Raw genomic sequence first — 72,089 nt, forward strand, 5'->3', positions numbered from 1 at the left:
ATTTTATGGGCCACCACGACGCGACACTATCGCGGTGGCTCAATGCAAATTGACGAATGGGATTTTTAGGGTCACTCCAATGCGGAGCCATCACGTTGTCCCACTGGTTGGGACCTGGAACTTCAGCGCAACGTGCCACAATTACGCTAGGCTACTAGAATTTGACAATTGTTAAATAGACCCCCTCCGCGATGTGCCAAGCACTAAAATGACGATGTTTTACGACTAAGGCTTAAATTAGCAATAACATCTTGCTCAAGTATCGTATTTAGCAAAATCTTATATCGACGGAAAGCTCATTTAATTTCTCACACTGCATAATTGATTAACATAGAAAATTCATATAGGATTTATGACTTTTGGATTATCTACGCATAGAAATGATGGTTTTCATTCTAGCCCAAAATGTGGGGCGTTACATTATCTCCCCCTTGGGATCATTCATCCTCGAACGATGGGTAGGAACGTTGAATCTTAAAGGTATGGAATAACGTGGGCATGATATATCTTATAAGAAGGGATATATAATACCAAGTTGGCATCACAGTACTCTATCATGAAACTTAATTCTGAGCTGACTTGACTTTACTTGCTTTAAGGAGCTGATTCATGCTGAGAGTTTAGGATTCCCTTCGAAGTATTTATGCTCTAATCATACACATTGGATTTGAAAGTGATAACTTATGTATGTATGAATCATGAGGCAACAACATTTAGATCGTACAAAGGTATTACACTGTCTGAGCTGAAATACTTGGGAAAATTTGAGATTATGCGCTGAACTCTTATGAATTGAGTCATGACTACATAGCTGAATCTGAAAGATGATGCCTGGACTAAACTGAATTAGCAATTTACATGGATGGAATAGATTATCTCTTGGAATGTTCATACGCAAGAGACTTCGGATAGTAGGACAGGGTGAAAAGGTGGAAAAAAAACCACAGTAACTTGTTTACCTGACTGTTAAGCCTAATTGTTGGCTACATAGACTGAATTATACTGGTCACTTATACTTAACTGGAGTATCTCTTCAACACTCTTTCTAAAGAAGTTATGGTAGCATTAAGGAGCAAAGAATCTTAGGCATGATTTACACAAGACATCCAACTAAGGAATCACAACCTTGGCACTACTCTATTGCATGGAATATGGACATTTAACTCATAAGCTAGGATTGAATTTCCAAACCTTAGGCAATGCAACTTCTTACTTTTAAGGTTAGCCACACTTCTAAAATACTCTCTCAACTACACTTTCCCCTTAAACACCATGCTCATTCAGTCCACTTATTTTTCTTACATGGCCACTGATATTTCCATCTACTAATGTCTAAACTGAACTAAATCCCCTCACCATCTTCAAGCCTAACTCAAAATCACAAGACGCACCACATAATAATGTAGTACTAGTTTGATCATGGATTTAGTATAACCTGCATTTCACAATCCCTCATCTCATGCATAATTCTTATTGCCACTCCAACAATCACCTTTAACTTCGCATTAGACATTCATAAACACTCAAAGCATCCATTCGTATGTATACAAACATAACATTAAAGCCTATCTTCATACCCACATATCCACTTCTAAACAAACACTCATAAAGAATCTTTCTCAAATTCTCTAATACTTCTATCCATAACAACTTCCCAGCACTATTTAGATGATACAAATAAAATATTCTCAACTAACCAATCCATACACAAAACTTTACCTCAAAATTGTTTCAACTTAATGTCTAGTGCTAAACATGATTTGCAACCCAACGTTACACGTAATTCTCACAAAACATACATTATTAATCTTATGCCACTATTCTTACAACCATATTCTATATTTAAATTCAAGTCTATTGTCTAGCATCAATCTATATTTAAATTCAAGCCTATAGTCTAGCATCAATCACCTACTACCAATGAAGAATGCAACATAATATACTAGTCCATCAAATTGGGACATTCTACCCAAATACCTCATTTTATCTAGATACTACCCACGACCAAAACACCTTTATAACTTATACTACTATACCTCAAAAATCTACCACATACCTTCTCACAAGTATTACTAGTTTACAACTACCAATAAAAAGAAGGTCAAGGGGGGTAAAGTCATATAATAGACATGGTCAACCTTAATCTTATATTATATCCCCATACAATCTTATCTACTTATACGTCTTTCTCACATAACACTTACTTACCCAAGCGTACATTTAGACTACCTTTAAATTCCACAAATAACTATGAGTCTATAATTATAACTTACTGGCTCATCTAGCCTTTCTCATACTTTAAGTAGACAATAATTCACCTTAACTAATAACTCCTTCTCTACCTTCTACTAAACTAACACACAAGGACGTATCAAATCATTACCAACTCCATATCATGCAAAAAGATTCATTTATACATATATTCAATAAATCAACCTTACCATTTTTCTTGCTGTTATGCCTCTAAACCCCCAGTTCCAACCAACACAAGAACAATAAGATTACAAGAGATAGAAACTTGATACACCATAATCAATGATATAAGAATACATATCTTAATCTCTATGAATAAAAAATTGAGTCAAATATTTTCCCACACAGACTACCATACAATCCACACATGCTACTAGCTACCACATTAGTCTATCACTATAAAGGGGTAAATCATCCTTAAACATTAGTTATTCAACTAAAATATTTATTTACACAAAAGTCACCCTCACTCTGACTTCTAACCTTATGTCTTCATATCACGAGATTCTTGGTCTAATCTCACTACCAATAGTTCATGAGAACAACACTTTAACTTATACTACTAGTTGGGTAGAAATACAGTTCCAACATTTCGTTACATATTATTCCCCTTTTTAGACATGACATCTGCAATATAAATTTAGAAAAGGACTAAATACACTTAATACTGGAGGCTAAAAAGCACGATCTCATTAGAATCAAAGTTCAGACTAGAATCAATACACTCTGAAGCACTAACGGACTCTTCTCAATCTCTTGTACAATTTTAAAATCTTATATGGCTCAATCAGAAAGGACCATACTATTTAAATTCTAAATTTTTGCACTTGATTCACCTCAACAATGAGACATATATGAGCATATTAAAGTAAGGAAGGAATTGGGATAACTTTAATTTCATACAGACAACACCATAGCATGAATTAGAGTATAAAAGAGGAATATTCTGACTTCATAGCACAAACTAGAACATGGAGAAAGGGAAACATTCCTGAACGCCTAGTAGCCTCCTTCTTATAATTCTGGAACATTACACACCCAGAAACAAGACTCTAGACATTGCAATTTTGCCCTGGGACCATGAACCATTCTTTGATACCAAGTTCGTTATGACTCGAACTAGGGCTTGGTTATGACATACATCCCGAACCATAAAGGCTCTGGCATCCTACTATACCTGGTAATCATTCATAACATTTATATGATAAAAAAAGATGAAGAAAAACAATTTGATATGGAAACATAATCATTAAATTTAAGATTCAAGACATAAGAATGAAAGCTGCAATTTGAAATATTTGAATAAGATCTGACTCAGTCTGTGAAATCTATGCTACATCTCAAAACTATTATGAAAACTGGGACAAGCCCAGTAGAATAAAACAACGGAATACATAATCTGAAATAATAGGCCTTCTAGAACAAAGAAGGCTCACCACTGCATAGATTACTTCTATCTAGAATACTCTACTAATTAGCCAGACACTTAGACTGAGCCTCCAAACCTAGGAGGTAGGGGTCAATACAATTGTATAGGTATGCAGAGCAAATCAAAAATAATAATTTATATTCAACATATATCAGAGCAATTTAAAATAGTTCATAAATAATCATTTAGTAAGAAATCTAATGGGCATTTTTGAAAGACTTTGTAAAATCATCTGAACTCTATGACACTCTTTGTTTTCTTCTGTGCTAGGTGGCATACCCTACAACTCTGAAATTACATGGGCTATATGGAATCCACCATTGACTCGGCGGGGAAGCCTCCAACCCAAGTATGCTGCAAGGGTTGGAGTCTCTGACTCATCTACGCCACTCGGCCATCGCCAGCATAAAAATAATATACCCAGATTGACAAATCATGATTTTAGGCTAAGAGTTACTTGAACTTTATCCCTCTTCGGGTAACCACCTAACCTTCTTTAAGCCTATTTTTAACTCTTTAAAACAAGCATTCTCTAAAAACTTATTCGGAAAACATACCCTATAATGTCATACATACTTATGGTATCATTATACCATTAACTTGCAAGTCACATCTCTGAGCCATTATTAGAATATTACAATCTCTATTTTCAAAATATAAATTTGGGGCCACCATATGAATAATTTAATTCAAAGAACTCTTTCTCTAAAACTCATGTAAACACATATATGTAAATCTCTTTGTCAAATTCTCAATGATGCAAGGTGGTCATGTCAAATCTCTTAATCTCATGCAAATCTTTCTCGTTTAAGAAAATATATTTATAATAAGAAACTCCCTCTCTTAAATCTCTAAATTATGCTCAAAATACTATGGTATTTGAGTAAACAAATTTCAATCCATAAATCATGTATTTCAAATCCTTCACATTAAGATCATAAACTTAAAGTCATCACAAGAGAGGGATTTCATAAGTTGTTCTCTCAAATAATCTTAAATCTTAATTTTCATACATATACCTATACATGTAAATAAATTCAAAGGGGGAAGGCCTAAAGACCAAATCAAAAATATAATTAAACATTTATAATGCATAATAAAATTATGTATTTCAAAAGCCCCTTTCTAAATTCATGTTTGATAATCTTTAAATCATGTTCTAGTGTTTAAAACCCCATGTAGTTTTTAAGATAAACCCCACGTACCTTAAATTAGGAACTTTTAAATGAACTCTCACATTAGAGATGCTATATGTACGATTGATGTGTGTTTCTTGAAGCCCTCAAAATGGGGATTCTGATTCTTGAAGAATTAAGGAAAAGCTATGATTAAATCTTGAAATATGTTGATTTTTGGCTTGAAACCCTAAGAAGTGTTCTTGTTGATTTTGTGAGAAAATAATGTGATTTTGGTGTTTGAGGGATTTAATCCCGTGTTATGGCTGAATAGGGTAGGGAAAATACCACTTTTGCTCTTAATAAGATAGAATAAAATATAACTGGAAGCCTAATTTTATGAGCTACCACAACGCGCCACTATCGCAGTGTCTCACTGGAAATTGATGAATGAGATTTTTAGGGTCACCGTGATATGGAGACATCGTCTTTTCCCACTAGTTGGGACTTAGAACATCAGTGCAATGCGTCACAATTGCACTAGGCTACTGGAATTTGAAAATTGTTAAATAGACCCCCTCCCTAATGCGCCAAGCACAAAAATGATAGTGTTTTACAACTAGGGCTTAAATTAGCCATAACATCTTGCCCAGGTATTGATTTGGGCGAATCTTATATTGATGGAAAGATCATACAATTTCCCTCACTACATAATGATTAACATGGAAAATTCACATAGGATTTATGGTTTTTGGATCATCTATGAATAGAAATGATGGCTTTTATTCTTTCCTAAAATGCAGGGTATTACAATAAGGCTTAGTAGCTCTATCCTAGCTGATGTTTCATAGGCTTGTGTTCCATATTACAAAATTTTAGCCATGTTGTGATTTCTTATTCAGATCTCTTATTCAGACAATGCGAAGATTCTTTGCTCCCTAAGTCATTAAAGCTTCATAGAAAGTGTGTTGATGAAATACTCCAATTAAGTATATGCTTTCAATATGAGTTAGTTTGTATATCTAGTAATTCAGATTAGAAGTCAGACAGATAAGTTTCTATGGTTCTTTTGTCTTTTGATCTAGTCTTACTATATGAAGTTTCATGAATATGTCCCTTCCAAGAGATAGTTTGTTTGTATCCATGTGGATTGTGAATCTAGTTTGGTTCATGCATCATGTATCAGTTTTACATTCCAAATATTCAATCATGATTCAATTTATAAGTTTCCCATGCATCATCTCAGTCTTTTCTTTGAAATTCAATCAGTCCAGTATCATTCGAGGGACGAACTATCCTATGGGGGCGACGTTAAGATACCCTCGAGTTTTTATATCCTAAACCTCAAAACTTTTCTTCAGAAAACTAGATCCATCCTGAGGTAGTGGTTAGTTATAAGTTGACTCTCTCATTTCTATCTTAGCCTTATAATAATTCTCATTTCATTGCCTATATGAAATCAGTTCAATTTATGATATATAGATTATGTTTCCTGTTTCAAACCATATTATGTAATCATGTTTTCAGCATGTAAATTCAGATTGTAACCTCAATTCCTAAGTGTTCTCAGCTTAGCTAGCCTCATTTGATGATGAATATTCCCAAGAGGGAGATATTGTAACACCCCGTATTTTTGGATTGGAGTTCAAACCTATGTTATCAGGTGTACAAACTGAAACCCAATGATTCTATGTCAATATATGGGTAATAATCAGTTATATAGTGTGAAAATTTCCTTTTATATCAATCGAGGTCATAAAAATCTCCTAACTCAAAGACGAGTCGAGGACGCTTCTATTGATTAAGTTTTTTGCAAATATTTCATATTTTGTCAACTTTAAATGACCAATACTCCTTGTATATAATGAGTTACATGTCCTACCTTATATAAAATTAAATATCTTTGAATCTTATTTTCAATGAATTTGGTTTCACCTTAATAAGATATTGGAGCAAGAAGTTATACCCATTTTACTCCAGCATATCAGCCTGTCAACAAAGTGACGACCTGAGCTGATGGGCCGTCACCTATGTGACGACTTTCAGCCCAAGTCACCAACCTTTGGGAGAAAATCATCAATTCCAGCTTCTAAGTGATGACCTAGGGTGATGGGCCATCACCTAAGTGATGACTTATCAGCCTAAGTCGTCACCCATGAAATTCATCAATTCCAATTTGAATTCAGAGGGGTATTTTGGACTTTTCCCTCACCTCCCATGACTTAAATCATCAAAAATATGTACATGGACATCATAAATTAGTTTTAAAAACCCTTAATCTTCTCCACTCTCAAGAACAAGAAAATTAGGATTTTCTCTCAAGATCATCTCCCAAGAACAAAATTCAAGCCCTTCTTCAAGAAAAATCAAGAAATTATAATTTCCAATCTAAGAACGTTCAAGAAAAGTTAATTCACTTTCAAGATCAAGGTGTTAAGGTATGTTAGATGTTCATACATGGGCCCTTTTAATCCATGGAATCCAAAAATCCATCTTTTATGTTTTAAATCATGAAATTACATATGTTATAATGATTTCTCTCCATGAAGATTTTATGGATTTTGATTATACATGATGTTTACAATCTATTCTCATTGAAAGCAGCCCCTATTACTTATTTTATGAATTTTTTCCATGAACTTACATGAATTTCAAATTTTTATCATGTTTACATGAAAGTATTGATGATATTAAACCTTACATGTTTGAATGGGTTGTTTGTTGAATTTAAACCCTAATTGGTGAACTTAAAAGTGAAATCATGCTATTACTACGAGTTTTAAAACTATTCTCATGCTTAGTTTAAACCATGAATTTCAAGTGTTTGATGAAATGCCTAAATGATTGGGTTTTGAACAATGACTACTTATTACATGTTTACAAGTTAAGGTTTTGGAATGTGTTTTCAAGTGGAATGCATTATAGTATATTTTAAATATTGTGGTTTCCATATTAGAATTCAAAATAAATCCTCAGTTTATGATTTTTTTTCATGTGATCATGCTATCTCATTGTGTCTAGAAATATCCTCATGTTAAAGTATTGGTCCCCAAGTATTTGATGAAATTCTTAAGTGAACAATTGTGAACAATAATTTCCTTCCATGGTTCCAAAGCTTTCATGGGACCCTATTGTTCTTGTTATCGAGTCATGAGGGTTATGAATGCCCAAAATTTCCCTGTTTACTTAGTCCCAATAGTTTTAGAATAGTTTCATACATGTATGAGCATTATCAGTTTAGTCTGTTATCATATAAGTCAAACTTAGAACAGTTTAGTAATCTGAGTTAATTTCCTCTTCAGTTAAGCTTAGCTTAGTCTCGTAATCAGTATTAGGTCAGTTGGGAGTAGGATCCAGCATCGAGCAAACCCAGGGATGGGGGTATTTCTAATAGTAAAGGGTTTGACCCTTAGTAGAAATCCCTGAATTAAAGAACTACATAGCTAGCGTAGGTTGAGATTATTTTATGCTAGATAAAGGTTGACCTATCTCGCATGAGTTTCCCTGCCAGTGAGGGTTGACAAAATATATCCTGCCAGTTAGAGTTAACTCATAGCCATTGTTAGTACCTGTGGCACAGTACTAGCACCCCTCTAACTGGGGTCACAGGTTGGACCCCTATCAGCTCAGAATAAGGAATATCAGTTAGATGATACCTCCCACAGTTTTAATTTCAGTATTTAGTATAGAACTCAGTTCAGTTTTGCATGACCATAGCATACAGTTTATCAGTTATTTAGTTATCTGATTCAGTATTTTAGTTATTGACTATATCAGAAATATTTTATACACTTGGTCATGTATTCTCAAATTTTACAGCTTTCACGCATTGATATTAAGTAATCTCATGCTAACTAGTTAGTCTTTTCTTCATACATGTTCTCTAAGTTATCTTATATTATTTAGCTAGTTATTACTTTATGCTCAGTTATCCTTTGTTATACATTCAGATAGTTATTACTTATGCACATAAAAGCATGCATATCAGCCTACTTCATTTAGCATACGAGTACATTCAAAGTACTGATTGCATACTCATTTCTTGCACCATGATATTTCATATCATAGGTTCGGACACTTAGGGTCCTGACCTTACCTAGTTATCCCAGCGTACCAGTATCAACAATAGTGGTGAGTCCTCATGTTCCGAGGACCAGTTATGTTATTTTAGTTTCTCAGATTTAAAGAAAGTCAAATTAGTTTGGGGCTTGTCCCATCAACTCCTCAGTTATTCAGCTAGAGGCTTTTAGTCTAGTACAGATAGTTAGTCAATTTTTAGTATGTTTTCAGATGTTAACATCATATTTCAGCATTGAATACAGTTTTTAAAACCTTATGGCATTTTTGTTAAATTCTGCACATGTTTTCTTTGAGATTTTATTTAGTGCTCACAACAGGTACCAGTTATGGGTTAGCTTGTGATTTTTAGGACCGTACGCACCATATGGCAACCAAGGTGTATTTTTGGGTCGTCAAAACTCATGTTCTTGGCTTTAACCCCAAAAAGAGGTCGTTTAGCCAATTATAATCATAATCAAGATCCAAATAATTAAATACATGTTATGAATAATTGTAAAGCTAAATAAAGAGAAAATAATAACCTAATAAAGTGTGCAGCTGCCTCATAAATTTTCCACACCATCATAAGAATTTGCCAAGATTTTCCTCCACCATCCCTAATCATGTGGGCAGCATATTTTATTTGTAATATATGCCAAATCCATGTATAAGTGGATTTGCACTTTAGTTGTGCAAGATCTACCCCATGTACCAAATCGATGATAGCATTGGGAAGAGCAATGCAATGCATCAATGATAGCATTTCTAGGTGCGATGTGATGCATCTCTTGTAGCATTACTGGAGGTGGAAGCATAGGGAGATTCGATGAGACACCTTGAAATTGCGTCGGCTCACTGGAATTTGCATCCAATATTTACTCTAAGTGTTGAACGTCCTATCTTTTTCCCATGCCTATTGTAGTGTGTTTCTAATGAATTTCCAGCCTTTTTATCACACACCACAAATTACCAATCAAAATAACACAATATCCTCAACAATGAATCAAAACAATAGCTAAAATAAGGCTAATTCACAATGATCTTCACTTATGTTTCGACTCTTAACACTATCAAATTGAACCTTGTACATTACCAACAAGTTTTTCCATGTATAATTGCACCATTAAAATGATTTAGAACCTTTTAAACACAATAGAATATAATGAAACTGACTAGACACACACCTAGCTCAAGCTAATAACACTAGGTTTTCGGGTTGAACTCTAAATGACTTAATTAAGTACAAACCTATTTAGAAAACAAGTTAAACATTGTTAATACATACTTGGACACTTACATGCTTATTTATATCACATTAACACATAAAATACATGAAATATCCTCAAAACAAGAATAATTAAGCTAGAATAGTCACACTAGAGTGCATAAATACACCTAGCATCAAGCTTCTATAGCCTCTATTCAGTATTCAGTACAAAGTATAGTTGTAGGTTTGCTTGACCATAGCATTCAATTATCAGTTATTCAGTATCAGTATTTTAATACTTCAGTTTACAGGCTATTTCAGTATCATGTTATATGCTTTGTCATGCATCCTCAGATTTTTTACAGCTTTGATGTATACTATGCCTTAGTTATCTCAAGATATTCATTCAGTCAATTATTATTCATCTACATAAGACCATGCATATCAGCCTAACCTTTCAAAGTACTGACTACATACTCGTTTCTTATGTTATGATGTTTCATATCATAGGTTTGGATGCTCAGGTTCCCAACCGCACTTAGACATTCCAGTGCATCAGCATTAGTAGCAGTGGTAAGTCCTCATATTTCGATGGACAATTATGTTTATTTCAATAATTTAGTTCAATAGTCAGCCGAAGTTAGTTGGGGACTTATCCCATCATTTCCACAGTTAGTCAGTTAGAGGCTTTCAGATATTTTTAGATAGTCAATTGTTTGATTGTTATTGACATTCTTTACCGTATTATTTTTAGACAGTTATTTCAGACGTAAAATTTTAGTTATGTTTTAGTGTTTTGAAACCTTATGGCAAATTCAGTTATTCTACATATATGTATCTTTTATTATCAATTTCATTCAATGCTCACAATAAGTACCAGCTCATGAGTTAGCTTGTGGTCACTTGTGACTATAACTACCATATAGCATCTAAGGTATACTCTCGAGGCGTTACATGGGTCCTTCCTCGGGAGCTAAGTTTGGTAGGTGTATATGGAGGTTATGTGACAACCTCATGCATCACATCATCATCTTCATTGCATCTCCTACATTATGTACATTCTATGTTATATTTTTATTCGTGATGTTACATCTATGTATTTTTTCTTCTTTAATGTACTTGTATTCTTGTATATGTGTATATTATAGAACTACTAGTAGAGATGTGTGGACTATAGTTTAGGACATTTTCTTATTGCAGGTGACGTGCCCATAGTATGTATTTTTTATATGCTTTATTTTCTATTTTGCTCAGTTGTCCTATGATACCTATTGAGTTCAAGTGGATCCATACTCATCCTTACTGTGCCATTTCGATGTATATCTAGGTACGAGTGTCTCGCACGGTATCTGATTCAGGCAGTTTTGGAGTATTTTTTAGGTAGCAGTCGATCAATGCTTTAAGAGTTGATCTACTACCCCTTCTTGTTTAGTTTATATCTTATTTTTATATTCTGAGATAGATTATGTTCCTTTTGGACTATCAGTTGTATATCTTGACTTCGAGATGTATATAGTTGGTTCTTACACCCTAACACAAGATTTTAGGAGATTTATGTTATTTTTTATGTATTTTTCTACTATTATTGTATACATGTGGTTTGACATTTTTCTAAAAGCCTTATCGTAGGTGTCGGTATTGTGTTCCTATTTTTTATCAGTTTAGGTGATGGGCTTACTAGTCATGACTTACCGCTATAAGTGTTATCATGACCCTTGGTTTTTGGGTCAGAGAACATGTGTGATCAGTTCAAGGAAAAATGGGATGATCATTTGTCATTGATTGAGTTCACTTTTAATAACAGATATCACTCTAGTATTCACATGGCCCAATTTGAAGTACTTTATGATTGGCGGTGTGGATATCTAGTTGGCAGGTTTGAAGTTGATAAAGCAACTTTGATAAGGCCATATTCAGCTCATGATTCTATGAAGAAATTTTTGTTGACTTAAGAAAGGTTAAAAATAGCTCCGAGTCATCAAAAGTCCAATTCAGATGTAAGGAGACGAGACCTTGAATTTTCTATAAGTAATTTTGTCAATTTGAAAGCTTTTCCCATAAAAAGGTAGGATATTTAGTAACAAGGAAAAGCTTTATCCCCTCTATGTTGGTCCTTATAAGATTATGGGTCATTTTGCCAATATGTTGCTTGCAGACTTAGCATTAGTGCATTTGGTCTTCTGTGTGTGCTTGTTAAAGAAATGCATTGGTGATCACATATCTATTGTTCTGTTAGAAAATATGGGTGTGAAAGATAATTTCTCTTATGAGGAGATCCAAATTGAGATCCCTGAATGTCAGGTTTGTAAGTTAAGGAATAAACAGGATACTTAGGTAATGGTTCTATAGAGCAAACAGTAAATTAAGAGGGCTACTTGGGAAGCATAGATGGATATGATGACCAAGTACCCCCCTCCCCATCTTTTCCCTTCGAACACAGTTCGATATTGAGGTAATATTTTTCCCTGAATCAATTCTTGCTATCTCATGTCGATCTGGTAATATCATGTCATACCATCTATTCATGGGTCTAGTTTAGTCCATGTTTTATTTACAGACTCAGTTATAATTCTAGTATTCAACTCTTAGAAATTCAGTGTTGGGATTGGAGCTCTTTTCCCTAATATTCAGCTTATTTTGTTTTCATTTGGGACAAATGACGAAGATCTATTGTAACACCCCAAAAATCCAAGCTAAGACTAGAACCATGCTTTAAGTACATGTAAAATCAAAAATCATGTTTTGGTAGTATGATAAGTGATTTAGACATGTATTATGGCCATAAGTAACTAGAAGACAATAACCAAGTTGAAAGTTTTCTTACCAGTAGTTTTCTTGCAAAGAATCTCCCTATAGTCCACTTTAAATGCATATAACTCATAGGTACTGAAGTACTTTTGATCTCAATACCCACCAAATGAAATTTATCTGAATCTTTTTTCCAACACATCTATTTTTGTCTTAATCTAATCTCGAAGCAAAGAGTTATGGCCATTTCAGTGAAGCAATATCCAATAGTGAGAGCACAATCATAACCACAATCTTAGGTTAGATTGTACGACCTTAAAATCCAGTCGTCTACATAAAACAACCCCTAAAAGTTGATAATTATACCTTCCAACCACAAAAGGGTTCCACGATCTTTGTTTGAAACCACAATCTTGGGCACGATCTTGACTCCTAAAGTTCATTAGGCTTGGACTACTTAGGTACGACCATAGGTGGGTTCTATGATCATACCATGGCTTTTATGATGAAGTCCATAGACCTTTCATTATATCCACCCAATCAAGAGTACCATCCCCGATCAAAGGTATGTTTCACGATCATAGGATAGTCCGTACGTCCTTTTATGCAGCTTTTTCAATTACAAATTTAAAAGGGCACATAAATCTTCTCCCATTCTTTTAACATCAAAACTATGTCATTTAAGCCATTTCAAGGATGATTATTAAGTTTAATATTACACTAAGTCCCTCATTCCACCTATTACAATCGATTCTTAGAAAAAACACAAAGAAAAAGGTGATTTCTTCACCCAAGAACGAGTTAGGGTTCTTCAACTTTAGTCCCAAAGTTCAAAGAATTCATCAAGATTCTTGTCTCAACGTATGTGGGATTTCATAATGTTTTCTTTTCACCCATTGAGTCCAAAAGTTAACTCAAATCCTTAGTTTTATTCAATCCTCAGAGCCTAGGTTTTATGAATATTACGAGTGTAACACACCAAATTTTGGCTCCTAAAAATATTCTTGACCTTCGATCCCACTGCCCAGATTATGACTCACCCTATGAGTCATAAGGTGTCACTACGGGTCGTAGGACCCTAATCGTATCTTGACAAGTGTGATTTTCCAAGTTCCTATTCTGATCACGATTGAGACTATATGAGTTATTTAGACTCACTACGAGCTATATCATGCTTATTCATAGCCTAACTAGTGTAGTGCCTAATTGATTCTGCCTTGACTACGGCTGAACCAAACTAGTTGTAATATTCGAGTAGGAGTCATATGGTACAACTCATATCCAGACTTGTGTGGGTACCCATGGATGTTGTCCAGACTATGACTAGTGGTCACGAGTTGTAAGGTGACCCAACGAGTGGTAAAGTCATCCCTAACAACTGGGCGATAAGTTTTTAGTATTTAATTAAGGGCAGTTTGTACATTTCCCCTCTTCCCTAATCATGTCCCACAACTTAAACCCCCTTTAGGGTATTATTATCACTCTGAAGCAAATCAAAATTACTTCTTAACCTCTCTCAAATCCCTAAGGTCAAGAACTCTTAGGGTTTTGAAGAAGTTAGACAATTAGGGCTCTCAAGGGTGATTTCTCTCTATAGTTGTGATACGTTCATACATGTTACTCTTCTCCAAATCTTATTTTATAACTAGTATATGTTTTAAATATTTTAATTATATGGATATGAATATGGGTTTTGGCATGGGTTAAGGGTTTTGGAATGGTTAATCCTTCAATTGTTTTCCATGATTTTCATGAGTTATTCATGCTTTAAATTGAATGTTTTTGAAATAATGGGGAGCATGGGTATGGGAATTGGAATGGGGGTCGAGGTAATACCCCAAATTGATATTTTGAACATAGAAATTGGTTTTTGAACAATTGTATTCCCTCAACCCACTTGTGTAAATGGTTTTAAATTGTGGAATTGTCTTTTAGTTTGACTTATGCATTTATACTATTGCATTGCATAAATGGTTAAATAATGAACATAGATTTTAAAGGACTTGTTGGCTATGTTTTGGTTTAATGAAAAAAGGGAGTAAAGTCATTCCCCTAATTTTATTTGATAAATTAAAGGAGGTCGAGGCATTCCTCCAATTTGAATAAATGAACAAAAGGGGTCGAGGCATTTCCCTAATTTTATTTGATAAAATAAAGGAGGTCTAGGCATTCCTGCAATTTCATTAAATAAAAAAGGGAGTAGAGGCCTTCCCTCAAGTTAATGGAATCATAATGGCATGATTATTAGCTTGCAAGATAAATGGCATGATAATACATATGATGTGCCTTAATGAGTGATTCCATGGTTAATGAATGGGTTATGTGAAAGTTGTTTTAATTGGGCTTAATGGGGGTTATGTAGCTATGATGTGAAGGCATGGGTCTCGAATGACTTATACTAGAAACTCATATTTTCCAATGTGAGGATTGGTCTTGATGACTATGTGTATAGTTCACACTATTAATAGATTTGTATCTATGATTAACATGGACTCAGGTCATTCCTTGGTCTTTTTTGATACTCGTGATCCGTTCAACTAACATGCTTTGGGGGCCTTTTAGTAGGGGGAGTTGAACCTATAGTGCTCGTTGGTGCATGTTTATGATGTTTGAGCTTCATAGTCCGAGATAATGTTTTACTATCATGCTAAACCTTGTTCCCTACCCTAGCATCTATTATATATGTGTATGCTTGTACTTGAACGTGTACAATGAGCTTAAAGTTAAACTTTTGACTGATATTATTTTACATTTATCCTAAGGTATATGTTAGTTCTCATCCCACTAACCATCTTCGGCCGTTGTATCCCCATGCGATGCAAGGTTCGAAGGCACTTCTACTTTTCCTATGCAGTGATAGGTTATCTAATAGTCATTCATTGCAGTGAAGTGGTGAGCTTCCATTCTTTGGAAGACTTAATCATTCCATCTTTTTTTCCTTTCATAAATTAGAATTGAAGACTTCATATTTACATCATCTTTGTCATTGTTATTATTGGGGTAAGGGGCATATCCCGAAATAGGTTGTTTAGTACAGAGGCTTTTTGGATATTACTGTAGATTGGGTAATGATGTCTATACTCTTAGTTGTCTTTTAACTTATTACTTTCTATTTTGTTATATGTTTGAAATTCCACTATTGTCAGGTATTTTATGTTCTATTTGGCTAGGCAAATGGGTTGGTCTCCAATCCTTGATATACTTAAGATATCCATCATAGCCATCCCTGGTTTGAGTCATGACAAAGTTGGTATTAGATCCTACGTTTATAGTCAACTGAATATCTACAAAGCCATGTCTAGTAGAGTCTCTTTTATGGGTATGTAGCACACCATACTTATGAAGGAGAGGCTACGAGACATTTAGGAATGTTTCCCTTTCTTGTGTTCTACTTTTGGGCAGTAAAGTCTAATGTCTTGAAACACCTTTAATATCTGTTTATTTGCGTTTCAGATCATGCCTTCCTGAAGATCTGATGATCTTGGAACATCTTTTGTCCCACCTGAGGACAATGGGGATGAAACTCATCCTACTTATGGAGCTTAGACCCAATCTAAGGCTCCAGCTCCTAATTGTACAACCCCATATGGAGTTTCACCATTCCCTACTAGTCCTTTTAGAGATCCTAGGGTTGATGATGATCATGCCCCACTGGCCAAAGAAGATATTTCTAATGTTGATTTTCATTGATCTATTCATCTATTGACCCAGTTAGTGATATCTCATTTGCATTAGTCGGATTCTACTAGTACTATTGTGAGTTCTTCTTAGATTACCCAAGTCGAGTAGTTTATGAGGATCAATCCTCTAACCTTTATTGGATCTAAGATTGAGGGGGATCCTCAAGGATTCATAGATAAGATAGAGAAGATCTTTTGAGTTATGCATGATTCTAACTCTAGAGGCATGCAAGTCGTTACATATCAGTTAAAAGATGTGGCATATTAGTGGTATGAGGTGAGGGATTAGTCTAGGGGTAATGATAAGGAGCTAGAACTATAGGATGAGTTTTTGGGTGTTTTCCTAGATTGTTCTTTCCTCTGGAGTTAAGGAAGGCCAAAGGTAAGAAGTTTTTGAATCTAAAATAGGGAAGGATGATGGTGAAAGAGTATGTTCTGAAATCTCATCAGTTGTCCCATTATGCTTCTGAGCTAGTGTCTAGCATAAGGCTAAAATGAGGAAGCTTTCTTTTGGGTTAGTCTCTAGACTTGGTGCTAGAGTGCAAAGCTGCCTTGCTAAATAGTGACATAGATATCTCTAGGCTTGTGATGTATATGCAACTGGTCGAAGATAAAAAATCAAACAAGCCAAAATATGGGAAAGTCAAAGTAAAAGGTCCAGGTATTCTAAGCAAGGTAGAGGCCAGTAGAATAGTGGTAAAGATGGCAGGCAATGGTCTAAGAAAATATGGGGAAATATTGGTTCTTATTTGATGGCTAGTGCTCTCCCAATCCAAAGACGTGCAGTGATTACCGCTTCAAGGGAAACAGTGGTTTTAAGGTACAAGAGGTCTAATCTCAGGCCAGTGGGGCCTAGTCATCTCCATCGTATCCTCTTTGTAGATTTTGTGGTTAGTTACACATGGCTTTAGTGATGAGGGGAGAAATAAGTGTTTTAAATGTGACCATCTAGGCCATATTTAGAGGAACTGTCCTTCCGATGATGTTGCTTTTGGGGCTATAAGGTCTTGATTGCTGCTTCTTCAGCTCCTGCACCAAATGGTGCTACTTCTGGCTCTACCAATGGTTGAATTATTTGTATGCTCTTTCCACTCATTAGGACTCTGAGGCATCCTCTGATGTTATTAAGGGTATGCTAAAACTTTTCACTTGTGATGTCTATTGTCTGCTACATCTTGGGTCTACCCTTTCTTATGTGACCCCTTATATTGCTATTCATTTTTTTTTATCCTGAGTGTATTCCTAATTCATTCCTATGTCTACCCCAGTGGGTGAATATATTATGGCTAGAAGAGTCTATAGGGGTTGTGTGGTAACTATCTATGATGAAGAGATGTTGGTGGATTTGATAGAGTTGGAAATGTTAGATTTTATTGTTATCTTGGGGAGGATTGGCTCCATTCGTGCTATGTATCTTTTAATTATAGGACCCGAAGGGTCAATTTCCAATTCCCAAATAAACTAGTGATTGAGTGGGAAGGGAGTTCCCTAGTGCCTAAGGAAAGGTTCATATCTTATCTAAGAGCTCAGAAAATAATATCCAAAGGGTGTCTATGTCACTTTGTTTGGGTTAAAGATTTAATTTTTGGGGTCCTTCCTTGTTACCTGTCCCTGTGGTTTGTAAGTTTATCGAAGTGTTTCCTAATGATCTTTATAGTATCCCTCTAGATAGGGAAATTGATTTTGGGATCTATCTTGTTCTGAACACTCATCTAATTTCTATCCCTGCTATAGAATGGCTCTAGGAGAGAGTGGTAGAGTTGAGGTCGCAGAGGATTATTACTATTTCTAAAAATCAGTTTAGATTTATGTCAGGGCACTCGACTATTGAATCCATTCCTCTCATCAATAGACTGGTGGAGCAGTATAGGGATAGGAAGAAGGATTTGTACATAGCATTTATTAACTTAGAGAAGGTCTATGATAGAGTTCCTAGAGATATTCTTTTGAGGTGTTTTGAGGCTGGAGTTGTGCCTATTGTGTATGTTAGGGTGATTAAGGATATGTATGATGGAGAAAAGATGTGGTTTAGGATGGGGGGAGGGGACTTGGAGCACTTTCTCGTCTTGATAGGGTTAAATCAAGGTTTAACGCTTAGTCCATTTATTTTTGCCTTGGTGTTGGAAGTTTTGATGTGGAAAATTCATGGTGAGGTGCCTTATTATTTGCTTTTTACAGATGATGTAGTCTTAATTGATGAGATGCATAGTGGAGTTAATGCTAAATTGGAGGTTTGGAGGCAATCTCTACAGTGTAAAGAGTTTAGGTTGAGTAGGTCCAAGACGGAGTATTTGGAATATAAGTTCAGCGAGGTATCTCATGAGTCTGATATGGTAGTTAAGCTTGATACTTATTTTATCTATAGAGAGATAATTTCAAGTATCTAGGGTCTATGATTCATAAAAATTGAGAGATTGGTAAAGATTTCACTCATCAAATTAGGGTAGGGTGGATAAATTTGAGACTCTTCTCTTGAATCTTGTGTGACAAAAAACTACCTCTTAGACGTAACGGTAAGTTCTACAGAGTGATGGTTTGACCATCTTCGTTATATGAGGTAGAGTGTTGGCTTATTAAGAAGGCCCATATCTAAAAGATGAAGGTTGCAGAAATGAGAATGCTTAGGTAGATGTGTGGGTATACTAGGAAAGATATGATTATAAATGAGGGTATTCAAGATAAGGTGGAAGTGGCTTCGGTGGAAGCCAAGATAAAGTAAGTGAGGTTGAGGTGGTTTGTGCATGTGATTAGAAGGAGCACGGATGCCCTAGTGCGGAGGTATGAGAGGTTGGCTAGGGATGGTTTCAAGCGAGGTAGAAGTTGAATGAATATATATTAGGGGAAGGTAATTAGACATAATATAGAGCAGCTCCAGCTTACCGAGGACATGATCCTAGATAGGAAGTTGTAGAGGATGTGGATTAGGGTAGAAGGGTAGTCTGAGTTTAGGATACTATATCTTTTGGTATGTTTCTTGGAGTATCTTACTTATGGTATTATTAGATATGGTAATTTCTATTGTACCTTATTCTTTTCCTGTTCCTACTAGTACTATAACCTATCTTGTATCTTGTTCTTTTAATATCCCTAATATTACTATTCCTTATCGTAGAATGTTTTATTTTGAATCGGGGGTCTATCAAAAATAACCTCTCTATCTCACATTTATGGTAGTGGTATGAACTGCGTACACTTACGCTCCCTAAACCCCACTTGGTGGGAATAAACTGTGTATATTATTATTGTTGTTTTAGTGTTTCCCTATGGGGTGCTCCGATAAGCTTTGTGCGTAAGAAGGATGGGGCCCTTCTAGGTGAGGGATCATAGTAGATCTACAAAAAGTTATAGCAGTTAAGAAGTGGCCTAGACCCATGACTCCAACTAACATTCAGAGATTCTTAGGTTTATCCGGGTTTTAGAGAAGGTTTGTGGAAGGTTTCTCTGTGATTATTGCTCCATTGACTTGACTGACTTGGAAAAAAGTGAATTTTCTGTGATCCAAGGCTTGTGGGGGTATTTTTGATAAACTTGAAGGATAAGTTTACTTTTGCTCTTGTGCTAATCCTATCGAGGGTATTGATAGCATTGTTGTTCATTTTGATGTGTCTCATGTAGGACTAGGTTGTGAATTGATATAATAGGGCAAGGTTGTGTCATATGCTTCTAGGAAGCTAAAGGTGTATGAGAAGAACTATCTGACTCATAACTAGGAGTTATTTGAGGTAGTATTTGCTTTACAGATTTGGCCTCATTACTTGTATGGAGTTCATGTTTATATCTACTCAAACCATAAGAGTTTACAGTATGTATTCACCCAAAAGGAGTTGAATCTCAGGAAAAGAAGATTGCTTGAGTTGCTCAAGGATTATGATATGTGTCTTCAATATCATCCAGGTAAAGCTAACATTGTTGTTGATGCTCTTAGCAAGTTATCTATGGAGATCTTATCTCATATTAATGAGAATAAGAGAGGGTTAGTGAAGAATATTCACCATTTGTCTAATCTTATAGTTTGTCTTTTGGACTCTGAGGATGGTAGTGTGATTGTTCAACAGGTGGTAAAGACATCTTTAGGTGCCAAGGTAAAGGAGAAGCAGGTTTTGGATCCTATTCTTATTAGAATCAAGGATTATGGGGGTCACCAAAAGGTGATGGCTTTCGATATTGGTGATGACGGTATCTTGAGGTACCAAGGTAGATTATGTGTTCCACATATTAATGGGTTATGGAGAGAATCTTGGCTGAGGTTCATGAGTGGAGGTATACTATTCATCTTAATTTGACAAAGATGTACCATGATTTGAAAGAGATCTATTAGTGGAATAACATAAAGCGGGATGTGGAAAATTTTGTAGCTAAGTGTGTGTTTTATCAGCAAGTGAAGGTTGATCATATGATGCCTGGTGGTTTGTCTCAAGAGATTGAGTTACTTATGTGTAAATGGGAAATGATTAATATGGATTTCATTTCTAGTCTTACGTGATCTCAAAATAAGTTTTATTAGATTTGTGTCATAGTCGATAGGATCACTAAGTTTGTTCACTTCTTACCAGTGAAAACTACTTATTTGGCAGTGATTATGTATGCTTTTCATTTAGGAAATTATGAAGTAGCATGGTGCTTCAGTCTCTATTATATCTGATCACGGTACGTAGTTCTCATCTCATTTTTGTCTTCTTTTAAGAGAAGGTTAGGAAGGTGAACCTTAGCACTAATTTTCATCCTCAAATGGATAGCAAAGCAAAGAGGACGATTCAGACTTTTGAAAAAATGCTAAGGTTTTGTGTTCTTAATTTTAGTTGTAGCTAGGTTGATAATTTGCCTCTCATAGAGTTTGCATATAATAATAGTTTTTATCCTAGTATTTGCTCCTTTCGAAACCCTTAATGGTAGGAGGTGTAGGTCCTCTATTAGATGGTTTTGAGGTTGGTGAAAATAAGTTATTCGGTCCCAACTTTTTTCACCAAGCCATGGAAAAGGTGAAGGTGATTTGGGATAGACTTAAGACCGCCAAAAGTCTTATGGAGATGTAAGGTATAGGGATTTGGAGTTTAATGTGGATGATTTGGTGTTCTTAAAGGTATCTATTGAAGTGAGTGATGCAGTTTAGAAAGAAAGAGAAGCTCAGTCCCCGCTATGTTGGTCCCTTTCATTTTTTGAGACAAGTGTGCACTGTGTCTTATGAGTTGGATTTGCCGTCTAGGTTCTGTTCTATTAATTTGGTCTTTAATGTTTCAATGTTAAGGAATTGTGTGTGTGATCCTTCCTTGGTTGCTCCTTTAGAGAATGTTGGTGTTTCAGGTTCCTTGTCCTATGAGAAACTCCAAATGGAAATTTTTGATAGTCAAGTCCGTCATCTGCGGACTAAGGATGTGGCTTCGGTAAAAGTTCTATGGAAGAACCATAAGGTCTAAGAAGCCACTTCAGAATTAGAAGAGGACTTGAAGTCCAACTATCCATTCTTATTTCCGGCTTTAGATAATAGTTCTTGCGGTATGTGTATTCCCTAATATCTTTATTTTCTATCTTTGTTAAAAGGTAAGTGTGGTTGTGTTTTGTGTTAAATCGTGCTAAGGGATGCTTTGATTCATCATTCGAGGATGAATGATCCTTGAAGGAGAGAATGTAACACCCCGAATTTTGGCCCCTGAAGATATTCTTGATCTTTGAGCTCACTTTCCAGATTACTACTCTCCCTACGAGTCATAGGGTGTCGTTACGGTCGTAGGACCCTAGTCGTATCCTAACCAGTGTGTTTGGACAAGTTCCTATTCTGATCACGATTGAAACTATACGAGTTTTCCTCACTCACTCCAAGTCGTATAATGCTTATTTGTAGCCTAACCAGTGTAGTGCCCAATTGATTCTACCTTAACTACGATAAAACAAAGCTAGTCGTACTATCTGATTACAAGTCATGTGGTATGAATTATAGCCAGAAAAGTATGGGTGCCCATGGATGTTGTCCAGACTATGACTTGACGTCATGAGTCATAAGGTGACACTACTAGTCATAAGGTCGTGATTAATGACTGGACGATAATTTTTCAGTGTTTCATTAAGGGCACTTTGGACATTTCCCCCCATCCCCAATTGTGACCCATGACTTAAAACCCCTTTAAGGTATCATTACCACTCTAAAACAAATCAAAATAACTTCTCAACCTCTCTCACGTTCCTAAGGTCAAGAACACTTTGAGTTTTCATGAAGTTGGTCAATTAGGGCACTCAAGGGTGATTTCTCTCCATAGTTGTGATACTTTCAAGCATGTTACTCTTTTCCAAATCATTTTTTGTGAAAAGCATATGCCTTAAATGGTTTAATTGTATGGATTTGAATGTGGGTTTTGACATGGATTGAGGGTTTTTGAATTGTTGATCTTTGATTTGTTTTTGCATGGTTTTGATGAGTTGTTCATGCGTTGAATTGAATGTTTTTGAACTAATGGGATGCATGGATATGGGAATTGGAATGGGGGTCAAGGTAATCCCCCAAATTAATGCTTTGAACTTGGAAATTGGTTTTTAATAATTGTATTCCCTTAACCCACTTGGGTAAATGGTTTTGAACTACAGAATTGTCTCTAAGTTTGACTTACGCACCTATACTATTGCATTGAATAAATGGTTAAACAATGAACATGGATTTAAAGGCCTTGTTGGCTATGTATTGATTTAATGAATTAAGGGGGTCGAGCCATTCCCCCAATTTGATTTTATAAATTAAAGTAGGTCAAGGCATTCCATTAATTTGATTAAATGAACAAAGGGGATCGAGGAATTCCCCAAATTTGATTTTATAAACTAAAAGAGGTTGAGGCATTCCTCTAATTTGATTAAATCAACAAATTGGGTTCGAGGAATTCCCCCAAGTTAATGGAATAGTAATGGAATTATGAGCTTGCAAGCTAAATAGTATGATGATTTTTGTGTTGTGACTTAATGTATGATTCCTTGGTTAATAAATAGGTTATGTTAAAGTTTTTTTAATTGATCTTAATGGGGGTTAAGAAGCTAAGCCTTGAAGGTGTGGGTCTCGAATGACTTTATTGGAAACTCATGTTTTCCGATGTGAGGATTTGTCTTATTGACTATGTGCATAATTCACACTATTGAGAGATTTGTATCTAGGATTTACGTGCGGTCGGGTTATTTTTGGGTCTTCCTTGATACCTCTAATTCGTGCGGCTAACACATGCTTGGGCCCTTTCAGCAGGGGGAGTTAAGCCTAAATAGCTAGTGGGTGCTTAATTATGATGGTTAACCTACATAGTCTAGGATAATGTTTTACTATCATGCTAAACCTTGTTTCCTACCCCAGCATCTATTATATATGTGTAAGCATATATGTGAATATGTACAGTGAGTTTGAAATTGAACTTTTGACTGACATTATTTTACCCTTATCCTGAGTTACATGCTAGCGCTCACCCCACTAACCATCTCCGAATATTATATCCCCACATGATGCAGGATCCAAAGGCGCTTTTACTTTTCCTACGCGGTGATACGTGATCTCAGAGTCAGTAGTTGCGGTGAAGTGGTAAGCTTTCATTCACTAGAAGAATTGATCATTCCATCAGTTTTTCCTTCCATAAATTAGAATTGAAAACTTCACATTTACATAGTCATTGTCATTTTCAAGGTCGGGGGCATGTCCCAACATAGTTTGTTTTCTGGTATAGAGGCCTTGTAGATATTACTGTGGATTGGGTATTGATGTTGACACTCTTTGATGTCTTTGAACTTATTATTTTCTATCTTGTTATATGCGTAGAATTTCGCCATTGTCAAGTACGTTGTGTTCTATTTGGCTAGGCAACGGGGGTGGTCTCCAGTTTTTTGTGGACTTGAGATACCCATCACGGTCAGGCCTTGGTTTGGGTCATGAAAATGAGTTCCTTGGTAGTTCCTTTCCTCATTATACTGAGAATAAAACTATGTTGTATCCTGAATTTTAGTATCACTGCATGACTATAATCGAAATCCCTCACTATATTTTGTTATCCATGATTCTCAGTCTTGAGATATAGAATTTCTTATTTTATTCAATTTATGGTAATTTTCATAGTTGTTGCATTGTTTAGATATGGATGGTTATGAACATCCGATGACCTAGGATTTCATGTATATATTTATGAATATTAAATAATTTAGTTTTCAAGATTGAATGCTTTCAGCTAAAGTACTTATTTTAGTCTTCAGAATATTGATATTATTGAGAATTCCAATTTTCAATTTTTATTCAGTTGGGAGTAGTAGTTAGCACCAAGCGGGTGCAGGGATGAAGGCTCACCAGTTAGTTAGGCTGAGACCTTTCGTAGAAGTCCCTAAGTCCTACAAATACAGTGCCACCATAGGTTCTTAAGGGTCACCCATCAGACCAGGCTTGATATCTTAGTCCTTATGGACATCAGTTTAGTGGATCCACATTAGTCAATGTTTGTACCCTTTTCAAGGTACATGTTACCCTTCTAACTGGACTTATAGGTTGTACCATGGTTATCTCAGAATGGGATATGTTGTTTAATGGTAACTCCCAAGTCCACAATTCTGATTCAGATTGTTGCATGACCTCGTGCTATTATATTCAGCATATCATGCAGCACGTATTTATTACTTAGTCTTGTATCAATTTATCATGTTACACACATCATGTTCAACCTATATCAGTTATTTTCCTATATCACACACTAAGTGTATTCGAAGTATTGATAGCATACTTTATTTGTGCTATATTTTCTTATAATATAGGTTTTGATGTTCAGCATCCCACCCAAGCTAGTATGATCCAACATCACACCAGCAGCAGTATTTTTGTGAGTCCTTATCATTTGAAGACCAATTATCATTATTTCTCTTTACTATTAGTTTAGTTTTAGATAGTTGGAGTCATTTAGTCATTTTCCTAACATCTCGTCCTAGGATTTCAGACAAATAGTAGAGGTTTAGTTTTATGTTATGTTTACCGATTCATTTTATTTTAAAGATTGATATTTGGTTTTGATTATTCATATATCATTCAGACTTTAACTTCCGTACAGTGTTATTCAGTTTATACAATATTAATAGTGTCATTCCATCCCATGGATTAGCTTAGGGTAACTTGTGCCTTGAAGCACCATTCACAACTAGGAGGTAGTCTCGGGTCATGACATGCCTACTGTAAGTCAAATAAAACTTAGGATTTTGAATGGTTTTAGATTGTAGAGTATATGTATTACATTCACTTTGTATATTACCCTGCATCTCAACACATGTATCTTAAAACATTTAAACGACTTAGGACCTCACATGCAACCATACATGTGGTTCATATATACATATGTCACATTTGCACCTATCCGTTCAATTGCATGTTAACTCAAAATTTTCAACCTTGGTATTTTAACTTCTCTTTATTAACAATTTTTTGTACACCTAGTATACGCTGGCATATCAAATTTAATGTATATCCATATATGATTTATCATTGGATGGATTAAGCTACACAAAATTTTACAATTCAAATGAAGTACAAATTTTCAGTGTTACATCTAGTTAGCATTATTGAAATCAAACAAATACTTCTCATCTTTGGTGTATCTATGAGAGAGATATTCTTCTCTAGAATAAAAAACCACATCGATGAATATCACAATCTTCCTCTCCTTGTGGCTATATATTTATAGGCAAAAAATTCTAGTTGTAGTTTTTGTATTGGAAGAGAGGGCAAGAGATCTATTAATGGACACCTAGATAACTGTCAAGGCCTAGGTCCTTCTTGTACTGACACTGGCTTTACACGGTATGTTCCAATTCACTCTATACGAATGTTTGTGCATGTATTTGCTTAGCTCTTAAGCATTGGAAATCCATTTGTTTCTCACTTGTTTGACCTTTGTTTCATATGTGGAGTCTCTTTCTACAGCAAGCTCCTACTAGCAATGAGTGCCTCTTTTTTTCTCAATCTTGCACGGCTACTCGCAACGCAAGCCTTTATACGAGCTAGCTTGCTTGAACCATTTTATCTTTTTCTTTCTTGTCCCTTTTTATCTTTCAATGCTTGTATGAATTATTCAAGTACCCTAAGATCTCATTAACCTCATATATATCCAAACTTGCTTTTACAAATTAAGCCTAGGATTAACTTAATTCTAAAGTACAAAATTATGGGACCTTATATCTTGTGACACACAATGTCACTTCCCCAATGATGTTTTTGATAAAATCACTCGAGATTAGATGTGAACCTCTAAGAAACTGACTACAATGAGAAGAGAACTGAAAACGGTAATGGACTAGTTGTATTAAATAATGTTCAGCATCTTATAATATGTCATAGCTGAGTATTTATACACAGTTACAACTTGTTCAAGAAGCTTCTAATCCTCCTGACAAATTAGCCAACTTATTTTATTGAGACGAACCTTAATGTAAAAATAAGTACTCTTAGTAACCAACTCAACGAAATAGTAAAACTACTAATGGAACAGTGAAGCAACTAATTACAGCCTGTGTATTACTAACTTCTTAACCTTATACATTTCATCATTCTCCCTCAAGTTGAAGGGTGTAAGATATTTAACACACCAAGCTTTCTTAACAATGATAATGTTGACCTTGACTGAGACCCTTAGTGAGAATATCAGTCACCTAATATTGAGTAGGAAAATACACAATTTTCACCAATCCTGTTTTTATTTTGTCCCTGAAAAAATGGCAATCAATATGTATATGTTTTGTTTTTTCATGAATGATAGGATTAGATTCTAGTTGAATAGAAGACTTGCTATCTCTCATAATGTTAATAGGTTTGATAATAGGAACATTTAATTCAGCAAACCATCCTTCCAACCATGTAACCTTTGCAAATGCTAAAGCCATACTCCTACACTCTACTTCAGCTGAACTTCTTGACACTGTATGTTGTTTCTTATATTTATAGGACACCAAGGATCCTCTATAATGTACGACATATCCAGTGACTAATCGCTTTGTGTTAGGACACGTAGCCCAGTCTGAGTCACACCAACAGATTAATTCAACAGTAGTCTTAGTCTTAACACATATACCTTGACCTATAGTACCCCTTAAATATCTGACAACTCTATTATTAGCTTTCATATGAGACTTCTTTTATTGTTGTATGAATTGACTTAATGTCTGAACAACATAATTAATATCAGGCCTAGTGATAGTAGAATACATGAGCTTGACAACTAGTCTTTAATAGGATGTAGCATCCCTAAGATTGATATCTACAGTTGCACAATAATTCTATCAAACTCTACTGAGGTTAGCTTTACATTTAATTCTAATGGTGTAACAACAGGTTTTGCACCAGCAAGTCCTATCTCAGATATAAGCTCCAAAATGTACTTTCTTTGATTCATTATATCCGTTTTTGTAGACCTTAGTAATTTAATGACTTGGAAGAATTTAAGCTCTCCTAAATCCTTAGGCTTGAACTATTGGTTTAAGATCTCTTTGACTTCATTTATCATGGTTGTATTGTCCATAGGGATGATTAAATAATCCACATATACTAGTATGAAAACTATTTATATTTCCTTCTTTAAGGAAAAAAGAAAGTAATCATAGATGGTTTGGTTAAAACCTGCCTTGATTAATGTAGTGAACTTTATATTCCATTGCCTTGAAGTTTGTTTGAGTCTATATAGTGATTTGATCAATCTGCATAGTTTTTGTGGTCCTTCCTTCTTGAAACCTCCTGGCATTTCCATGGATACTTATTCATCTAGTTCCCTTTGTAGGAATGCATTATACACATCCATTTGATATATACACTATCCTTTTGTGACTTCCAAAGAAATCACACACCTTACAGTAACCATCTTTGCAACTCGAGAGAAAGTATCATAGTAATCCAAACCTTCTTGTCAACTATATCCCTTGGCTACTAGTCTTTCTTTGAACCTATCAAAATCTCTATTTTCCTTCTATTAAACTTTTTACTCCCATTTAGAGCCAATACCATGTTTATCTTGAGGCAAATCAAAAACTTCCCAAGTGCAATTGTTTTCTAGTGCCTTGATCTCCAACTTCATAGCTTCAATCCACCTCTTATCCTCAGTGGCTTTTCTATAGAATTGAGGTTCAATAAATGTAGACAAGAATTATATATATTTATTGTATCTAGGAGTAACATTTTTGTAAGATAAGTAGCTGACAAAAGGGTATCTTGCCTATTTTCTCTTCCCTGGTGTTGCATAATCATTCATCTACATAGATTTTGTGATCAACCTAGGTGTTCTTCTTAGCACAACATGCATAGGTGGCACAATATTATCAGTAGATAGATCATGCATCATCTTAGGTAATGTATCACTTATAGAGTCTGAAGGAAATACATTTGTAGGTAAGATATCAGAAGAAGCATCATGAACTACACCTGGTATATTAGATTATGAGTAAGGTTCTCCTACAAAAGAGTCGGCATCTGTATGATCATCAACACCTGATTATTCATGTAGGAAATCTGTAATGGATTCAATTTTGATTCAAGTTGCAAAAGAAAATGCATGGTCCTGGAATACAGCATCTCTAGTCACAAATAACTTGTTAGTGTTCAAATCCATAAGCAAATAGCCTTTTTGAGTTGGGAATATCCCATCAAGACTGTTGATTTGGCTCTTTCTATGAGCTTGACACCCCTTGGTAATTCAGATAAAAATCATAGACAACCAATAACCTTCAAATGTGTCACGGATAGAGGCTTAGAAAACAACATCTCATAAGGACTTTTACCTTCAATATTAGAAGAGGGTAGTCTATTGATTATGTAGACTGCAGCCTTAATATTCAAATCCCAAAATCTAATTGGAATTTGTGATTGAAACTTGATGGCTTTAGCTACATTTAGAATTTATATGTGTTTTCTCTCAACAATACTATTTTGTTGAGGTGTATAGGGACAGCTACTCTGATGTATGATACCTAGAGACCTAAATAAGTCACTACATTGTGAGTTAAAAAAATTTGTGCCATTATTAGACCTTATAGTTTTAATATGTACACCAAACTGTGTATGTATCATGCATACAAAGGTCTTGAGAGCCACAATTATTTCTGACTCTAATTGCAACAAATGAATCCAATTAAATATACTATGAACATCAACCATTGTTACGAAGAAACATTTCTTATATATGTATTTATTTTATAGGGTCCCCAATGATCCATATGTACAACATCAGAACACTAAGAAACTCTAGTGATACTTGTAGAAAAAGTTATCCTAAATTTCTTAGCTAAGGGACACTTATGAAAATTATTCAAACCTTCTACATGATTAGGTTGTTTAGATAAGGGATATATATTACAATTATTCAAACCTTTCACATCCTTATCATTCTTTAAGATGTCCAGCAACTTTAAAACTTGAGCTGATGCATCACCAAGTCTTCTGTACCAGAGACTACAATCATCCATAGCTGCTTCTGCTGCACACTTGTGAACTTAAACCTGGGATAACTTTTGCTCCTTACACTTTACTTTGAGAACAAACAATCTACCATTTTGCTTAACAATACCCTTCACCCTGTCATTGTGAAGGTCTAAAAAGACACAAAAGTTAGGGTAAAAAAAGACAAAAGATGAAAGCTGCCAAGTCATTTTGGACACTGACAATAGGTTAAGTTTAAAATTAGGAACGAATAGTACATCTCTCATAATTCTATCTCTAAACATTGGTGTTTCTACAGTGTGAGGTATATTCATCTTATCCCTAGTAGGAAATGTAACTTATCCTCTTCTGAACCATTTACTTTGTAATATTTTGATAGAATATCCTTACTTGCTGGAACATGATGTGTTGTACCAGAATTCACTATCTATTTTTATGACATCTTATAAAATAATGAACCAATAAATTTACTTGTAATGTTATTATGACTGGTATCAGATGTATATTTGTTCAACATATCAATGATTTTCTTGTACTCTCCATAAGTAAATCTTTTCCCCTTAGGTAGAATGGCACTTTGAATCTCCTCGTTGTCTACTTGAATAGTTAAAGTAGCATATCCTATACTTCCATAGGCTTGATGACCAACTATATGGAGCATTCATCTATCCTCCACACTAATGCCCATGATTACCATGTCCATAAGCCTTTCCATAAAACTGATTATTTCCTCCTACAAGGTTAAAGCCGTGATGTGCACCTCTTGGTCCACAATTGTAATTTCCTTTTATTTTATGCTACCAATCATTTGGGTAGCCTATTAACTTATAGCAATTTTCTCTAGTATGACAACTAAAATGACAATAATCACATTTCTTTTCTTTGTTGTTTTGTGATCCATAATTTCTCACTAAATTTCTACTCACTTGCATTGTAATAGGATCAGTCTTTTCACTATTAATATTTGCACAAGCCAGTTATTGAATCTTATCTTTTCTTATCATTGCATAAGCTTGATTGATTGTTGTTGTGACTCCTTTCAATAAAATTTGTCGTCTTGCCGATGATATTATTTATTTAGACCACTCAAGAATTGTATTAGTCTTAACTCAGACAAGTGATCCGCATAGTCTTTGGACTTTGGAAAAACACATAATGCTGTTGAAACTATTGCATCATATTCACTCCACAAACTCTTCAACTTTGTGAAATAAGTTGCTACTAAATTTGTACCTTGTGACAAAGTGTTGATCTCTCTATGCAGCTAATAAAGCCTCATACGATTCACCTTATCAAAACTTTCTTTCAGATCTTTCCTCCCTTTAAATAAACTTGTTTCATATAAGATCCTACTGAGAAGCTCTGCACTCATAGAACTCATTATCCATGATAACACTATAGCATTGCAGGTTTCATATTGGTCATGCAACTCCTCTCTGTATGCATCTTTGTTATATAGTCCAGTTAGAAATCCATATGTTTTTTCCCTAAAAGTGCAATTCTAATTGATCTTATCTATACTCCATAGTTTTCAGATCCTAAAAGATTAATTGGTATCAAGGTTACACCAGAAACATCTGATGCTCCTATGAACAAGGGATTACTGGGATCTACCTAAGGTGCCATTTGCAAACTTCAGCAATCAAGTAATTAGATGTAAAATTCAAAATCTACTATCAACTATCTCACTTCCTTACAGTTATCACACAAAATGCAGATACAAACTATAAATCAGTCCAGCAATATAGAGTTCAACTAGGAACTTCAATTCAAAAAATGAGATAGAATCAAATATTAAAGAATGAGCTAAGAACAGAGAGCAAAAACTCTACCATAATAGAGATTTAAACTCCATAAATTTCTTCTCAAACTCCAAAATTTAGCTTAGTCTTTGATACCATGATAAAATCACTCGATATTAGTTGTGATCCTCTAAAAAACTGACTATAATGAGAAGAGAATTAAAAACTGTAATGGACTAGTTGTATTGATAATGTTCATCATCTTACAGAAAGTCATAGCTGAGTATTTATACACAGGTACAACTTGTTCTAGAAGCTTCTAATCCTCCAAAAAAAATTAGTCAACTCTGCTTACTATGGCTAACCTCAATGTAACAATAATAATTCTTAGTAACCAACTCAATGGAACAGTAAAACTACTAATGGAACAGTGAAGAAACTAACTGCATCCCACGCAATACTAACTTCTTCATCATGTATATTTTATCAGTTTTACATTGACCACTAACAGTATATTTTCTCTTTGTGGTGCACTAACCTGGATAGTAAGTTGTCTCCTTCTAGATTTCTTTTTTTTACCCTAGATCCCTCGTACTTGCTTCACATCATTCCTAGTATGTCCTGCACACAAAACTATTGTAGTGGGATTAAAACATTATGATTTAAAGTATGAACAACAATAATGTATTAAAACAATAGTTAAATAATACTCAAATACTACTATTTGTAACCAAATTATAATAGAAACTACCTTTTTAGTAGACAAAAAACACTAGATCTAGTAGTTAAAAACACTAGATATACACTATGCTATGGCCTTTTTTTACTTATTAAAAGAGAGGCCAAACAAAGGTACATTGACAAGTATAGAGAAGTCCTTAGAGTCCATAGAGAAAATTCAAGATGCCCAAGCCTATAGGCCAAACTTGATTGTATTAAGAGGACATAATGAGAAAGTGAGTAAGGACTATGAGATCATGATAGAATTTTGGGAAGTAAAGAACAAGAAGGAAGTTGAGAAGAAGGAAAAGGAACTATCCTTTGAAAAAGGAAAAGATGACATGGCTTAAATACAAGAAGAGTTAACCAAAATTGACAAGTCAAGTTGTTGCTTGAAATGTTTGGAGAAATAACACTTAATTATGGGACTTGTCAACATAAATCCCTTGTTACCCACTAACCATGATAGTAGCATTTTACCTAGTATCAAACCTTCTTATATGCAGGTTCAAGAACCTATAATTCTAATGGGGGATCCAAGAAGAGTTCCTTATGAATACATGCATGATGATCTAACAAAGTTCTTAGCTAAGAAATCTAACATATAAAAGGGTGATGAAGAGATGACTTAAGAGAGTAAACTTGACAAACTCCCTTGTGATGAGAACTTCTCTAAGGAAAAAATAAGCACCCATATTGTAAACCAATGAGAATACCATACTTATTGTGAGATAAAAGGTAACAATGTTACCTCTTACACTTCTCTAAACTTAGAATGCCATGATGTTCCTAGTATCCAAGTAAGTGTATTTGGTGGTTTTCCTAAAAAGTATTTGAATGAGTCTTCCCTTTGTGATACTCTTGGTATTTTTAAGTTTCATAATGACCAAGTTCTTATCATAAGTACACAAGCATTAGTTGATCCTATAGATGACTTAATTAATTCTTCTAGTAAGATCGATTTGTGTCCACCCTGTGCTAGCACTTGTGACTTAAATGAGGTCCTATTGCTAAGTGATGAGAGAGTAGTCACACACAATGTGACCCTTGTGAAAACCATGGTGAACCTAAGTAGGCATGTAAGTTTCCATCAACTAGTGAAGGTGCATGTAATGATAAATTTACTTGTGAATGTAGTCCACTACTTGAGCATGTGAGTGGTATGCTTAATGAGTCTCAAGTTAGTGATGGTGTTCATAGAGTTGATCATGTTATTGAAAAAGTTGTGAATTGTGACATGTATCTTTTTGAGAGTGAACTTGCATGCTTAAAATCTTTACCTTTAAATAGTGAGCCTTTCTTAAAGAAAGATGTCTTATGTGAAAATAGTAAGATCACTCCTTGCATTACACCTATTGATGTGCAATGTGATGTGTTTAAAAGGAGAGATAGCATGCTTGAGATTCACATGTTGTCTTATTTCTTGAAATCCATTAAGAATATAGGATTGAGTGAATATCATGCTAACTATCCGATTCTTGATAGTGATCTCTTACTTATGAAAAAGAATGATCAATTTGGTGATAGTAATTTTGACTTACTTGAATGTTTGAGAAACCCAACTAGAGATTGTTCTTATGAAAATGGTTTTGGTTGTGATCCTTTGTATGACATCTTACCCTTTCTTGATAAATATGAGGAATAATTGCTTGATTCTTATGGTAACTTGAGTAATGATCCCTTTGATGTTAGAAGTGGTATGTGTCTATTTGAGGATTCCTTCCTTGAAAGAGAAGGTGTTAATAAGGAATTGCTTCTTCTTCTACTTTGTGTGCCCTATTGTTGAGAATACTCATGGTGATGATCTTTAATCTAATAGTTAATATATGCATGAGGACACCTTAGTTCAAGTTAAATTGAGTGATACCTTTCTCTACCTTATCTTTTCTTATAAAATTATTAATGTTCATATAGAGGGTAAGTCTAATTATAAATATAGCACCCTTGGGGAAAGTGAGTATAGACTTGACCCATGTTCTTGGATACTTCTCCCATTTGACCCCAATGACCTATTTGAATGTGGTGATTTCTATACACTCGACTTGGTGCTTGGTCAAGATGACAAGAAAAGTTTGAATGAGGTTATTGGTATCCTTTCTTATAATGGAAAGTCTTTCTTGGGAACTTACAATCCACTTGATAGACCCAAGTTGTGCATGGGAGGAATTACCATAAAAGAAGAATGTTCTTTAAAGAAGGGGAGTAAAGAAAATATCCAAGAGAGTTCAACATAATGTGTTTCAATTCTTGAAAAAGGTTTCACTACTAGTAGGTCAATATGAAAGTTTCCTCTTCAAAACACATTGGATGAATTCCATTTATGTGACACCCTTCTTTTTTATTTGTTTAAAATTAGTGACCCCTTTTCTTAAGGGAAGTTGTTCAAAAGGAAAAGGTTATATGTGCCTAAATGTTTTGATTCCATTCTTTTGTACATTATGTGATATATCATTTGAGCCAAATGGCATTCTTATATATAATATCACCTTGGATGATGTTTTTAAACTTGATTCCTTTCTATACTACCTCTTTGCTATGATGATGTCCGTCTAGTCTTGGAATTGTTTCATGTAAGGTAGGAAACTGATTGGTTGGTCTTCTTGGTTGAGTGATAAAATTGTGTTGGTCATTTCCATCTTTGACCCCAAAAACCCTTTTGAACTTTTGAACCATTAGTGGTACCATTTTTTATGTGGTTCCTTGAAGAGATGATAGAAAAATTATTTCTTATTTCTCCTAAAATGAAGGTATTCTTACCTTTGGAGATCGTTGATGCCATTATGACCTTTTTGGTTCCCTTTTTTCTTGATGATTCCCATAGATAACTCCTTGAAGAGATGATGGAACTATTTTTTCTTATGTCTCCTAAAATGAATGTAGTCTTACCTTTGGAGATTGTTGATTCCATTATGACCATTGTGGTTCCCTTTTCTCTTAATGATTCCCATATCCAATTCCCTTATACCATTTTAAAGAAGCTTTTAATGTTTAACATAAATGATCCTTGGTTATATCTTAAGTGTGTGTAACCTTATCTTGATGCTATGATCATTTGTGCTAACCCTAACCCTATGTCATGAGGATGTTGTGTTTGTTTTTTCTTCATTTGTTTCTGCAAGGTTAAATCCTTTTCAAGAAGGGGAAGATGATAAAATTAAAATTGGCATCAACATTATTAAACATATAATTCAATACCAACACATGGAGATCCAAACTATGATCAAATTAAGGACACAAGGACATGCTTGATGGACCTTTTTTAAGAATAATCTAGAGTAATTTCATATGTGGTTGATAGCATGGAGCTTTGATTCACACTTGGTGGATTTTCACTCGAAACAATCCACTAAATGTGGCTATTGTGTTGCACAAAATTTAAGTCATTTGGTTCATGGGCCACTTTTGGACCCATTGTAATAAGTTAAACTTTGAGTATAAATAGAGTACAATAGGTATTTATTTAATTAGTTTTGTTTTTGAAGATGAATGTATGAAAAATCTTGACAGAATGGTTGAGAGCTTGAAAAGCCTTTGTTGAATCATGTTTAGAAATGGTGGTTATAAGGGCGTTTTGATTCCCTTGCTGTCAACATAAGATATTGGTGCTCATTGATAGATGAATTAGGGGTTTCAGAGTTTGATATACTCTTTAGCTCTTTGTTCTCTTATTTTCTTTGTGTCTATCTACCTATATTTATCTCTATCCTCTGATCCCTTTACTTTTTTATATTTCAATTTCATCGATCCCCTAGTTTTTGTGTTTGCCTCTTGTCTTTTGTATTTTGATCTTTATCAAGGCATCATCAGCCGACTGAGCTAAATCATTATAAAGGTATAATATAATGCGAGAATGTAAACTAAAGTCAGGGATAAAAAAGGGAAACCTGAAATAACACTCCAACTAACATATAATAAATAATATAGTAGATAATATTGAAATGAATACAAGCTAACTACAGTATAACTGGGCCCTTATAAGCCCAGAAGGTGCAAACAATATAAGGATAATCCAATTGATCCTCCATAAGCCCAATGGATGCCATCAAGGGGAAAATATGAACAATAATAACTATAAAGTAACCAGCCACCAAAACAATATCTGTGAATCCTTTTGTACCATAAGCACTTGACTCAAATCGAATCCCTGGTCATCATAAGTGAACCATAATTGTTTCACTCAAACTGGACTCTAATTTCATAAATGATTAGTAAATGTCAGACTCGAACCTCCTTTAAGCATAATAAATGAATAGTAAGTGGCGAACTTGAACATATCTTTAAAGTAAATACAAGTTAACAAGTCTAGTCCAGAATTAAGAAATTTCTAAATCATCCTAGCAATCAAGAATATGTATATAATGATGAAATAAGGCCATGTAAATCAATAAAGAGCTAATGACGATATTTCACCTTAAATAGGGCCAATGGGACCCACTACTAAACCCTTAAATTCATAATAAGGTAATTTCTATCCAAAACTAGACTAAGGCTTCCATGTTCTACTACATGGTGTCAAATAAGTCTAACAAGTCCTAAGGCCACAGTTTAATCCAAGAGAGTGATGAACGAGGCAATTCTACCTAAAATGGCTCACTAGTTGGCTAAATAATTCAAATTTCACTAAACATACAACCAAGTCATAATTTTCGACCCAAATCTGGCATAATACCACACCAGTACCATAATATAGCTCAATCTATAAGAAAAGTAAGCCTAGCCTACCTAGACGTCGACAAACGCGCACAACGAAAGATCACTAAATTGGAGATTTTATCTTCTGAGAAGCTTCTACATGATGTCATGCTATCAAAATAATGATATACATATTAATACAAGAATAAAAATACCTATATTTCATATAAATAATTTGGGTACAAAATCAAGCTAAAAATTCCATGTGGGGTTCATTTGCAGGATTACAACTTTGAAACTACCAAAATGTTCGTACAGTCTTAAGGATCATTTACCATCAAAAATAGGTGAAATTCAAGCACAATTACTCTCTCAAATCAGCCCACAAACTAATAGGGATTTCGAGATTAAAGTAGAGAATTAAATAAGAAATTAAAGAAAACTTATGATAATTCTTAATGTGAAAACATCCCCACAAACCCTCTAACTCACCCCAAAAACCCATGTATCTATCTATTCACTCTCTTATCTCTCTAAGGCTTTCAGTAGAAGTTGAGACTTGTAAAATAGGGGGAAAATTGGGTTTCTCTACTATATGTACTTTTCAGGGTATTGTCATCGTGAATGTGGGTACCCTACTACAAATGGGGACCTCAATTCAGCTTAACCTACATGAATATAGCCTGTCCTCTATGATCATTAAGAAGGAATCCAGGTCCGGCCTAGAGGATACTTTTTGCAAAAGCACAATCAAGCTCGCAAATGTGATGATCAATGAACATGGCCTTCACGAACGTGATATCCAAATTGACTAGTCCTTCACAAATGCGACCAAGTCCTCACAAATGCAAAGTCCATTTTTGTCCTGCAACAGTGATGTTGCACTAGTTAAATTTGGCATTTGCTAAGTTTATGATCGAACATTTGGGATTTCGCTCGAAATCCTGTCAATACAAAAGAACTATGTTATCCTATTGAATTAAGAACTTCAAACTCAATGATCCCATTAAAATTTCCATATGAGGCCATTTTGATGAATGTGGGTCCCGTATCTAATAGGCGTTTTAACCAAAATCCACCTAATAGCCCAACATGAGTCTATAAGCCTTGGGACCCAAACCAAAAGATCCCCTTAGCCTAAAATTGTGTTATGGATATAACAGTAATTTTAGGATGACAATACGAGGATGTTATCCTAAAGTTTAAGACTTATACCAATTCTAAACAATTAGATCATCAAAATACGGAATTGACTCTAAAAACTAAACGAATTGTCTGATAACCTAACTGTAAGTTCCAGTAAAACAATGGGAAATCTCTAAATAGTTAAATAGTATGGAAATGAAAAATGAACCTGGAGAGTCATTACATAGCATATGCTTCCATATTTGAAAACCTCGTCTCTACTCCACCACCTGAGGTCTATGCCTTTTCCAATATTTATTCCTTATAAAATTGGCCCATAAGGACTTCTTAGTCCTAAATGTTTACCATACATTAGCAAATAAAGCCTTTGACACATCATAAAGAGATCTAAAACTCAAGCTACCTTTAATATTAGTTAGATAGATGTTCTTTATGACACTTAGTGTTTGGCCCTTCTATCTTCCTTATAATTACATAAAAATTTTAGAAAAGATTCTATCGAAATCTTTAATAACACACTTAGGAGAAATGATAGCGGAAAATAGGGATATTCTATAAGAAACATGGTTTATTCAGACAGTTTTCCACTATTACAGTAAAAATCTTTCCACACATTCAATTTATTTTGCACCTTCTTGATACATTCAGCTAAGTCTTGTTTCTTCTCTTTTGCATAACCAATAGGACACCCTAAATACATCATTCGGAATTTACCCCTATAAAAAATAGTTACAACCTCCATCTTTTGGATAGAATTAGTTGCAGTCTTTTTAAACATAAAGAAAATTTCTTTCTTTATTGACTTTCTGATCTGACTACATTCCATATTGATCCAAAAACTCCATAATTAGCTGTAACGACTTTCTTTCAGTTGAAGCAAATATTATGGCATCATCAGCATAAGATATATGATTTAAATTTTTACTCCATTTAGGCATTCCAACACCCTTAAATTCCTCATAGAAAAAAGTTGATTCAAGGTTTTAGATAACACTTTAGCAGATAAAAAAAATAATGAAAGGGATTGAAGGGTCCCCCCCATGTTTGACACCTCTAGTGGGATGGAAAAAAACATAAGATTGTCCATTAATCAGGTATGAATACAAATTATTATCCACAATCCTCCAAATCTTATCCATAATTGTTCTGTTAAAACCTATTTTTTTAAGACTTTAATAAAAAAATTCCATTCAACTCAGTCATAATTCTTTGTCATATCAAGCTTAATGACCACATTTATTTGTTTCCCTCTCTTTATAATATAAGATTTAATCTTCTAAACTAATAAAACATTTTTTGTGATGCTCTTTCCCTTCACAAAACCTGATTGGTTTTGTGAAATGAACCTAGGAAGAAGCACTTTCATCCTATCATGCAAAATTCTAGAGATTACTTTATTCAAAAGAATCACTTAAGCTAATTGGTCTTAGAAGTGAGAATATTTGAATGACATCTTTTGAGGCAATAAGACCAAATTAGTTTAAGTAATTGAATTAGATAAAGTCAAACATTTAATGAAAGCATGAATAATTTCAATCATATTTCCTCTAATAATATCCTAGTAATTCTAATAGAAATGACTAGTGAAATAATAACGGTCAAATTACACTCTTGAATGGGTGTAAGCAATCGTTGTCAATATAAAACCCAACTAAGTTGGGGTCAAATCCCACAGGGAATAGGGTGTGAACTTTGATTTGTTTACGAAAGATTTTATTGGTAGTTTACCGCTTCTGAAAGATAGGGGTTTAAGTTCACGGTGTGTTAAATATCAATTTCAATACTTCAGTGTTTGTAATCATGATAAATGCGAAACTAGAGCTATGTTCACGAAGGGTTTTGGGAATTAACAGATACTAGGTAATGCTAGAGATTCTTGAAATGAGTAGAACAGCATAATATCCCTGACAATTATACTATATGACTTATCTCTCGACCTCACCAGAAAATTTATTATCTAATTCTCTCAAACTTAGATAACTTATCTATTTCCACTAGATTTTAGTTAAAACAACAGAATCTCAAGATGTTTTACTACTCTTTGAATCCATTAAACACCTAGTATTATATCAAACCCTAATCCATGGATCCCATAACTCCGGCCAATGAAATTAGCCGTTCATGATTTGATGAACGAAAAGATAAGTTGAATTCATGATTATAATGATAAACTTACGAATGGGTAGAAAACAACAAGTAGTTCCTCCGATTTAATCACAAGGTAGAAACCCAAAAAATAGTTGATAAGAAAACACAAGAATAATTTATGAAAGAGAGCAAAAATACGTGTCTCTCCTCTTAGAGTTGATGTCTGATAGATGAATTATTAATTGAATCAAAAACCCTAAAAAATGTTATTTATACTAAAGCCTAATTAAGGAAATAAAGTAATAAAATTAATAAAATTGCCTGGAATAGGTGACGCCCAGGCTGACGGCGCATCAAGAAGTTGACGCCCAATCACGGATGGCATCAGAGAGGCTTCAGTTGCCTTCAGGTTCTGTCTTAGGATGACAATGTGGCTGACGCCGCATCAGGGATCTGACAGCATATCACCGACTTCATCAGATATCTTCTTCCTATGATAACTTTTTGCTTAAGGATGACGCCATTCTTGACGCCTTATCACGAATTTGATGTCATGTCACCAGCGTCGCCAGAACAGCTCCTCAAACTGCAACTCCCTAGTTAAGGCTGAAGCTAATGGTGATAGGCTATCATGCGGCTGATGACTTATCATGGAGGTCGACAGCCATGTTTTGTTATATTTTGCTCAGATTTTCAACTCTTTTGCTCCATTATTGTTTATTCTCATTTCTTCAGCCTTTTTCTGCAATATCATGAGCAAACACATCAAAACAACAAAAGTTGCTTCAGAATTCATAATTATTTTGAGCTAAAAAGCATTAAATGTGTTAGTTTTTTCTCACACATTAACACCCTCAACTTAAAATAATTGATTGTCCTCAAGTAACAACTAACTAAGAGAATACAATGAACATTCAGCAGTCAACAACTAATTTAGCTCAAAACTCAGTTTACCATCTCCAAGGTCAACCAACTCAAAACTACTGTACAATTTATTGAATAGCAACAATGTAACACAAAGTCTTCTACCCATGGCATCAACTAAGTACCAACAATCATGCATGTATTAATGTATACTACCCAAACAAGTAAGTAACTTAGCAAGATACTAGTGTGCCCTCACAACAAAGAAATTACCTCTTTTTCTTATGCCACACATCAAAAATATAAAAATGAGGATCATCACAAAAACACTCACGCTCAGAATGAAGTTCAAACCAGTGTATGACAAATACTATATGCTTGCCCTTATCGTCATTACTAAGGTTTCCAGATAGGTACGCTAGGATCACTATAGGTCTTTCTTCAGCTTGTAACGTAGGCTAAGACTGGTATGATATTATACGGCATTTAGAGTGACTAACCTCCTTGGCGCTACCGTAATTGTGCCCTCACAACAAGGAAATTCCCCTCTTTTTCTTATGTCAGACATCAAAAATATAAAAACGAGGATCATCACAAAAACACTCACTCTCAAGAATAAAGTTCAAACCAATATATGACAAATACCATATGCTTTCCCTTATCGTCATTACTAAGGTTTCCATATAGGTACGCTAGGATCACTATAGGTCTTTCTTCATCTTGTAACGTAGGCTAGGACTGGTATGATATTATATGGAATTTAGAGTGACTAACCTCCTTGGCACTACCTTAATTGTGGGGTCCACTTATTAACCTCATTTTCACTCTTTTTCATTTCTTTTCTTTTTCTCTTTTTCTCCTTTTTTCACTTTTTCTATTTTCTTGATCATACTTTCAGGATGGATGCACTTTTTTTATTCAAGCAGAGTTTCTTTTTTTTCTCTTTTTCACCAACACCCAACCTTTTATTATTTTTATTTGATTCTTTCTCTTCTACTCTACCCTTATTCATACCCAACTTATATCACGTACCCCTATGATAGCCACCCTCAACTTAGGCTATTTGCCATTGTTAAGGTGCACAATATCCAGGGAGGACCAGGGCCAAAACAAGTTTATTATGATTTAAGAAGGGAAGGTGATAGGTATCATAGAAAGAAAAATGGTCAATTAAGGCTCAAACCGGGATCAAGGGATATCATGCATTAGAGGAAGGTCATTTAGGCTAATAGTGACTTAAATTCAAAAACGGCCTATGATCCTTTCCTAACGCCTATCTTTCAACTATAGTAAGACGAACCGAGCAAGTTCTAGATTTAACACTACAAAGAGAACTCGGTATAGTCTCACACACACATGGCACACAAGCAATATCACTGGCTACTACCTATCTAGTTCATGCAATTGTTCAGCAGTGATGATCAGGTAACTAAACTAATGCCATGATGAGATACACAGTGGTCACAATAAGGTGCAATTCATACAGTCATGCAAAACAAACCTTCAGAGAAATGTTCAAAATAACAAAATCATTTAACTACCTACAGAACTTGTACTACTCTTAGTTATTTATAGAATATACTACAACAACATGCTACCCTACACTCTCAACTTAAAATCAAACAAACTAAAACTAAGAGTTGGGGCATACCTGGAGTCAATCAAGTCTTAAATCATGGGTCCTCGACCCTATTGTAGTGTTATCCTCATCAGAAGCTTCTCTTTGCTTCGGTTTAGCTATTTTTCTAGATAAGGTTCCTATAGCCCTTGCTCATAGTGCTTCTTCCCATTTCAAGTTGTACCCTTGGGACGTTTGCATTGCCCTTTTCAGATCCGTTTTCTCCTATTTTGTCAACTCATCATCTACCTGCAGTGTCTTCTCTTCCTTCTTATTCTTCTATACCTTTTTCTTAGCCTTGCTCCCATTCTTATCATCTTCTTATCTCTTTCTCTTACCTTTTTCAGCTTCTTTTTCTATCTTTTTTTTCTTTTTCACTGGCTATGCAGTGAGATCAAGGACTAAAGGTTTATCCTCAAATTGCTCAGTTGTCTGCCCTACAGGTATCATAAACTGGTGTTGTTGTACTACCACCATCTCAGGTTTTACCTTTTCCAGGGCCATTATGAATTCAGCAAGCTCTGCTCTAGTTAGCTCTTGTGCCCTTGCATCAAAACGGTTCTCCAGATCTGCAACCCGTCCAGGAAAAGTAGTAAAGGGCTCAAGAGTAGCCCTGATTCTTTTATCTACAGCAGCAGCAAACTGCTCAGCAAAGGCACGTAGCTATGTCTCACACCATCTGGCCTGTTTGGCCACTTTTCTGATATCAATAGGTTGGGATACAACTTTCGCTGGTGCTGTAGGAATTGATAGACCTGGCTCATCATCAGGAACTGAGCCTGCCTGAGCAGCCTCACAAGCTTGCACCTCAACTTCAGGTACTGAACTAGGGCCTGCAACTGATGGGTTCACCTCATCCCTCACCCCTCTATCAAGTGTCAGCCTTGGCTGATTTTCCTCATAGCAAATAGGGTTATGGGTCTTAGTGGCATACAAAGTCTCATCAATCCCAGCGATATATGGTACCTCTGCCTCTGTGCATAGCCTAGTAATTAGACAAGGGAATGGATAAGCTATGTCAGACCTCGTTACCCGAATCTTAATCTCTTCAGCAATAATCTCCCCAAAATTCATCTTAAGGTTGGCCACAAGACATGCGACCAATATTACTCGATCATCACCCATAATATTATCTCCGTCGATCGGCATCAAATGGGTGCGCACAATACTCTACCAGAATTTTTCCTCTTGAGTCAAAGAAGCCTTGTAAATATGCTCACTGGGTCGGGTCAGCCATAAAGGGTATCCCTCAACTATAAGTATAGCTAACCAAGGACGCTTGTCTTCCTTACTCTTCAGATGATGGTAGAATGCAGGATTTGTAACCTAAGGATTGAAGTTGGGTCTATGTAGAAACCTGTTGATAGTCGATCAGACATATCAATATTTACCCCACGAACTTGAACTCTGGTCAGCAAAGGCTGGTCTGTTGTGGTCTTTCCACTCTTGCACATGCTCTCTAATCTAGCCTGGTAGTCTATCCCAGCCCATAGAACTCCCGAACTACTGTGAGGCAAAATGGTTTACCTCCCTTAGCAGTCCATCCCAGCCAATAATCTCTAAATTTCTTCTTAACTGAAGGATACCCAGGCAATCCTGTGATGATGAATCTCTTCTCTGGAAAGACCAGTTGTCTGGTAGATATTCTTTTGTTCTAATCAACCCTTTGAGGAAGATGTCTTCTACTTCAGGGATCTGCCATCTAGCACTCTCTCAAACCTCTGGATTCTTGCATTTTATCAAAGTTCCCTAAACTGGGGTTCCTTCTCAGCTTGATTTTTAGTCGCAGGAGTTTCAGAGGATGTTTTCTCAAAATTAGCCTTCTCAGACTCAGGCTGTTCAAACTCAGTTTTCTTAGAACCTTCTTGCTCAGAAGATTCACTCTAAGCTAGGTGGTAGTCTTAGTATCATCACTATCTTCCACCGCAATGGGTTTAGGTGGAGGATGTGCTTTTGGACTGGGTTTCTTTCTCCTCCACCTAAGCAGTGGTTCTTCATCTTCATAAAAGAGTCTTCAGCAACAAGCTTTTGAACCACTTTAGTCTTGGTAGCTTTTTTTGGAGTGTTAGGATTCTTACTTTTAGGTTTCATTAGAATGTTCCTGGACCATAAGACAAACACAAGTTAATGATTAAGGTATAACAGTCAAAACATGCTATTCAAGTTCACTTAACATCATCATCTAACTTATGACGATGTGGCTGATAAGGTGTCACATTTGTGATAACCTATCAGCTATGTCGTCAGCCTTAAATAGAACTGGCATACTTTTTCCAAACTTGTGACGACATTCCTAATAAGTCGTCATGCCTTCAACAGTGAATGCTCCCTTTTTCAAAGTTCCTGATGATGGAGTTGATAAGGTGTCACGCTAGTGATAGCCTATCATAATTTTTTCCCTACTCAGTTTGCATTCATAATTTTGGGACCAAATTCTTCGTATAATCACATGGTATTTTTATTTTTGTACTTACGATTTTCAAATTCTTGCAATTTAGGCACAACTTAACCCAAATTTCTGATTTCCATGCTATCACAACTTGAACTCAAGTTTCTTTCTTTAGTGCATCATGTTTTCAATAACTTTACCACTTCAATGACAGGAGAACAAAGTTATGAGCACACCTAATGAGTTGACTCCACTTGATTATACAAGAGAGAAGAAAAGATGAGAGATAGACTTTGATTTTCCTTGCAATCCCACAGCTATCAGGAAGGAGGTTTCCTTGTATACTTGGGAGTGTTTTGAAAGGAATTAAATATCCTACTAAGGAAATGAAACAATACTTAAAGAAGGAAATAAAATAAAGCGTGAACCTGAAAGGTTTTACACCTGGGACGGGTCAGATTTGGATCGAATTGGGCCCAAATTTTTCAAAATAACACAATGGCTGATGCCAACTCGTGATAAGCCGTCAGAAATGTGATAGCTTATCACAGAGGTCATCATACATAATAAAGAAGGTCTCACCCTCTGATTTTTTTGACGACGTTGGTGATAAGCCGTCACTGTTGTGATTGCCTATCATGAATGCCATCAAGACCACTTGACTAGCATTCTTCAATTTTTACCTTGACCTTTTTGTACCCCTTTAGTGTCTTCTTATTAATACCTAATTAAATAAAAACAAAATTCATGAAAATAAAATTTTGGGTTGCCTCCCAATAGCGCCTGATGTAGTGTCACGGCACGACTTGGTTATATCGACTAGTCAGACTTCATCAAGATGCGGTATCACTACCTCATTACCATATTCCTAGAATACATCCATAACTGAGAAGATGTTCATCTCCTCCAACTGCTTCATAGGAGGTTGCATTTTAAATCTGGCCTCCCTTTTCACATATTTGAAATATCAACCAATACTCTCCCCCTCCCCCCCCCGGCTAATAATGGTCTACCCAAGATGATGGGTACCTCAAAATCAACATCATAATCCAGTATCACAAAGTCTACAGGCAGAATAAATCATCCACCTTTACCGGCACATCCTATAATATACCAACCGGTCGCTTAATCGATCTATCTGCCATAACAAGATGCATCATTGTAGGGATAGGCTCCCCCAGTCCAAGCTTCGTGTAGATATCAAGCGGCATCAGATTTATACTTTCTCCCAAGTCACATAAAGCTTTGGTAAACTTTATGGACCCAACTGTGCACGGTATTGTAAAGACACAGCACCACAGCGATGGATGTTTTCCATCGGCTCAAAAATTACCTTTTGGTTCTTTGTTAGCAATTCCTTCATAAATTTAGCATAGTTCGGCATTTTCTCAAGTGCCTCCATCAATGGCACATTCACAGTCAGCTATTTTATTATTGCCATAAACTTGCTAAATTTTTCGTTATCTTCTTTCTTTTTCAACCTCTGAGGAAATCGAGGTAGTGGGCTTGGTATTTGTTTTAATGCCACTTCCTCTTTCTTGTCATCTTTTTTCTCTAGCATATCAACAAAGCCATCCAGCTTCTCAGACTCCACTGGATTGCTTTCTTCAGATTTATCAATACTTACCTCCTTCTTCACAGCTTTTCCCATAGAAGGTCCAGAAAATATCTTACCACTACTAGTGGTAATCACCATATAAGAGTCATCATTCTATGGGTTCTGAACCGTATCACTAGGTAAAGTTCCAGTTTTTATCTGATTTAGAGTAGCAGAAAGTTGGCTCATCTTCTGCTCCAACTGCTTAATAGAAGCTGAGTGTGAGCTAACCAACTGGCTGAGGGTAGAAAACTCACTTTTCATATTAGTTACCCCCGAGTTAATTGCCTTCACTACCTTTAATATCTTTTCCATTATGTCCTCCATGGAAATCTTGCCATAACTAGTTGTTGCAGCATCTCGACTTCCAGGAGGAATATAAAAACCACTCTTGTCATTATTATTTCTCCAATGTCCCTGCTCCCTATCTTTATAATCAGGCTTGTCATAGAAAGTCTGACCTTGGTTCCCTTGGCTATTGCCTTGGAACCCCCCTTATTACTCATATAGTTTGCCTCAGCATCAGCACCTGTAGATACAGTACCCTGAGAGTCCATAGCCTTGACCATTTTAGTCTTTCCGGATAGCAAGTTCTTAGCTAGCAAGTCCATATGCATCTTAAAATGGGCCATGTCCTGATCTCGCTACTCATTCCTTCTACACTTCTCTGTAGTAATACCACTAGCAACAGTAGCGCTAGCAACTATAGAATCCCTAGTGTGCCAAGCCTGACTCTGCTTGGTCATTCTATTTAGCATATCAGAAGCATCCAGAAAAGAGAGGTCAATGAACGAACCACCTGCAGTGTTGTCGACAATTGGCTTTATCACAGAGTTGAAAGCTCTGTACAAAGTCTCCATCAAGTGCAAGTCTGTCACATTGTGGTTCGGACATTGTACAAGTTTCTTCTTAAACCTTTCCCAAGTCTCATGCAGTGCTTCAATCGGAAGTTGTCTGAAGTTGCTAATCTCGTCCCTAAACTGTACCCTTCTGGAGGGTGGATAGAACCATTCTATGAATGCATCTTTCAACTGTCTCCAATTAGTTATAGAGTCAGGCTCTAACTCATTCAATCACATTGTTGCCTCTCCAGATAGAGAAAGTGGAAATAACCTCAACCTGATCGCATTCTGGCTCACTCCTGGATTGTTAAAAAATTTGCAGACGGTGATAAAGTTCACCAAATTCATGTTCGGATCATCCCCAGGCAAGCCTCCAAATAACCCTTTCGGATTCAGGAGTTGGATCATAGTACTTGTTATGCTGAACTTTGCACCTGGTGCCAACGGTGGTGGAATGATAGCACCCGTTGCACCAGCTCCATCCATTCCTTCATCATCTTCATCAGCCTCATATTGCATAGGCTGTTGACCATACCTTCCTCGGACTGGATGATTTCTGTTGACTTTTTGCTGCACTGGTTCAACAACTTGCTCAAATCTCTTTGGGTTTTGAGGAATCAGCAATTCCTCATCACCCAAGTCTTTATCATCAGGGTTTTGGCAACGTGCTTTTTGACCTAAATTTTGCACATTCACCTGAGCCCTAGCTAAAGCAGCTAGTCTTTTTGCTTCCTGTTGTTCAGATATTCTCCCAATTAGTTGAGGTTCCAAATTGATTAGTGATAGAGGTTCTCCAAAACTTCTCATTCTTGGCATAAATAACACAGTCCGTAAACAAAAACAATAAATAAACGTAAATCACGGAAACTTAACTATCAGCAAATTTTAGCACACAAAGTTTTTAGTCTACAACCGTATTCCCTGGCAACGGTGCCATTTTTTATAACGCTCAAATTACACTCTTGAATGGGTGTAACCGATCGTTGTCAATATAAAACCCAACTAGGTTGGGGTTGAATCCCACAGGGAATAGGATATGAACTTTAATTTGTTTATAAAAGATTTTACTGGTAGTTTACTACTTCCAAAAGATGGGGGTTTAAGTTCACAGAGTGTTAAATATCAATTTCAATACTTCAGTGTTTGTAATCACGATAAATGAAAAACCATAGCTATGTTCACAAAGGGTCTGGGGAATTGACAGATACTAGGTAATGCTAGAGATTCTCGGAATGAGTAGAACAGCATAATATCCCTGACGATTATACTATCTAACTTATCTCTCGACCTCACCAGACAAGTTATTATCTAATTATCTCAAACTTAGATAACTTATCTATTTCCAATAGGATGTTATCTCAGGTAGATTAACCCAGTTATGGCATTAATCATTAAACAGAAGGTTGGTAGCTTCCGAGTCCCTGTTGATAATTCACGTCCTCTAGTCTATTTCTCCGTTAGAAGCAAATAAAACCTAAGGCATAACCTAATATTTGCAGCCACTATATTTTAGTTAAAAAAAATAGAATCTCAAGATGTTTTACTACTCTTTGAATCCATTAAACACCTAGTATCATATCAAACCCTAATCCATGGATCTCATAACTCCGGCTAATGAAATTAGCCGCTCATAATTTGATGAACGAAATAACAAGTTGAATTCATAATTATAATGATAAACCTATGAATGGGTAGAAAAAAATAAGTAGTTCCTCCGATTTAATCACAAGGTAGAAAACCAAAAAATAGTTGATACGAAAACACAAGAATAATTTATGAAAGAGAGCAAAAATACGTGTCTCTCCTCTTAGAGTTGATGTCTGATAGATGAATTATTAATTGAATCAAAAACCCTAAAAGATGTTATTTCTACTAAAACCTAATTAAGGAAATAAAATAACAAAATTAATAAAATTGTCCAGAATAGGTGACACCCAGGATGACGCCGCGTCAAGAGTTGACGCCCTATCACGGATAGCGTTAGAGAGGCTGCAATTTCCTTCAGGTTCTGTCATAGGCTGACAATGTGGCTGATGCCGCATCAGGGATCTGACGGTGTATCACCAACGTCATTAGATATCTTCTTCCCTTGCTAACTTTCTGCTTAAGGCTGACGCCATTCTTGATGCCTTATAACGACTTTGATGCCATATCACCAGCATCGCCAGAACAGCTCCTCAAATTTCAAATCCCTGGTTAAGGCTGACGCCAATGCTAATAGGCTATCACAAGGATGATGACTTATCACGGAGGTCGTCAGCCATGTTTTCTTCTATTTTGTTCAAATTTTCAACTCTTTTGCTCCATTATTGTTTATTCTCATTTCTTCATCCTTTTTCTGCAATTTCATGAGCAAACACATCAAAACAACAAGATTTGCTTCAGAATTCACAATTATTTTGAGCTAAAAAACATTAAATATGTTAGCTTTTACTCACACATCATGAAACCATTAGGGCCACATGGGCTATAACCATTTAACTCAAATATTATCCTTTTGATCTCCACTTCTGTAGGTAACACATTGAGTATAATGTTATCTTATTCAGTAATTAATAATGGTACATGTTGTAACAATAAAAACATATCAGCAGAGATCTCTCCTAAAAACTAGTTCTAGAAAAAGATCACTACTTCATTAGTAATCTTCCCATATCCTTTAGACCAAGTACCATCATGCTTTAAAATTCTCTGCAGCTGTAGTCTTTTTCTACTCCCTTTCACCAGAATATAGAAAATTCTATATTTTTTTCCCTTTTAATGAACCACTGGATACTAGACTTTTGTCTTCGAAATTCTTTCTCATATTGGAGATACTACTTTAGTTCAGCTTGTGCATGTTGTAAAATAGCCATATTAGTTGTTGTTGGTTTTTCTTGAAATAGACCAACATTTAAATTCACAATCTCTTCCCTGATGCTTCGTTATTTAAGTAGATACCCAAACTTGTCTCTGCTCCACTTAAACAGTGTTTTTTTTAGTTCTCTTTTTCTTTTGCTTCAATCTATTAAAGCAATCCCTATATTCCTTTATCCTCAAATTATGTCTAACCACTTTCTTGAAATCACTTTCTTTTACTTGGAACTTTAAAAACCTGAAAGGTTTTGAGAATTGCTAAATCTCTCCCACATAAATGAGCATTAAAGGGGAAAGATCATGCCGAGTTCTAGCTAGATGTTGCATTTCTACACTCCCAAATATGTTCTGTATAGCCTGATTCATGACTATTCTATCCATCCTCTTGAAAATACATTCATAATCAACTCTACCATTCCACTAGGTGAAAGGACCGCTAGTAAAGCTAATCTCAAATAACTCACAAGTATTTACACAGTAGGCAAAATCTTTAAATTCTTAAGGATATACTGGTAGACCACCAATAGTTTTTTCATCACTCAAAATGATGTTGAAATCTTCCCCTACCAACCAAAGAATGGATAGATTTTGTCCAATGGCATACAAATCATCCCACAGACTCAATCACTCTAAAGCTAAATATTTGGCATACACCACTGTTATTATTATCTACTTACTATCTTCTATGACGAGGGGTAGTGAAATTTGTTTCTCAAAAGAGGAAATCACTCCCACATAAATATGCTCTTGCACAAAAACCTGTATCTAACCATTTTGATTATAATTCACATATTGCATGCCTAACCTTCTTTTTTATCTTTAAATTTATGTTGTGCCTTGGAAATGTTCCATTAAATAAATTAAAAGGAATTAGTGATGTCTGTGAAGCATTTGAACTCTGTAAAAAGCATTTGGAGTTCTAACAACCCTTATGTTCTAGAAAAGTGTTTTGTACTGTATTTAGAAAAAAAATTTACCCCCTCCTTAGTAGCACTCTAATTTGTTTATGATGACGCTCAAACTACTTCTTTAAAGTGTAAGCGATCATCATAAGTATACTAACCCAACTTAGATTAGGGTCGAGTCGAATCCATAGGGAGTGGAGATAGGGATTTCAATTCTCGAGATTGTTAGAAGTAAACTAGGAGTTGACCCGTAATGTGTGATAAACAAACATGTAAGTAAAAATGAGGGGTTTGCTTGAATGATTTAAAATTTAGCAATTTTGTTATTTTAAGACTACCATTTCAAAGATAGAAACAACTAAGGATTAATCAAGTGTTGATGGGACTTGGGGTTATTCCTTCCTAGATATGGTTTCATGAATGGGTATTTGATTATTTGTCCAACTTTAGATAGAATTCATGGGTAGGCAAGATCTAGAAGTTTTGGTGTCAATTTGTCAATGAAACACCGAATATCACAAATGGTTTCTGTTGAACACCTCATAGGTTTAATAATTTCACCAATCTATGGCCTCAATTAACATCCTTATGATTAGGAGATGTTATTAAATTGACTAATTCAAGTTATTTTTTCCACCTATTCCTGACCCATATCCCCTCTATCAAGGGTGGTATGGGTTCTAAGGTAATTGGGACTTGTAACGCATAATTCTTAAATAAAACATGTAATAAGTGCAAAACTCATATCTTTTAGCTAATTAGAAAGACAACTAAACAAAACCCATGCACTAATCACAACCTATTCAAGCATAACCATAAGACAATGACTTAGCTACACATAGAGAGGGAGAGATTAAAGGTATACCTAAATTTCCATCAGATTGATCTGTAGAAAACAAAGACACTGCAAAATCCAAGCTTTAATTTCAATAAATCTTCAATAGAAATCACTAGTTCTTCACGTGAGAGTCAATCTCACATGTTCTTAGCTCAAGAGTAGTAAAATAATGCTCAATAATGGTGGAAATGAGATAAAACCCCCTTTTTGATCCTAATTTCATGTTTCCCAAATATTACAAAAATGTCACCACACTCTTGATCTGCTTGAGTAGATCCAGAATAGATCTATATCATCTTGTGTATGGATAGGGCTGTTTTGGCAATTTTGGCCACCCACTTGCACGGGTGTCCTCCTAACACATCCAAGTGATCTTTAGGGCTCTTTTTCTTTCATATTTTACCTACCATTGACACAAATGGCTTGCTCCTCTTCATTTTCATCCTTTACATATACATATGGGTATTATACATGAGATTCACACCAAAACACTAGAAAATATTGATAAATTAAGCTTAAAAAGTTCTAATAAGTCGTCAAATTGATGACTTATCAACCACCATGACCCCAACCTTGAATTGTTGTTTGTCCGTAAGCACCCACGAATAATACCGTGAGATAGACTACTTACAACTCAGAACCACCCAAAAGAAAGCTATACTAAAGATCTAGGCTAACAAAGCTTAACAATAACTTCTCAAGCAAGTCATGGCAACAAGTAAACCAAAATTTTTCAATAAGCATATATCTATGAAGCAAGGATACAAGTTTGTATCAAATGAATCTTTCAAGTTAACAAAGCATCTCAAGAGGTGACACAAAATCTTCCAAGATCATCTCAGCCTTCACAATGCAACTTACCTTTCTCATTTACCCAAACCGAGAGTAAGACATCAATCTCTACCCCAAAGTATTGATGCCTCTCACATGCAAGAGTTAGCTCCATGCACACAAGATATTTAAATTATTAAATAATCTTAAATAATAAAAAAATTTGCACTCACTCTCGAAAGGACATTCAATTACAATGAGTACAACAACAGGCTTTCCCTTTGTGTTTTTCTACAAGGTATTGTGGGTCAAGATGAAGGTCTAAGGTGTGGAAATGAATATATGGATCAAGTGACCAAAAACCTCCTTCAATGCAATCGTTCATCCGCTTCTACACTAAATTTTTTAAATCATCCACCTTATTCACCTTCAAATCATATCCCTTTCTTTCCTTAACTTTTAGCTTAGCATTTACCAAATAAATCCAATCAACCATTTTTTCTCTTCACTTTTTTGGATTTCTTAAGAGATTTTATGATTTTAAGCTCTTCTTAGCCCCTCATTTACCTAATTTCTCTTCAAGTTATATGATCTAGGCTATTCAACTTTATCATCAAGCATATCTCTAATCTCTTAAGCACATGACTTGACAACCTTACATACACCTTTCTTGTCTCTTCTTAACATACCACCTTCCCTCAAACATGGAATTTGAACCACTCGTACATTATTCTTATAATTACACAACCCTAAAAACATAGGCTTTCACCTATATTTCATTATTTAGAATCATTTCAGGCATCATAGGAGGTAAGTTCCAAAAGAAAGATTTTCAAAAGGGTTTAAGTGTTTTAGCATGGTTATCATTACAAGAAGAAAGAAAAATGGGAAAAAGTCTCAAAGGGGATAACTAGGGAACACTGTTAAGGTGGGAATTTGCCTATGTGATGGGTCAAAAATGGCCTAGGGTCATCCTCTAAACCAATCTTGCCTAGGATTTTGATTTGAATACACTCGGGGAAAGTTCTAAAATACACGTATGTACAAGAATTGTTCAAAAATCTCACCACACAAGGCATCGTACTTATAAAGTGAAAAGTTAGTCACCCAACCAATTTGAGCAATTTGATTTTAATAAATTACTCCAATTCAAAGAATCATCCATGTAAAGAGAGATCCAAAAGTTGAATTTAGTGGTCTTACTCAAGAAAAAGCTCATAAACATCCTTGACTTTTACTAAAAGAAAACTATATTTTTAGTTTTTCTCAACATCATTTCATTCTTTGCCAATGACATTTTGAAAGAATTTTCAAACTTTTTCCTATTCCAAATCAGCTCAAAAGACTAGATACTTCACCGAAGGATGTTGGTTTATCTTCTATCATAGGTGAACTATCACTCGGTTGACAAAGAAACTAAACTAAAATAAAGACAAAAGATAAAAAAAAAAGTGAACAATTTTTTTCTCCTTAGGAAATAACCGAGTTTCAAAGAAAACCCTTAGAGTATATTAGACACTTATATACAAAAGGCGATAAGAAAAATGCACATCAATCTTGTAAGAATCAATCTGAAATACACCATCAATCAAATCCAATCACAATAGGGTATCACATTAATACAAAGTGCATGAAACAAGCCCAAAAGGGCAATATCTGACATCATCATCCATATGCCCAATAAAGGCCACATCCAAAGCAATGGTGATCATGATGAATAAGCCCTACAAGGGCTAAACAAGAATCAAAATATAAAAAATAGAGTATATCTCCATAATCCCTCCAACCAATGCCATCAAGAAAAATCAATAGGTACTGACCATCAATTGTTGAATAAGATGTTCCACCCACACTAAAAATTATTGTGATATCCCCAATGAAAAATAAATAGAGTAAAAGAGGGGAAGGACTCCCTGCAGCACACTAGGCACTCGGTTCCATGTCAATGGATGGTCATACTATCTTACTAGGAGCCTTATCAGACTGGGCTCGGGTCTGCTATAAAAAGGCAACACATCATGATTTGCACTTTAGGGCCTTGTTGGAAACTTAAGAGGTTGGTTCTTTACCTTTTTTGGTTGTAGATTTTTCCTTGCCCTTATTTGGAGTGGAACCCTTCTTAGCACCCAATGGAAACGTCTTGCTTAGAGACATGCCTATGTAAAGAAAGGAACAAACCAAAACAAAAAAAAGAAAGAGATAAAACATATTTTAGGGATTTTAATATATCATAAAATAAAATAACGCTAAAGTAAAATGAAGGTGGAAGCAAGGTAACTTTATCATTACAACTCATGGGACTCTTTTATCATAATATACACCCATTTGGACTCTACAAATTCACACATTTTTCATATTTCACCATTCTAGTTCATAGAACATCCAAGACCCAAATGGAAATAAGAATGAACCAATACCATTAAGAATGTGGTCACCCAATCTATCATAGGGAAATTCAAGCATTTATGTCTCCCGGGTTACTCAGTCTTCACCCGTGGGTTCAATTTTAGGCATGTTGATCAACAAAAACCATGGATGCCATAGTTTTTACAAAACTAATTCAACTAATAACTACAGGTCATTCAACATTTAGGACCAATTATTCTCAAAATTATTCTTCAAGAATGATCACATTATGCCCCATGAAAGATCACATTAACCATTACAAGCATTTTAGGCATTTCTCTCTTATCGGTATTTCAACAAACACATGGTGCACATGTAAACTAAGATCTTGGAAAATAGAATAGAAGCATATGTGAGCAAGATTATTTCATCAAATAATATCTAAAAAAATCCATGGTGCTCATACTATCCTAGTTGATCTATCCACCACACTAATTAGACAAGAAAGTTCAATTGGATGAATTACTTATTAAACATGTAAAATAAGGCACTAATTCCAAAATAATGACTCCAACAAGCTTGAACCATCCAAATAATCTTAAAAATCAAATTAAAATGAAGAAGCATCATGGGATGTGAAGCACCACTTCTACTTTTAAGAGAATTCAAAGAGAAAATCATAAAAGATCATACCTTTAACCTGATTGAAGAGAGGGGGAAAATGAAACAAAAACCCAATTTAAGTATCGAAAGCTTAATTATTGTTATAGAAAATAAATATTTTGAAGTGAATTTGAAGATTTTTGAACTTAGAACGCATAACATACAGGTTTGGGACTTTCAGGACCCTGCGCACACATCTCAGGTGCATATGCTCAGTTTTTTTGGCCTAAAGTTAAGCTCATATTTGCTCCATATACACGTGGTCTATGCCTCGACTGCATAAGCCTACCCAGCATAGTCCATGCAATATATGTGTAATTCCCTGATACTATCCCAGGGCATCACACGATGCTTAGAACCACAAGTGATCCTAAGCTAACCCATGATAATTGCATAACTCCTAAGAAATTGAATATATTACATAAATATAAAAGAAATAAGCAGAAGAGATGTCTTTGCTAAATATGTTCAATACAAACTATTTACAATATTTACACTTTGGTTAAACAAAAAAACAAAAGTAAATATATTAACTCTGAATAACCGTCTATAAAGCCTCTATTAATACTGAGTATAGGTAGTCGGGACATGGCCCCAGCTAACCCTAATAAATATGACTAAATAAAGAAAAAAATGCTACTAGAACTATAGTTTACTTGAGCCCTCGAATAAAAAAGAATCATCACTTGCTAACTGGAAGTTGCACACTGTCTGATTATGATGTGTGCGCAACAACATTATGAGACAATGTAGCATATATACATATATGTGGGTCAGTATTTCTGGAATGTACAGAGTATATGGGGGTGAATGCATAAGTAAAACAATAACTGAATATTCATATAAACTTTCAAATAATGCATGTTAAGTGTAAATGACTCACCTAGAGCTTGAATAAAACAAAGATTGAAAAATTATAAACATGAGTAATGAAATATGAGAGTAAACTTTGTGAGACATAACACTTAGTTTTTAAAATCTTTACTTATTTTTTTCAGAGCTATCATAGAGTCCAACGTCTTACCCACGTTAGGGAGAGTTCTTCTACCTATGCCATCAGAATAAAACCTTAACTTAGTGATCATTAAACTTAACCTATATTAGGATGTAAAGCGATGGTGGATCACAGTTTCTAGGAATTATGGATATGCTCATTGGCATTCCCTCTCGCTACTAAGTACTACTCCTATATTACTTATATGCTCATACTTTAGGAAATCCACCTTAAAATAGCATAATGGTTTATAGAGTGAAAACCATTTATGCTTCTCTTTCTTTAAATCATAATCAAGATGAACATATGTGGATTCCATATCTTATCTTAAGATCAAAAGATCAATCTTTTCTTTAGTTCATGATATAAAACTTGTTAATGGAGTTTAACAGCAAAATATTCTTGTAAAGTCAATACTTAAACTTAGGGCTTAAAATTCATGCTTCAAATTAAAGTAAATTCATAACAAAACTTCATGCTTAATGATCACATTAAACTCTTTCAACAATATCGAGTCAAGATGATAAAATCGAAATCACAATATGCATATTACAAGTAAAACATGAATGTAGACAATACTTGATGTACTTAAAGATTTAAATATCATGGTAATAACATACTTGAAGAATATAGAAATTTGGGTTTGAATCCTAATTCAAAACAAGTAAATTAAATCTTAAAATCATGCACTTTGGGCGCAGGATGAAACGGTACCCTTGCTCATAAACCCCGCATACCTTAATTGAATAGATTCTGGAAGAAATCTTGTATCCAGAACTTAAATCCTTTTTTGTTGAGAGAAAAAGTTTAAATTATTATTCTTGGGAAAGAGGATGGTTTTTACGTTAGTTGTTTTGAGAAAAATGGGCAAATAATGCCCCTTTTTGTGCTACAAATCATGTTTGGGCGGCTAGGGTTGAGAGGAAAAGACCAAACAGCTCCTTGGCCTCTTTTTCCCTTGGAAATAATCCTCGTGGGGAAACCCCTAGTCCCGGTGAATAACCCTTGCAATACAACCCCTAGAAAGGTAGAATAGCCCTCGCGGCATGAGGCTATCTCGACCCTTACTATTTATGACAAAAATGGTCAGAACTTTTCTCTCGAGTATTAGATTAAGACAAAATTGGTATTGTTAGAAATCTAACTCAATTGTCTATAATTTTGAGGGTATGGAGATGAAAAATTCCATCTATTTCAAAAGTTATGCACATCCAAATTTAACCCTTGTAGAATTGAATTCCAAAATTTGCCCAAATCAAAGGCTCTTAGCTCAACCTTGCTCTTATGATTCATATGAACATTTTTCACCTAATAAGTACTCCTCACACTAGGATAATGATCATGACACATGTATTAAAAATACAAATAATAGTATTAGAGTTTACATATGTAGGAACGACTATTTGAATTCTAGCTTAAGAATATGGGGTGTTACATTATCTCCCCTTTGGAATCATTCATGCTCGAATGATGGATTAGAACTTGTTGAAGCCTTATAATTATGTAATAATGTATAAATGACATGTCTAGTAATGAAGGATATAGCTAAGCTAAAACATTATAACTTTATCATAAAATCGATTTCTGAGCTGACTTGACTTTATTAACTATAAGGAGTTGATTCATGCTGAGAGTTTAGAACTTACTTGAAATGTTCATGATATGAACTTACATATAGAACTGTGAATTGATAGGTGATGCAATAAAATTCCAAGAGTTACTATGGATGGAATAAAGTACGTAACTTCTCATTAGGAATTGCTCCTTAACAAAACACGTATAGGAATCAAAAGAAAGGGCTTCATTCCATCGCCAAGTACATTATGTAAGCATGAATCATGAGATAACAAGATCAAGGTCGTACAACGGGTATCATAATGTCTGAGCTGGAATACTTGAAGAACTGAGATCATACATTGAACACTTATGTACTGAGTCATGACTAAATAGCTGAATCTGAAACATGAGGCTTGGACTAAACTGAATTTGTAACTTGCATGGACATGAATGAATTACCTCATGGAATAGCCATACTTATGAAACTTTGGACAGTAAGACTAGATGGAAATATGGAAAATTATAGGAGCTTATAGATCTTATTGCTAATCTTAATTGTTGGTTATACGGACTAAATCATACTGAAAGCTTATACTCAACTGGAGTATTTCTTCAACAATCTTTCTAAGAAGTTCTACTAACATTAGGGATAAAAGAATTCTTGGGCATGATTTGAATAGGATATCTAAGTAACAAATCGTTATATGTCTATAACTCTATAACATGGAATATAGGCCTTTTAAATATAAGTTAGGATAGAATTACTAAGCCATAGGCAATGCAACTGCTAACTTTCAAGCTTAGCCACACTTCTCAAATACTCCCTCAACTATACTTTTCCGCTTAAATATCATTCTCATTTAATTCAACTTATAATCCTTACATGGGTACAAATAACTACTCCAGCCAAAGTCTGAGTCAAGCTACATACTTTTGCCATGTTCAAGCCTAACTCAAAATTACAAAGTGCAACACATAACACCATAATACTAGTCTAAACCATGAATTCGAGACTCCATTCATTTTTATAGATGTCATCTCAAGGATAATTCGTCTTACCACTTCAACAACTAAATTCAACCTCTTACTAGGAAGTCACTAGCACATAGTACACCCCTCCACTTATATACCAATGTGAAATTCAAGCCTTTCATTATAACCACACATCAACTTCTAGGAAAATAATCCAACAAAGAATCTTTCTCATATTCTCTTAACCTCTATCAATAACAACCTTTTCTCACTATTATTAAGAAGATGGACAGAGAATTCTCAACTAACCATGACATATACCAAAAGCTTTGCCTCAATCTTTCTTTATACTTATAGCCTTAGATAAAACAAGCATACAACAATCTTTTCCCAATAAGAAATATTTACTCTCTCCCATTTAAATAATTATTCATCACCACTATTATCTCCCCCTTAGATTAAAACCAACCTTCTAAACTTATGGATCTATTTCATATCCCTAGGACTGAGCCATAATTTCTTCACTCTAATGTTCTACAGAGAAATGCTCAACTCATGCGAATGAGCTATATTTAAAACATACTAACTTTATTATTGGACAATCCCTTTATATATAACATCCTTAACTTTCTCTATCTTCAATAATCATTGTCGTAGACTTACACTCTCCCTGCAAACATACCTGCTTCATCAAACGCATAATCTATATCATATTTCTTAACTTATATTTTTTCCTAAACCATGAGAATCAAAATCATACCAAAAGACTCAACATCATCTATCTATAACTCCTTAACCTAGCTAGTAAGAACATAATATATTATATAACTAGCCTTCTTCCCATTTAGGAACTCAAGGGTACTACTAACCATACACAACCTTTAATAATCTTAGAAAATAATGCAACCCCCATATTACCTTGGGTACACTGATAAATCATACCTACAACATTATATTTAATTGAGAATAAATGATCTTAAACTCTTGCATATATTGTTCAAGCCTACTAGATCATTTCCATATAACTAGCATAACTAATCAAGCAATCATTATTCCACCTTGATGATCATCCAATGTTCAAACTTAGTATCTAGTGATAGACACAATTAACAACACACCCTCACATATTATTCCCACTTGAAAGCTATAAAATAAAACACCATCAAACATTAGTCCACTAGAACCTCATAACAATAACAATCAATCATAATCAATGCTATATCTTATTAAAATCCGTTAGAAAATCCTTTTTCTACACATTACTACTATTTACCCATCTATACACCTAAATAACTTTCATAGCTCTATAAGTTTCAACTAAACTCCCTTTTTTCACAACCTTACGGGAAGCCTAAATTAACAATACTCAACCATCAAATACTTTCATTAATAACCTCTACTTTTCTAACACAATCAATACCATCAATAACTCCTTTCCTACTTTAAGCAAACAACTATTCACCTTAAATAACAAATCTTTCTCTACATTTCACCAAGGAACCTATACCACATCCATTACCCCTAAGATAACACACAGAGATATATTGCCTTACTACTAACTCAATCATATGCAAACTTTTATCTATATACATTCGATCAATCGCTATTACTGCCTTTCTTGTCACTACACTTCTAAACCTATACTCCTAACTATAAAAAAAGTTCTGCTACTTATGAGTCATAACACTCAAGGTCATAATATCCCTCAAATGCAAACTCTATTTAGCAATCTAGGTTCATACTATTTCCTCTTATGAGAACTATTTGTATTAAAGGGGTATATGAGGAATCTGAATACATAACATCTTCTATCTTAACTGTATAACTTATATGAATGAGGACATAATCTTTCAACTTAAGGGACTTATAACATACTATCGAGATTCTCTCAAGCCACTTGTGTGACTTCTAAATTTACTTATAATAAATTTGAGAGCATCATCGTGAGAGAAATTAGAATCTAGTACTGTCATAACCTAAGCCAGGGCCCTGGACACGACGTGCCAAAATCGTAGATCAACACTGGAAACTGACAATTGTCATTTTGACATACTCCACAACGTGATAGGATTGCATTCATACACTAGAAAGTGACAAGCGTAAAAATGAGCTTTGTGGTTCTTGCGACATTACTGACATAGAGGATTTGTTCGAACACTGCTTATACTACCCTGAGACTTAGATCCTGGTGACCTATCATTGTTACCATTTTTGGAAAGCATTCTAAAAGGGTTTTGGTACCCGAATTCACCTCAGTACAGCCTTCCACCCTCAGACAGATAGCCAAGCAGAAATGACCATTCAGACTCTAGAAGGTATGCTAAGAGAATGCGTTATCGATTTTAAGGTTAGTTGAGATGACCACTTGCCTTTGATCAAATTCGGATACAACAACAGCTATCATTCTAGTTTTCAGATGGCTCCGTCCTCAGCCTGTACAAAAGCATTTTCTGTTAAGAAAACAAACCCTAGCTCTAAGAAATCAAGATCAATCTGAAGAATTTCTCCAAGAATCTTCAAGAACAAATATTCCAAGGTATGTTAGGTGTTCATCTATGGATCCCTTTCACCCATAGAGTCTCCGAATCCACTTTTAAAACTTCAAGTTCTATGATTCATGATTTACATGCTTGAAATTTGATTGCATTAGTATTTTATATCACCTGGGAAAGGATAATATAGTGGTTGATGCTCTCAGTAGAATGTCTATGGGTAGTGTTACTCATGTGGAGGACATTAAGAAAAAGTTAGCTCAGGAAGTTCATCAGCTTGCCCAACTAGGTATCCCCATAGTCAATTCAATAGAAGGTAATGTATGGGTTCAGAACAGTTTTGAATACTCTCTAATTTTTGAGATGAAGGAAAAGCAGGATAGAGATCCCAATCTTGTTAAGGTAAAAGAGTCAGTCAGAGTTCAAAAAATAGAGGTTTTCTCCCAAGAAGGAGATGGTGTATTATGTAGCCAGGGTTGGCTTTGTGTGTCGGGTGTAGACGACTTGAGGTAATGAATTCTTGAAGAAGCGCATGGTGTGCATTACTCTATTCATACAGGGACCACTAAGATATACCATGATTTATGGGAGATCTATTGGTGGAGTGGGATGAAGAAAGATATTGTAGAGTTAGTAGCGAAGTGCTCTACATATTAGCAAGTTAAGATTGAGCACCAGAAGCCTTGTAGCCCTACAGTAGACAATATAACTAGTGGTATGGAGAGTTTAGAGGTGTCGCGGACCTTGAGGGTTTGGGATGCCCATCGCGGCTAGGGCCCGGGCTTGGGTCGAGATAAAATGGTATTAGAGTCGCTCTTATGTCAGCCATATCGATGTGGGCCAAATTTTAAATTATGTGTAGGATAATTCCAGTAAGGTAGGGAAAACCTCAGTCCTGAGTCTAGGAAAATCTCATTTGGTGTGGCAAACCTCAATGATGACGCTGATTCCATAAAGGGGGTGTATGTAATACCCCGGCTTTAGATAAAAGAGTCCCACATCAGCAAAACATAGGAGGGATGTTGGGTATATAAGCAAACAAGATTTACTCCTTAGAGATGCAATTTAAAGTCGTGTAGGCCTGAACCCAAAGCAGACAATATCACTAGTGGGTGGGCTAAAGGGGATCTCTCGGGCCTTCGTAGCTCAGGAAGCCCGCCGTGGCTAGGGCCCTGGCTCGGTTCATGACAACTACTCATGTTATCTAGGAAAGTCATAGATGAATAATTATGGAGTAACACATGAATCAATATAAGTTTCTCAAAGAACAACTTTACTACACGATCTAGAGTATGAAAGAAAGGAGACATTTCTTAATTACCCTGTAGTCTCTCGAAGAAAAGTGCAGATGTCTCCATGCCACTCTACAAGACTCTACTAGACACAATTTCATAGACACCCTAGAACACTAGAACTCTATGTCTAATTCAAAGTTTGTAATGCCCCGATACTATCCCCTGTATGTCACACGGTACTTAGAACGACAAGTGATCCTGAACTAACCCATGATACTTCCATAACTCGTGAGCAACTGAATATGTTACCCATTTCTAAAAGATATAAGCAAAAGAGATGTATTTGCTAAATACGTTCAACACAAACTATTTAAAACATTTACACTTTGGTTATACAAAATAAAACTAAAAGTAAATATATAAATTCTAAATAACTGTCTATGAAGCCTCTACTAATACTGACTATAGGTAGCTAGGATATGACCCCAAGCCATCCCTAATCAATACGACTGAATAAAGAAAAAAAATTACTAGAACTATAGTTGACTAGAGCCCTCGAATCAAAAGGGAGCATCACCTACTGACTCGAAGTTGCACACTGTTTGGTCATGATGTGTGGGCTAAAACTGGTACCTACATTATGAGACAATGTAGCACATAGACATATATGTGGTTCAGTACTTCCGGACAGTACTGAGTATGTGGGGCTGAATGCAAAAGTAAAACAATATTTGAATATTCATATAAACTTTCAAATAATGCATGCTAAGTGTAAATGACTCACCTTAAGCTTGAACAAAACAAAGACTGCAAAATCTTAAACATGAGTAATGAAACATAAGAGTAAACTTTGTGAGCCATTAGACTTAGTTTCTAAAAGATTTACTTATTTTTTATTAGTAAGGTTCTTCTAACCGACATAAACCATGTGAGCTATCAAGGAGTCCAATGTCTTACCCACATTGGGAGAGTTGTTATACCCTTGTTATCGGAATAGATCCTTAACTTAGTGAACACTGAACTTAACCCATATTGAGACTTAAACCTATGGTGGCTCATAATTTCTAGGAATTATGGATACGCTCATCCATATTCCTTCTCGAAGCTAAATACTACACCCATATCACCTATATGCTCATATTTTAGGAAATCCATATTATAATAGCATAAGGGTTTGTAGAATGAAAACCAGTTATGCTTTTCTTTCTTTAAATCATAATTAGGATGAACATATATGGATTACATATCTTATCTTAATATCAAAAGATCAATCTTTGATTTAGATGATGATACAAAACTTGTCAACTGAGCTTAAGAGCATAATCTTCTTGTAAACTCAATACTTAAAGTTAGGGAATAAAATTTATGCTTCAAATTCATGGAAATTCATAAGAAAACTTTATGCTCAATGATCACATTAAAATTTTTAAACTATATCGAGTCAAGAAGATGAAATCGAAATCACAAAATAAATCTTACAAGTAAAACATGAATATAGACAATCCTTGATGTACTTAAAGCTTTCACTATCATGGTAATAACATACTTCAAGAATATAGCTATTTGGGTATGAACCCTAATTTAAAACAAGTAAATTAAATCTTAAAACCACAAACTTTAGGCCCAAGGGTGAAAGGGTACCCTTGTTCATAAACCCCACATACCTTAATTGAATAGATTCTTGAAGAAATCTTGTATTTGGAACATAAATCCTCGTGTTATTGAGTGGAAAAGCTTGAATTATTATTCTTGGGAAAGGGGATGGTTTTTACATGAGTTATTTTGAGGAAGATGGGCAAATAATGCCCCTTTTTGTGCTATAAATCGTGTTTGGATGGCTGGGGTTGAGAAAAAAGGACCAAATTGCTACTTGGCCTCTTTTTTCTGTGGAAATAACCATCGTGGCACAACCCCTAGTACCGGGGAATATCCTTGGCAATGAAACCCCTAGAAAGGTGGAATAGCCCTCGTGGCCAGGCTATCGCGATCCTTTATTGTTTATCACAAAAATGGTCATTACTTTTTTCTTGGGCATAGAATTAAGGCTAAATTGGTATTATTGGAAAGATAACTCAATTATCTATAATTTAGAGGTTATTGAGATAAAAAATTCTACCTATGTCAAAAGTTATGAACTTTCAAAGCTGACCATTGTAGAATCGAATACAAAAATTTGGCTGAATCAAAGTCTCTTAGTTTAACCTTGTTCTATGTGATTCCTATGAACATTTTTCACCTAATAAGCACACCTCACACTAGGATAATGATTATGAAACTTGTATTCAAAATAAAAATCATGGGATTAGAGTTTACACAAGTAGGAATAATGGTTCGATTTCTAGCTTAACAATGCGGGGTGTTACAGTATGTTGCCTTCACATGTGTTCCAGCTGCACCTAGACTACTCAAGCATGTCCAGTGTAGGTCCAGGCAGTGCATGTTACCTTCACATGAATTCCAGTTGTGCCTGTACTACTCAAGCATGTCTAGCCCAGGTCCAAGATAGGATATCCTAATTTTGAGAAAAATTTTGAATCAAATATTGGCTTGAGCATAGTTTTGAGCCCCCGAACCTTCCTTCGCACATCCTAACTTATGATATCACCTGTAAACACCAAACATAAGTTAAATTATTATCCAAAACATACTAAAACAATAAAAATAAACCTTTTGTTGCCTTCCATGAAGTGCTTTAGTTATAGTCATAGCATGACATCAGTTGATCATTATTCAAAATCCTTAAATTGAAGTGGCTCAACTATAGCTGCTCCAAGTCTACCCACATGATACTGCCTTAATACTTGTCCATTCACCATAAACTTCTTATTATCATGGTCTTCTAATTTAGTTTTTCTATTTGAATATCATCCGAGACCATGAATAGGCCAGACCACTTAGTTTTAAACCTTTAGGCAAAACATTTCAACCTATAGTTGAAGATGAGTATATATTCACCACTACAAAATTCTTTATTCAATGTCTTAACATTATGCCGCCTCTTATTTTTGGATTTATTTGAACAAATTTTGGGAACAAAGCCTTTTATGTCCACTTCGGGCCACCCAATAGCATTTATGAAATTCTTCACCACAGACTTTTAAGCATCCATTTGCTGAGGTGATAGATCATCCACAATAATGATTGGTGAAATGTTGTTCTCATAAGGGTTTCTATTGTAAGAGCCAAGACTCATAATCAAATTCACCACCTTATCATTTTCTTCAATCACCTCACTCCCAAAGTTCTGCAATTCTCCCATAAGGTGTTATCCACAGGATTTACCTTTATGGTGTTAGCCACCTCATCATTAACTAAGTCAATCACTGAAACAACTTGCAAATCCTTATGTTGTTTCATAAACTTACACATATTGAAAGAGACTTCTTTATTATTAACTTGGAACTTAATTTCACCACATTCAACATCTACTAAGTCTCTTCCGCTATCCAAGAATAGCCTACCAAGAATGATGGAGATCTCATGATCTATCTCGCAATCAAGAATAACAAAGTCAACCAAAAATATGAATCGGACAACTTCCACAAGAACATTACATTGCACTATCATGGGCTCCTTAATAGAATGATCGACCATTAAAAGACTCATTATAGTTGGTGTGGGGGCACCTAAACCTATGTTTTGAAATATGACAAATGGCATCAAATTTAATGCTTGGCCCAAGGTCACACACTTCTTTTCCAAACTTTTGCACCCCAATATTGCGAGGAATAGTGAATGCACTTGGATCATCCTTCTTTACCACCATTATGCTAGAAATCATGGCATAATAATTGTGGGTTACCTCTATAGTTTCAACATCCATGACCATTTCCTTGTAAGTCCTTAATTAGGTTAGCTAGTACAACCCGAATTCAGTCCTGGCTATCTTGGATATCTCAATTCCCATGTGGACTGGAGATCACCCTGCACCTAACAAAACCAAACACAATATCCCCCAAGGTCGGATGAATTCTGAACATATAATAAGATAGCATTCAAGAAGCTTAAGGAAATTCAAAACATATCTATAACCGATGATCGATGACCAGACAAACAACCGACCAATATTACCCAATATCTATAGTAATCCAAACAAAGCCTCTGCCAAAACTGAATATCAATAAAGCGTCGTGACATGCCCCCTACTATAGCCAAAAACAAGTCTAAACAGTCTGAGACATAAGAGACCAAAACATAAAATGTAGACTTCCGAAGTATGGAAGCTCACCACTTTAATGTCAACTCATGAACTAATCCCTAATCCTAATCACTGAGTAGGAGAGGTAGAAGTATGGCCAGTTTCTGCATTACATAGGGATACAGTGTCTGACAACGGTTAGTAGGGTGAACGGTAACATGTAACTCAAGATAAGGATAACATAATGCCATGAATAATAGTTTCAAATCATTCAAATCCTATGCACATAATCAATTAATATAAACATATATATCACATGTCAGTATAAGGAAAAAGTCTTAACATGCACTGTAAAACTGTAGCTTGGATTGTGTAGCTCAACTGTCATAAAATACAAAGGCACCCATAGTATATATGGGCCTAGCTCTCCCACAGCTGGTAGGACCCCTTTGCATGTGGATGTACGAACCAAAGGGTATACATAGGCACTATAGGGGAATCGAACCTCCATTCATATCAAGGTGACACGAGCACCAAATAATGTAATATAATGTGGGGAACTTGAACCACCCAATCATATGATAGTAATAAGGGGGACTAAAACCACCTGGTCTTATAGACCCCCACATCGATAATTGTGGTTTCAAGTGTTGGTCTCTAGGAATTTAAAACAAGTATCACACATTCTCATTCATTGAACTATATTTCACATTAAGGCATACATTGTTGGTATCATCATACCAACTACACTTGCAAGGTAACATCAACATGCCACATCAATTATCTTCACTTGGTGGGATTCAAAATCCCCCTTGGTTCAATTTTAGTTTAGCTTGGGGAATTACACAACCCCATAAGTTCAATCCAAAATCATAATGCAATTATTCAAGGATAATTCAATTCTTAAATTTCTCATAAATAAAAACCCAATTTCACAATATAGGGTTGAGGTCGTAACCACTTCAAAAATCACAAGTTTGGGAAAATCACAATTCCCTAGTTCATTCACCATACCCATGCACCCACAAGTTCAAAACCTTAATTAAAGCATGAATAATCATATTTAGATCATGGGAAAACATTATTCAACAACAAGCATTAAAAACCCTAAACCCTTGGTTTCAAGCCAACATAAACATTTTATGAACAATACTTTAAAACATATGTTTTTAACAAATTAATAATGAGGGAAGAGTAACATGCCTGAAATATTAAGTTTCACAAAAAGAATTCAACCCTTGAGCCCTTAGATGACCTACTTCTGGAAAACCCTAAGTATGACTACTTAAGAGAATTTAAGAGAGCTTTGGAGGTGTTTGAGTACGTTAAGGATTAAATATATCCCCCTCAAGTGTTTTATGAATGTGGTGTTTTAATAGGGAAAAGAGGGGATTGTCCAAAGTGCCCTCAAAATAAAAGATGAAATTTAGTCGTTAATGACTACGGGTCACCATACTACTGGTATAGACTCATTACGACTCATCACCCAAAGTCGTAGCCAAGACAGTTCCCAGGAAACCCACACACTGATAACCCTATCACTCAACTAGTACTACTCATAATGGGACCTTACGACTCATAGGGTCTAGTCATAATCAACACAGAATCCATTTGGTTAAACACTGGAAATCCTATGATTTGCACCCAATGACTCGTAATAAGTCCTTATGACTCATAGTGAGCCACTCTTACTCAAAGAATAACTTAGATACTTACTTTCTATTTTGGTTACGACTTGGGTCCCTAGGACCCATCAAGACTCCTTACGACTCGTATCTCTAAGTTGTACTCCGGATAGCAACTCAAGCACCATTCATTGGACACCTTACGAATAGGGTCACATGACCCGTCAAGACACCCCACGACTCATAGGGGTAAGTTGTAGTCAAGACAGTGAAGATAAGATTTTAAAAAATTTCAAGGACCAAAAACCTATGGTGTTACTACTCTCCTCCCCCTCCCCCCAGGATCATTCATCCTCGAATGATAGGACAAGGCATTTATTAGCACGATTTGACTTTACACAAAATCACACTTACCTTTAATAAAGACAAAAAATAAAGATATTAATGTATACACATGCCTCAAGCATGATTATTCAGAATAGGGAATAAGAACGGAAACTTGGACTTCATGTTCTCCTTGACTTCCCAAGTAGCCTCCTTAACCTTTTGATTTCTCCGAACAACCTTTACTGAAGCCAAATCCTTAGTCCACAACCGATGAACTTTCCAATCAAAAATCTCAATCGGGACTTCCTCATAAGATAAGGAAACCAAAATACCCACCTCCTCCAAAGGAACAACCATTGAAGGATCACCCATACACTTTCTAAACATTGAAACATGAAACACTAGATAAATGGAGCTTAAGCTAGAAGAATATTCTAATTCATATGCAACATTAACAACCCTCTTCAAAACCAAGTATATACCAACCTAATAGGGACTGAGCTTCCCTTTCTTGCCAAACTGCATCACTCCTTTCATAAGAGACACCTTTAAGAACACCTAATCACCAACATCAAATTCTAACTCCATTCGTCTCACATCTACATAGGACTTTTGGCGACTTTGGGTAGCCTTTAGTCTATCCGAAATCAGCTTCAACATCTCCATGGCTTGGAGAACCAAATTAGGACCAAAAAACCTTATTTTCACAACCGAAAACCGCCCAATAGGAGGCCTACACCTCCTACCATATAAGGCCTCAAACAGATCCATACTAATGCTAGAGTGATAGTTATTATTTTAGGAGAATTCTATGAGAGGAAAGTGGTCAACCCAACTAGTACCAAAATTAAAAACACAAGTTTGAAGAATATCTTCCATGGCTTATATTGTCCTCTCCGCTTGCCCATCTATCTGTGGGAGGAAAAAGTAATAAGGTCTACATTAGTCCCCAAACCTCACTAGAATGACCTCCAAAAGTAAGATGAGAACTGGGGACCCCAATCAAATATGATGGAAATTGAAGTACCATGAAATTTCACGATCTCCTAAATGAACAACTTGGCATAATAATCAAAAGAAAAATTAGTCCTCACTAGAAAAAAATGAGCAGGCTTAATCATCCTATCCATGATGACCCAAGCCAAATCAAACTGCTAGTGAGATTATGGAAATCCGGTAAAAAAAATATTAATAATCTCCCATTTCCACACTGACAGCTCAATCTCTTGAGTCAACCCACTGGGCCTCAAGTGGTCAACCGTCACTTGCTGACACAGCATGCACTTAGCCATGAAATTAGCCATATCCCACTTTACGTTATTCCACCAATAAATTTCCTTAAGATAATGATACATTATCATTGAACCAGGATGAATAGTATAACGCGACTCGTGAACTTTGACCAAAATTATTCTACGCAACCTATCAACATCGGGAACACATAATCTACTTTGGTATCTCAAGATACCATCACCACCAATTTCAAAAATCATCACCTTCCGCCTACCCACATCATCCTTGATTTATATCAAAATAGGATCAAACATTGGTTTCTCCTTTACCTCCGCTCCAAGAGATGACTTTACACCTCTCTAACAATCACACTACTATTCTCAAAATCTAAGAGATGAACTTTAAGATTAGCCAAACGGTGAGTATCCTTCACCAAATCTTGTTTCTTCTCATCCACTTGAGATAAGATTCCTATGGACAAACTGTTAGGAGCATCAGCAACAATGTTAGCTTTGCCTGGATAATAGTGAAGGCTCATGTCATAGTCCTTGAGTAACTCAAGCCATCTTCTTTGCCTTAGATTTATCTCTTTCTATGTGAAAATGTATTGCAGGCTCTTATGATCAGAATATATATCAATTTGGACCCTATACAAATAATGTCGCTAGATCTTTAGTGAAAATAGCACAGCCAATAATTCCAAATCATGGGTCAGATAATTCTTCTCATGAACTTTCAACTGTCTAGAAGTATAGGCAACCACCTAGCCATGATGCATCAACACACAACCCAGTCCTACTCGAGACGCATCAGAATAGACAACAAAACCATCAGTGCCCTCAAGTAGAGTTAAGACTAAAGTCGAATTCTACTTATCTTTCAGCTTCTCGAAACTACCCTTATAAGCATCAAACCATAAGAATTTCACCTTTTTTTGCGTCAACTTAATTAATAGGGCAGCAATATAAGAGAAAATCTCCAAAAACCTTTGATAATAACTAGGTAAACCCAAGAAGCTCCGAGTATCAGATGGACTCGTGGGTCTAGGAAACTTCTTAACAACCGCAACCTTTGGTAGATCCACCGTGATCCCTTTACTAGAAATAACATATCCCAAATAAGTTATAATATTTAGCCAGAACTCACACCTAGAAAATTTTATATACAATTGCTACTCTTTCAAGGTTTGCAACATAGGGCAGAGGTGATCGGCATGATCTGCCTCGCTCTTAGAGTATACCAAAATATCATCGATAAAGACAATCATGAAAAAATCCAAGAACTGATGGAAAACCTGATTCATAAGGTTCATAAATGTTATCAGGGTATTGGGAAAACCAAATAACATCACCAAAAACTCAATTTGACCATACCGAATTTGGAAGTCAGTCTTAGGGATATCTACCTCCCTAATCTTCAACTGATGGTAACTCAACTAAAGATCAATATTTCAAAAGAACTTATCACCCTAAAGTTGATCAAATAGATCATTAATCCTCGAAAGTGGATATTTATTCTTCATGGCTACCTTATGAAATTGGAAAAAATCAATACATATTCAAACGGAACCATCCTTCTTATGCACGAAGAGAATAAAAGC

At 35.3% G+C, this 72,089-nt stretch overlaps 1 protein-coding gene across 1 annotated transcript; it reads left to right on the forward strand.

Moving 5' to 3' along the window:
- The first annotated feature begins 18,299 nt into the window (after positions 1-18,299).
- Positions 18,300-21,905, forward strand: LOC124886634. Its single transcript, XM_047395511.1, has 3 exons — positions 18,300-18,803; positions 20,547-20,677; positions 21,737-21,905. The coding sequence occupies exons 1-3, from the start codon at positions 18,300-18,302 to the stop codon at positions 21,903-21,905; spliced, it is 804 nt and encodes a 267-aa protein (XP_047251467.1).
- Positions 21,906-72,089: the final 50,184 nt, after the last annotated feature.

This window comes from Capsicum annuum, chromosome 8, assembly GCF_002878395.1.
Source record: "Capsicum annuum cultivar UCD-10X-F1 chromosome 8, UCD10Xv1.1, whole genome shotgun sequence".
Taxonomy (NCBI): Eukaryota; Viridiplantae; Streptophyta; class Magnoliopsida; order Solanales; family Solanaceae; genus Capsicum; species Capsicum annuum.

Bases quoted from the DNA above. Each gene is read 5' to 3' on its own strand.
- LOC124886634 (XM_047395511.1), top strand. From the start codon at position 18,300: ATGTCAGGGCACTCGACTATTGAATCCATTCCTCTCATCAATAGACTG. The intron at 18,804-20,546 runs GTATCTCATGAG...ATTGTTCAACAG, and splicing joins TGGAATATAAGTTCAGCGAG to GTGGTAAAGACATCTTTAGG. The intron at 20,678-21,736 runs GTACCAAGGTAG...TTCAATGTTAAG, and splicing joins GGTGATGACGGTATCTTGAG to GAATTGTGTGTGTGATCCTT.